This window comes from Cornus florida, unplaced genomic scaffold (genome assembly GCF_030987335.1).
Source record: "Cornus florida cultivar Cherokee Brave unplaced genomic scaffold, ASM3098733v1 CherokeeBrave_3.0.0_Hap2_Chr08, whole genome shotgun sequence".
Classification (NCBI taxonomy): Eukaryota; Viridiplantae; Streptophyta; class Magnoliopsida; order Cornales; family Cornaceae; genus Cornus; species Cornus florida.
Window position 1 is genome coordinate 6,644,876 of NW_026775578.1, and position 71,058 is coordinate 6,715,933.

Consider the following 71,058-nt stretch of genomic DNA (forward strand, 5'->3'; position numbering starts at 1 on the left):
ATACAACCTCAAAACAAGTAAAAAAAACATACCATAATTACACTTACAATTGGATTTGAGTTAAAAAATCTCAAACCAAACTTAAGGTTGTGCTTGGTCTAGTTCCTTTTAATTCGAATCTAAATTATAATATTATTTTTATATATTTTTTATTTTAAATATATTAACTATAACCATTTTTTTTCTTCTAATTTCCTGTACTAGCAAATAATAAAGCAATCTCACCTAAAAACAGGTTCTAGTGAATGAAAGTAAAGAAAAAATTAATTTTGGTGATCAAAATCAAAAAAGAATTGCTTAATAGTGACAAACTCAACGTCCATTTTTTATTTTTCTTTCAATTTTAAATTTTGGTCACCAAAACAAGATTTAAAATTGCTTTGTTCTTACTTGGGTTCACAGTGACCTAGTGTCTTCGTTGAAAGTCCCTAAATTTTATTCATTATTGGGCGTCCTATTTAATTAGGGTTAAATACCAAAAAAAAAAAAAAAAAAAAAAAAAAAAAAAAAAAAAAACTATCCTCTTACATACAGAAGATGCAAATACTTATATGGTGTTCAAAAAACACCCCTACATTTTCTAAATTGAACAAATAATGTAACATTTTGCCAATTTAAAGACTGAAATACCTAAACTGTCCTAAGACAAAATAAAAATAAAATAATTTTGATTTCATAATTAAGGGTATTTTGGAGTTTTAATATAATTTTTTTTTCCCTCAGAATTGACCGTCAAGAAAAAATTTGCTCATATTTTCAAGTGTTTATGGATTTACATGCACATATTATATTATAATGGTATTTTTTACATATATATATTTTTGTTTTTGCACTTTACTTGTGGTCTTTAATCCTCATGGATATATATATTATCTCGATAACTCTAAAATAAACTAAATGACAATTCTGCTATCTCCTTTTAAATACAATTACTTATCTAAATAAAGTGCAAGAATTCTGCATATTTTAAAAATAATAATCAATGATTAAAAAGAATCCGTGATTTGTTATTTTATAGTATTTTCTTTTTTGGGTTAAAATCTAGCAATGGTACATTTATCTATTCGTTAGCTTATTTTTTACTTTCAACTGAAAGGCCATTTTACTTTGAGCATGACTTTTGTATGGGTGAGATAATCTGTTCACAATAATCTGTTCACATCAAAGCACATAAGTTAGGAGCATTAAAATTTTTGTTAGCTCATTAGTTTGTGATTGACTTTGCCTATTTTAAGTATTCATATATTTTTGTATTACACACAAATGAAAACCATAATTTATTTATTTTTTAATATTTTATTTATATTAAAATGGTATATTGGAGGAAATTAATGATATTAATATTACGGGAAGGTAGTCGAAACTTCAGGTAATTTTTCTTTTTTGGGTTACCAGAGGAGGGGACACTTTTTCTAATGTTATCTTAAAAATTAAACAAACATGAGGACAGAATGGGGATGATATATGGTCTTTCTCTACAACCTCTTGAATGTACATGATGAAATCAAATAAAGAACAGTATTAAGTAAGATAATTAAGATGTGATTTTCAAAGGAGGAAGAAAAGGAAGTAAGATGATTAAGATGTGATTTTCAAAAGAGGAAGAAAAGGGACAAGAGATGTGTTTCTTTAGTTTATTTCACTTTATTTTAGGGAAATAAGTGCTATCGGAAAAACATGGAGAAAGTGATTTAACAAGAAATATTAATATTTTATGTATTAGCAAGGGTTAAAGAATACACAATCATATTACAAATTTTCTAATATTAAAATTATTACGTAAATTTTATGATTAAAGTACAGTAAGCATAAAATCTTAATATGAATTATAGAGTAAATTGTAGTGTCTTATGTCGGTAGAGTAAATTGTATTAAGAATTCATGAAATCTTAATATAATTTACTGTTATGTTTTGCTATGTTCACTTAGTATTTGTATCAAGGGTCTTGAGTCTTCAAAGAACAAAATGGGTGTGTAAATTTATTGCTAATAATAATAATAATAAAATTATTTGTGTGAATTTAAATCTTAGAAGCAATGTTTTCTACCAAGAGAAAAAATAGATTGGATAATAGAACATTATACTCATCAATTAATTGATCCGACTCTTAACCGTGATAGCCAGTGAAACTATGACTTCATTGATCTCTGAAATTTGTTCATTTTCAATTTTACTTTGACTTTCTTTCCTTTAAAACCAGATTTATCACCTTCTCATTTGAATGGAGAGGAAGGAAAGAAAAAGCAAGTAGTTCATAGTGTGTCCGTTATAATATTGAGGCCGCCATAAAATCTATAGTGTATGCCATTGAGGAACTTATATCCTACAAGTCATTGAAGAAGTACATGACACTACTCTTAAGTGGGACGAGAGACTATATATACTCAGTGATGAATTATGAACGCCTTAAAAAGCTCCACACTTCTATCCTAGTCAAACAAAAAAAAAAAAAAAGTTACATTATATCAAATTAGCTTTTATTTAGAAGTTCATTTTGTATTTTACTCATCCTATAAATGTAAGTCATTTAAGTGTTCCTCTTTATTTATTTATTTATTTTTTTAGCTGGTAGTATCTATTCTAAATTTGCCCAAGATATGTAAACTTCTACGCAAGTACAAAAAAATAAAATAAAAAATCTATACATAAAAAAAAAGAAAGAAAGCGGCATGTCTCTTTTATTACTGTATTATTGAAACATCTACTGAAATGTAACATGTGAGGCCATTTCTTCATGTCTAACCTCTGCTTCTTCAAAACTCAAAAACAGACTCTCCCACATATCCATCTTAATTTCATCTCTCCATATATCTATCTATAAATGGAGAGACAGATCAAGCTTCTGATCTTTATCCCTATCATCACTCTGATTCGCTTTCATTTGTTGCGACGACCCTCCATCAAAGCCATTGCACCTTAAACTCCTCTGCCAATTCAAATAGCTCTGCTCATCCTCTTCCATTTGATATGGATTTTTCAAACAATTTCCACGGTAAAACACCATATTCTCGAATCGTGGCGCGCCACTTGATCCAAACCGATCGGAGAATTGTTGGCCGGAAAATTGACTCTGATTAGCAGCTGCATGTGCTGTTATGTAGAGTGAAGGACTGAAAAGGCCAAGATGATGATGGTTTGGAGCAAAAACAAGTGATGGCGGCGGAGGAGGCGCAAAGGAGTTGCTCATTGCATATTCTGATGCTCTTTTCGCCTTCCTCACCGCAGTTCTCTCCTTCTTGTGTGCATTTTGATGACCTCCCAAAGCTTGTGAACTGTGAAACTTTCTCGAACAAAAGAAACAAGGAAACACTCTTGTCGTTGTTGTGTCTTCTCCATTGCTTGTCATACCATTCATTATTACCTTTCCTTCCTCTTCCATATCAGCTGTAACAGAAAAGAATAGATGTTAAAATCTAAAACCATGCACAATTCAACCCATTTGAGAAATAGTATATAAACACACACACACACAAATATATATATATATACATATATATGAAGGAACCATCAAAAGGAGGGAGAAGAAATGAAAGAGCAGAATGGCAGAGGAAAAGAACAGAATGAACCAAATATACAGACTTTGAACTTGGGTTTTTGCTCTGATCAAAAGAGGGGGTAGTGGAGAGAGTTCAGAAAGTAAGTTTTGAAGAGAGTTGGAAAATGTGAAGAGGGTACTGTGTATCTGTGTGTATAATTATTAAAAAGAGTGCTCGACACAAGATGGTGTTATGGGCTTGGGAACAGTAAGAGATAAGAGGGAGAGGTAAGTGGGTGAGTATCCTTCAATACGTTTCTGCATGCTGAGGTAAAGAGAGTGATTGGTGGGGAGAGAGATGTGTGGATTGGGAAATGGAATCTCTCTCTCTCTCTCTCTCTCTCTCTCTGACTCTCTGACACTGTTTATCGGTTTCATGGGCACTTGGGTTTTCCTCTTGCAAGCCCTTTTTTACTCTCTTTGTTGGTTAGTTTGAGTTTGTTTGTTTCACATCATCAATTCATGTTTGTCACTTTGGGCATCTCATTAATTATGTACTAATCACATGAAACCACTCACCTGCACCCTTTAATTAAGGGCAGTTTTGACTATTCATTCACTTTGATTTTGTTTGATACAACAAAGTCAAAATTTCAAAGTTATCAACACCATCAATTGACGACTTCTTGTTTTACAGTGAAGGAGTCACTTGCTTGGCTTGAGAGGGCTTGAGCTAAGATGGGTACACAAATTACTTGACCCTTTCTATAAAAACTATTTATTTTTCTTGATTAAAGAGAAGTAAAAAAAATTTATCTAATTTTTTTTTTTTTACTTTTTATTAGAAGGATATTACGTGTCAAAATATCGGAAGTATTGTAAATTTTATCATAAATTGATCATCTTAAAGCTAGAGAGAGTGGGCTACTAGGTGGATCAGAGAGTAGTTGCCTTAGTATTCAGCATCTCTGCGTGACAATGGCTTGTTCTGCCTTGGTCTGCTTTAAAAATAAGTACTAGTTATGGGGCATACAGCCACTAGACCCCTCTCCCTGTATTCTCTGACATCTCCACCGCCAATGCAACTTGTCACCTTTTCCATCTATTCGTTACATGCACCGTAACTTCACGTCATGCCCCCACCATTAACTCAACCTTCTCCTTTTTATTTCTTCCTTCCTTAACACTTGGCGCGCATTAAGGGTTACAACACCACTGGTCCTGGACCTCCTGGTATGGGACAACTCCTCCTACCCTTACCCTACTACTTATGTCCACTTTTAAATAAATAGAGAGAGAGAGAGAGAGAAACAAAACTGCAAGTAACATGTCGCATGGTAAATACAATAAACAAATGTTTCTATAAATTGAAGTTACAGTTTACACAAGTATATGGTATAGAGTTGAATACAATAAAAATATACCCAAACCACCCTTAACTCTTAGAATTTTGAATTCGAGATGTCCCTTTAGCAGAACATTTTTCAGTAATCATATATACAAAAGTTTTTGTTCTCATTGTCCTTGTCAATATCCTTTTAACTTTGTTTTCATTCTCCATTGAAGAAATATGTCCATAGCGGTGTCTCCTCCTAGCATCCACCAAGGTTATATATGTCCATAAATTACATTTAGAATGAAGAACTTTCTCAGTATCTCCAAGTTGTAATTTTTTTCTTCCCCGGAAATTAGCTGCATTCTGAATTTTGTACAACCACAAAGTGTCCTTGAAAGTGACCATATTTAAATCCACTTCCTCCAAGGGAGTATTGAAGAGGACACAGACAGCAACCATTGCGCAGGGACTCAAATGTGCCTTATACTATGAATTCTAGCCATTCAGAAGTTTGTAATAACCTTAAGATCTAGCATGATATTGATTGCATCAACCAGCTTGGGATGGATGCAAGGACCTACTCCGTTGACAGGCACTTTTTATGTATTTATTTACCTTGACAAGAAATGCATTCCCACGTCACTTGCTCACTTTCTACTTTCCTCGGAAAGTGAGGAAGTACCACTAGGCTACACAACCTTTGGTCTTCTTGCATGCATTTGCTCTTTTGCTCTCCCAAAAGGTTGGTAACTTGAAAATAGGTACAATTTTTATTGGATGTTACAATCCTATGGCATCGCAACTAAGCCAGAGACCAACAAAGGGTAATGTGTTGCCCTAATGGACTCTACTGGGGTTGGCAGAGGAGTTGTAGACAGGATACAAACATAACCTCAGACATTAATTGCACAAAGTGACTACCCTTAGAATTCCACCCTGCATCCTCATACTTGAAAGACCAGCAGCTATTGTTTCAGCACCCCCTAAAATGCACCTGAAAATAAAATAGGTAGCAAATATGAAAGATAAATTTGTATTTAATCAAGGAATCATTCACACACACACACACTCACACACACACAAATTTACTAATTGGAATTTAAGAAAGGAAAATGATAAGAGAACCGAACCAAACAACGGAATAAAAGATCGAACTTAACGTGGGCAGATTATTTTTTTAAAACATAACTCTTACCTCTTTCCTCCTCTCTCCTCTCTTCCTCTAATTCTCGATTTTTCTTTTGTATTCAATTTTATCTTTGATTTTGGTTTTGTCTCTCTTTTTTATTTCGCAAAATTGAAGATAAAAATAAATAAATAAATAAATTTCTTCATGTTTTGCAAATACAGAAGCACAAAACCAAAACAGAACAAAAAAGTAAAAGAAAATAAAAACTACAACTGTTGTTTCTCTCCTTCAAATTTTGTATCATAAAAATCAAACAGAAACTTTGAGAAAATTCATCGTTTCTCTTCTCTGGGATAGCATTTTTTTTTTTTTTCGTAAGAGATTAATGTGTTTTGTAATGGCAACTCTTGTGTGAATATTTACTTACCCAAAAAAAAAAAAATCTTCTGCATATTTTTCATCTGAAATTGGAAAGATTTATTCTTGGAAGATTTATGAATAGAGAAAAGTATGTGATCTTGAAGAAGGGGCGAGAATAAAGAATTTTGGATCTTGTCTCTAGATTACTTTAGATATGTGTATATCAAGAGAGGGGATGTATATAAAGAATTGGTGAAGAACCAGGAGAGGAGGAGAGAGAAACGAAGAGGAAGAGAGAGAAAAAGGAAAAATTGGGAAAGAAAAGATCGATGATAAGGAGTTAGGTAATGAAATTATTTGACGTGGACAAAGGCACGTAAGTCGGTATTTATTTCGAAACCATGGCACTGAGTGAAAATGTTCAGATAGCAAAATCATGCTGCAGAAGAACAAAACTCATGCTGCTAGGAGTCGATTCTCTTTCTCTACGCGTTGTTCACATGTTTGCATGGCTTATTTCATTTGATTTTCTCAATAATAAATAAAGCACCATAATTCTGATCGATTCCGTTGTGGCACAAATAGTTCATAGAGTACACTTGTAAAGGAAGAGTATTCATGCATTGAAAAAAAAAAAAACTGGTCCACAATTCTGATTAATTCCATTGAGGTGTTAAATACTAAATAGTTTATGGAACATGGACGTAAAGGGAGTATTCAAACTTGTATATGCGTTATAGGAAATAGATGATATTCAAAACAAAAAAATATAAGGATTACACTGTAATATGTAGAAAGTGCTTCAGATGAAAAGGTTTGTTGCATGTAAGACATCAACTACCACCTCACTGAAAAAAGCGTAGTGCTTGAGAAATTTAAGTTTGGTTGCTTCACCATTACAAGCCAAAACACAAGCACAAATCAAAGAACAACTTACGTTGTTAGCACTATCTGTTAAAACTCACAAACCATTACTAAAAACAATACACAACTTAAGCCTCGATCAACAACTTACTTTTACATGATGCAAATGAATTTAACCAGAAGGAGAACACAAGGGATATATTTAGTAATAGCAACTTCAAGCAAATACAAAACCATATGACATCTTAACTCTCTTTATCGCAAAAAAATAAAGGTGAAAATTAGAACATCTTGAATTATCTATAAGTAGGGTGGTACATAATCATATGAGTACTTCATAGAAAAATCATTGGTTTTCATTGCAAACGATATGTCTCTGCCATCTTTCTGTCATCTTGTCCTAGTCGGTGTTACCTCTAACTTCCATTAATCAATTTCTTTCTCGATCCTATTTTCTTGGTTCTTGTCCATCTCAACACCATTGTTTTTATTGTACTTATATATACAGAAAACATATTTAATTTATAGCCTAAATCAATCCTTTCTCGTATGTGTATGGCGTAATTTCCCCTTCAACTTGACAAGCATGCGTAAATCACACATACACTTTAATCGCATGAAGCATATAGAAGGGAATGCCACCAAGGCCAAAGAACAATGTTCTCAATGTCCTTAGTAAAGCATCTCTCCATTACAGCGATGCCCATCCAATTTTATGTGAAACGTCATCCTCAATTGCCTTACCAATTTTTACTCAAGTGCACTGTCCTTCATATTCAAACCAATCTTTGCGCCTTCAAAACCAAGCTTCTAACGTTGTATTAAACAAGATCCTCTTTCAATATGCTGTCACAATCATTTAAGGCAAAAGGTGTGCTAAGGTGCCAGACAGCCAGAGAAGTACCATAAAACGCAAGTTTAAGCAAAGCGAGATATACGTATAACAAAAGTATACATTAGTTCCTAAATTGAAATAGTTTAAATTATGCAACTCAAAATATTAAATAACTGAAATTTCACATATCAACTATCGAGGTTAGCTATACAAACTTCCATATGCATTCAACTAAATTGATACACAATTGAAACAACTCACAAGATGCATCACAAAACTAGTCAAGATGTTTAAAACATAGTGAATTCTTTAGCAATGCAGTAAGAGGGCTACCTAAATCACTGTACATATATCCTTTCAATTTCAATTTGCATGTGCACCAATTGGAGTACATTGTTGTAAATGAATAGTAATAGAAAGCCTAGGATAATGTAGCTTTTACAAGTATAAAATATTATCATTAATTCTGAAAACCAAGCACTACATATCTAATTTTGGTAGTCAACATAAGCCTATTAATCCAACTTCACTCAACAGAACCATTTCCTGGCTATTTGGAGTCAAATTAGCCTATTAGGTATTAATCCAAAATATTGAATATATGATATGATTAAATAATACAATCTATTGCATAAGAACATAATATTAATAGGGCATATCAATCAAAGGCTATTTAGGAAAAAGGACAAGAAAAAAGAAAGGCATGTGGGTACTGTTATTTGTGTTATTTTCTCCGGCTCTTGAAAGGATGAAAACAAATAAGGTACAAATGGAAGTGGATACTGTTATTCAAGAGAGAAAGTTAACTACTAAAACATGAGTACCAAGTGTGCATGGCCAAAATCTACATGTACCTTGTCATGCTAATGACATTAAAAAATTCAAATACTGTGTCAACATTTGTTAAAACTACAGCACGTATCATAGCAATGGAGGGCCCTCCCTATTGTGTGGAAAAGGATATCGGAGTTTCACTCCAGCATTCCTTCCAGCAATGGTCACAATTATACAACACAATAACTATTAATCACATAATAATAATGATGATGATAATAAGAATAATAATAATAATAATAAATAAATAAATAAGATAGAATATGAAGGCACTTATAGAAGCAAAGATTGCTCGAGATTTGCACAAACTTCAAGTCAATCAAAATAAGATTATCTTGTCAAAATGTTATGGCAAACAGTAATAGAGGGTAACTGGAGAACCAAAGACCACAAAAATAAGTGCAAACAAAGTAATTTGAACAACTAAACAAGAAAATAACCATTTTATTCAAAGCAAATTGAACAACTAAACAGGTGAACTTTCACTCTTCTTCTTAATCTAACTACATCTTCAACACTGTATATGATATTCCTTATTTTATTCTCTCTCTCATAAAAGTCAGAAGAAAACAGGTGTTAATACAAAAGATATATATTACCGAGTAATGTACATCCCCCAAAATCTCAAACTTCATAGTATGTGATGTTACACACTGTGGGTTGTAGCTGTTTAGAGCAGAAGAGAAAGTGGCCAATCATCTTGTCATTCACAGAAAGGGAACATGTTTTGACCTGGCCACCCTCTGTAGTTGACCCTCTATTGATTTATATATAGTAACAAGTGATGATTTTTTAAAGAACCAATAATTAGTAATCTAATGAAATAATCCTATAGAAGAAATATATATATATATATATATATATATATATATATATTAAAGGAAGTTAAAACAAGGGCCTTATATTAAATATTTATCACGAAAAAAAAAAAAAAATTGGAAGGAAGCATTCTTACAACCATACATCAATTTCTTCTTGTGTTTACTAATAAGATTTAGATATGTAATGGGATCTCCTTGTGTGCATATTACCAAAGTATGTTCGATTTATTCCAAAAATACTTAATCTCAAAGTAACCAAGGTTGTAACCTAGTGGTATTTCCTCTATCCTCTTAAATAGAAAGTTGAGGGTTCAAGTCCAATTAGGGACAAAAAGTGAGTGCGTCAGTTACAAATAGCAAATATATATATATATATATATACATTTATAGATTTCATAACCCTGAATTGGAGATCAAACGAGAGAAGAGAAGCTCTTATATTTAAAAATGTCCTTTAGTCATTTCAAACCAAAAATGACAACCATACTAACAAGAAGTGACATTTGCAAAAAGTAATGGAAGGTGAAGAATGGTACCTTCCTCCGGATGGAACTTTTGTCATAAAAAATTTGTGCTGTGCAGCAAGTATATTATTGTTTCCAGTTTTTTTATCTTTCCAACATAATCTTACTCAATGATGGCTCTAATTTGTCAAAATCCAATATCTCCACAGGCAAAATGTTTACTCTAGGAAGATTCCAGCCCCCTGTCCCTGCCACATTAATCATAATTTGATTAAAGATGGAGCAATTCGGGAAGTTTTACAACTGAACATAGTTCAAAAACTGACAAACTGTATTTTGGTTAGAAGTAGATTACCAAATTTGTTTTATCTATCTCTATCAGTGCTTGTAAACTTAGAGTTGTGCACATACAGGCTTAACAAGCCTTTGTCTCCATTAAATATAAAATTTGACAAAGCATTCAAAAGTAATATAAATATATACACGCACTTAGTCACTAGTTTACTGTTCACTCAAGGAAACCCCTTATCCAGAGGTTATGGCCAGTGAGATCAGAGGTTATGGCCAGTGAGAACTTAGGAATTTTTGAAATTTTAATTTCATTATTTTCTTTTCATATGACAAGAAAGTTATAAAAGTAAAAGAAAATCAAGTTTCAACATTGTTTGTCAAGTTATTTTGGTTGCCCAAAACATTAAAATCAACTAAAACAAATAGATGTAGTAGGCTGTAGGCGCAATTAAATGGAGTTTCCTCCTATCAAAAACCCTAAGTTTCAAGTTCGTAATACTTTTACATTTCTAATTTTCTTTTCATCGCATTTTCCAAGCAACGACAGGGAGTGCTATAATTTGTTTTGTATCAGAGAAAACATAAAACAAATAAATGCAATAATATAACTGATTTAAGCAATAGTTAATCTTGTCGTGTTTTCTTTTATTTTCTTCTCTTTTCCGTGATTTCTCGCCAACCAAACTGAATTTTGCAAAATTGGAATCGTTTAGCGAAATTAACATACCTGACGAATTACTAACACTCATAGAAAGAGAACCGCCGATCCAATTCACCATACACATGCTGCTTCCCACATTACTTGTAACTTCGCGTTCGCCTGAACAAGTGGAGCTGCTTCCAATATTGTCCTTCGACGGCGACTCCGCACCGGCCTCACAACCTACTCCGGCGATCTATTTCTTCCGAGTCGCTTTCGCTTTTCTTGATCAAAATACACGGAACCACTCAGAAATATGAATATATATACATAGCAATATACCTCTGTTCATATAGGAAGATATGAACCTCATCGTGTATATACAGGTATTGCCTATAAAGTTGATTCGGTTTCGTATAACTCATTATTGGAATGAAAAGAAAGGATGAGTGAGACCTTATTTTGTATCGGTACTAAAATTGAAAGAGAAAAGGTGAAGTAAGAAAACTACAATGGAAGAAGGAATATATAGACCAAGGAGAGAGGAAAAATATTTTACGGGTATGGATGGCAGGGAAGGAAAATTTTGGTGGGGAATTTTTATAACGACCTAATTATTTTATTAAATTTTCTTTAAAAAAAAAAAACACATAAATTTTTTTATTGTCTTGAAAAGGTTTGATGCGCGTCCTTCTTTTTTTTCTCTCTTTAAAATAAAATGTTTTTATACATAACTTATTATACTAATATAATATTTTATATCCATCTAACATGTGCTACAAAATTATTTATTTATATTCTTACATGTTTTTATTTGTAAAAAAATACAAAATATTTAGATTTTTTATTAGTCAATCCAGAAGTTGGTAAATTTATTATATATTTTTATTATAATACAATATATTCATGGGCAAATCTAGAACTTCATGTAAGAGTGAACAAGACTGAAATTTTTTAATAATTTTAGGGAGGACATTAGCAATAGTTTAAGGATATTGATAGGGAAAAATAAACCTAACCTACTTTGACCAGACGCTAGACCTCTTCGACTTTTGAACGATAATATTTCGTTATCAAAGATAAAGATATCCATCAGATAAGAATGATGACTTTTCTTATCTAAGATAATGAAAGACGACGTGGTTCAACAGGGTAAGAATAATCTTGGCACAATTTGAGAAAGTTAAGGAGTAAATCATATCCTGACAAATCTGGCAACAAATGATCTCCTTTGATCTCGCACAAAAGTATCTCCTCTGATCTCGCAAATGAACTAAGGGAAAACGGTTATAATGAGATCCGACCAGTCGATAAAGGTACGACAAAAATGATTATTAAATCACTACCTTTCTTTTAGACCTCCGGTGACTGACTTGATCGTCCGAGAATTCTTGGCAGGCACCACACCGGTGTCGTCAAGTTTCATCGATCTTCTACTCTTTTCTTTGTTGGAAAACAGTGCCGTATCGGACCGGTGGATTTTTCCTCCAATAGTTGGCGCCGTCTGTGAGAACAACGATTCCCTTAAATCAATTACTCGCAACATTTTATCCCAGCGGGACCACCGCCTTAACAAGAATTGTCTGACCCATATCCTCCCAATCTAAATGATGGGGGACAACATGAGGAGGACCGAGAAAACAATCCTTCTCACAAGTCCGAGGCAGAACAAAGCCAAGTCGGAAACCGACACAAAGAACCTCATTTACCACCTATGCGGAATCCCCAGTCTTAAACAGGTACAACCTTCTGTGTTACGGAAAAGACAGAGAAAGTTACCTATTTCGACCTACAGATTGAGGATCTCAAGGCGAAAATGAAAGATGTAATGCAGGCTATGAAAGGGAAAGGTCTTGCCGCCGTAGATGACCTGGTGCAAAAGACCAACTTGTCGTTCAGCTTCGCCGTTATGAAATGCCCATTGCCTAGCAAGTTAAGGATGCCCACGTTCGAAAGCTTCGATGGGACCAAAGATCCCCTCGATCACCTGGAAACCTTTCTAGCTCTTATGCATTTACACGCCGTGCCAGATGAAATCATGTGCCGAGCTTTTCCCACTACACTTAAGGGATCAGCAAGAGTTTAGTTCAACAAGCTGAAGCTAAGAACCATCAACACCTTCGAAGAACTGAGTAAGCAATTTGTGAGCCACTTCATTGCAGGTTAGAGGCATAGGAGGCCGGCCACCTACCTGTTTACCGTGAAACAACAGAAGGAAGAGTCGATCCGAGAATACATCACCCGATTCAACACAGAGATGTTGCAGGTAGAAGAGGTGGACAATAAGGTAGCTTTGACCACTTTCATAGGAGGACTCTAACCCTCCAGATTCTTGTTCTCCTTATCAAAAGAACCTTTCACCAACATGGCAGAGTTGTTGATCAGAGCGCAGAAACACATGAACGCTGAAGATGCCATGAATGCACGGAAGGGAAAGGAATGAGAGGACAAGAAAAGGTCTGCCCCTCTCACCAGGGATGAAAATGATACCAGTTATAAGAGATCGTTCTTCAGCCAAAGCGATAGGATATATCGTGAGGAGGACTCAGATAAGTATACCGACTAACAATTGTATTACAACTGGAATTAGCCTTATCAAGTCATTCAAAATAAAGACCAGGGGTATCTCAGTTCATCATTTTACATGGAGGGTAGCTCCCTCACGTGTTATTTTGTTTTCCAATAAAGTCACCATCACCAATGAGATGGATGACCCTCAATTTTTACGCAATAAAATATTACGTTTTCAGTTACCTACTCATGTGGTAATATTAAACTCATATTAATCCACTTATCTTATTAAAGGGACGAAAGGCTAATAACACATTCTTCCCTCATTAAAGAGATAAGAATCCAACTACTCCTTCTACACAGAAGTGTGATATAATTAAAGCTTCCTTCATTTGCTAGAGAGACGAGATGACTACCTCTCGTATTAAAAGGGTCACCCTTCTTCAAACTACACCTCTTTCCCCCATAAAGGAACGAAGGGTCAACTTCATCTTCTTCCCTCAATAAGGAGACGAAGGGTTAACTACTCCCTTATTAAAGGGAGAACTCACAACGCTCGAGCAAATCTACTTCCTTTATTAAAAGGGGCAAGAAAATAATCATCAAGCATACTTAGCCCAGTAGGACTTGGCATTCCCGACGCTTGACAAAAATCTAATTCCCTTACTAAAGGGATACAAAAGATGATAACGAGTGTCCTATATTAAAAGGACCTGAGTTGAATGAATCCCGTAATCAATATCTACGTACTATAAAGGATAGTAAATAAATGTCTTGTACTAAAAGGACTCGGGCTGAATGAATCCTGTAATCAATATCCCCGTATTATAAGGGATAGTAAATAAATGTCATGTACTAAAAGGACCCCGGCTAAATGAATCCCGTAATTAATATCCTCGTATTATAAGGGATAGTAAATAAATGTCCTGTACTAAAAGAACCCGGGTTGAATGAATCTTGTAATCAATATCTCCTTACTATAAGGGATAGTAAATAAAAATCCCTTACTAAAGGGATGAGCTAAGTAAAGTTCGTAAAATTTAATTTCCTTATTAAAGAAGTGACGACCTTAGTGAAGCTCGTACAATTTATTCTCTTACCAAGGAAAAATTACCCAAGGGAATATTGTCCAAGGGGAAGAGTACCCAAGGGTATTAAAAATAGTACCCAAGGGAAGATTACCCAACAGTATAAAAAATAGTACCCAATGGAAAAGTATCAAAGGGTACTAAAAATAGTACTCAAGAGAAGATTACCCAAGGGTACCAAAAATATTACCCAAGGGAATATTACCCAGGGGTACAAAAAATATTATCCAAGGGTACCAAAAATAGTACCCAATGGAACAGTATCCAAGGGCAGATTACCCTCGGGAAGTACCAAAAAAAAATTAAAAAAAAAATGGTTACTGTTCATGTGAACAGTACTTGATGTAATAGTATCCGCGGGAACTGTTCCCAGGGCAAGGGGGGAAAAAAAGAGAAGAAATTACTGTTCATGTGAACAATACCCGCGGGAACTGTTCCCAGGGTAAGAAAAAAAAAAATTACATTCCCAAAGCTAGACGAGCAAGCTTGGGAATGGGGGGCAACTAATAGGGAAAAATAAACCTAACCTACTTTGACTGGTCGCCAGACCTCTTCGACTTTCGAACGATAATATTTCGTTATCAAAGATAAAGATTTCTATCGAATAAGAATGATGACATTTCTTATCCAGGATAATGAAAGACGATGTGGTTCAACAGGATAAGAATAACCTTGGCACAATTTGAGAAAGTCAAAGGAGTAAATCATATCCCGACAAATCTGGCAACAAACGATCTCTTTTGATCTTGCACAAAAAGATCTCTTCTAATCTCGCAAATGAACTAAGGCCATGTTTGGTGTGGGTGAATGGAATCAAATCGAAAGGAATGGAATGCTTTTCTTTCCATTCTTGTGTTTGGTGTGAGCTATTAAAGGTGGAATCATCATTCTCCACCATTCTTGGAGAATGGTCATTCCACTAAAATCATTCCTTCTCTTTACCAATGGAATGGGCATTCCATTCCCATATGAAACATGATTAAAAAAAATTATGACAAAAAAAACCTGCTTATCATCCCGTTCTAAACCAAACCCATCGATATCTTCCGTCGTCTCCCTCCGCTGTCTTCATCCGCAGCCGGAGACAGATTCGTCTTCCTCTCTCACTACCGCCGTCGGAGACCACAACATAATACAACCCAACCCAACCCAGCCGCCTCTTTCGTCTCTAAGTGCTCGTCGATTTTCTAAGGATGATTATATATCCTTTCTAAGGAGTAGTCAGACTTGTAAGTATACGTGCATTTCTGAACGATATATAATGATGACTTATATAGAATCAATTTTGAATACTTGATTTCTGGACTATAGGTAAGGGGTACTTGTCGTCTTTTATTAATCAATTTCCCCTAGATCTAGATAGACTCATGAAGTGGGTTTAGAAAGTTCCATTTTCTATTGGACTTTCTTTCTGTGAAGCTACAATCTCCCAGAAAACGAGAACCAATTAATCAGCCGGTTTCACCTTCGTCGTCTCCCTTCGCTGTCTTCCTCCGCCGCTGGAGACAGATTCGTCTTCCTCCGCCTTCCTCTCTCACTACCCCTTATCTCACCACCACCGCCGGAGATGCCCTCCTTGCCCTAATCTTCAAGACCTTGCTTTCCCAAATTCATTTCCGACGTTAATTTTTTGTTAAATTTATTTTCTTTTCTTTTTTAAGTTAAAATTTCTTTATTCACGATAAAAGGTAAATTAATTTCATTCCAACTTTTAAATTGTTCAATCAAACACATAAATAAGAATCATCATTCCATATTTACAGCATTCCATGTTTGCAACCAAACACTAGAATGGAATGGTCAGCATGATTCCATTCCCACTCTATTTCATTCTTGCACACCAAACTAGGTCTAAGGAAAAGCGGCTATAAGAATGAGATCCAACCAGTTGATAAAGGTACGACAAAAAATGATTATTAAATTCCTGTCTTTTTTTTAGACTTCCGGTGACTGACTTGATTGTCGGAGAGCTCTTGGCATGCACCACACCGGTGCTGCCAAGCTTCATTGATAATCTACTCTTTTCTTTGCAGGAAAACGGTGTCGTATCGGATCGCGTGGATTTCTCCCCCAACAAATATATATTGAAAAAAGCAAAAAATAGCATGATATATTAGTAAAAAAAAAAAAAAAATTTATTGTCCATCCCTGAATATCTTATACATTAATGCTATATATATTAGTTATCTACTTAGTATTAAATTTATACATATTAATAATTATCTACTATTAGTTTCATTTGGTTGCATAGTAATTATATTATGCACCATTCCATGTATTAATCATTATTCATTCCATTCAATCTCATAACTAGACATGTGAGTTAAATCCGATCTAATCCAAATCCTAACCAATTAGAATATGAATAAGAACATTTATAATTTATTAGCTAAATAAAATGGATATGAATTTGGTCGAGATCTATACAAATATTATGCGTAAGTGTGTCTTTTCTATAAAATCAAAGTGAAAAAGAAAAAAAAAATCTAAACAATCTGCAGAAACAATACAGGGATGTGCAGAAACAATCTGCAAACTATAGGTGACCAAATGAGAGTTTAAATTAATAACATCTATTGAATACGGACAGCCACTACAGTTTGTATGGAATGAACTTGGAACGATGATAACGTGTATTTGTGTTTGTGCCCAAATCTCGTGAATGGCAAACTACCCGAAGAAAGGTCGTCCACGTTGCGGAGCTGTGGGCACACAGTGTCCTGAATTTGTTAAAACAGAATATACAAATTGCACACACATATACACCAAAGTATGGGTGATAGCCAATAGATCCCAGTTACATAGCACAGACACAAATTTGCAATAATTTTTATTTTATTTTTTTGTCTGTCAAAAAATTTGGAGTTCATTTGGCACAAATTTAAGAATATTTCAACTTTTAAAATATAAGAACATAATAAAAAGCCTTTTAATGGGCCACATTTATAGATTTTTATTTTTTGTCCTGGTCCACAGTAAGATATTTGTTTGCCTGTTTAATGGGCCACATTTATGATATTACTAACCTTATAATCATATGACACCACGTAGGAGAGAGAGAGAGAGAGAGAGTGTTACAGAGAGTTTAGAAGGGGGGAGAGGAGAGAGAGAGAATTACATAAAAAATATTAGTAGTTTCAGTTAAAGGCTCGTCCTGACGTCCTGGGTTGATGCCGCCTAATTCTCGGCAATGTCGCTCTCTCTCCGAGCCCCGAGATTGAAACTGTAGCCGTAAGCGACGCTCTCTTTTGCTTTCTTTTTCTTCCATCCCACATCGATCGAACGCACAAACAAACCCTCATATCCAGTCCAACACCAAATCCGATGTTCTAATCCAATTCCCTCCGATTCAATCCCCAAAACACATATTATTTATCTTCACAACAATTGGAGCTGACGAGCTCACGACATAACAACGCAGAAAAAACAGACTACACTCGCGAAGAAACAGGTACGCCTTCTATTTGTCCTTACAATTCAATCATTTTTTTTGTTTAAAATTTGAATTTTGATGCATACCCATCTCAAGTTTTATCCCGATTGTTCCCGTATTTTTTATTATTTTCTCTTGTGATCTGTGTAATTCTACTCTCATAGCGTAGATTAAAGATTGTGCAATAATGTTCTGATTCGGAATATAATGATTGGTTCTCCAATTGAATCTGTGATGTAATGATTGTTGATGTAAATTTGATTCATTGGAGAGAGTGACTGCCATTAATTGTTTTTAGTTGCACTTAGTCCATTTCACAATGTTTCAGGGGGCAATCCTGTTGGTGATCACTGTCTGTGTTGTGCAGTAAACTTGGATATATGCAGATCTTTTTGGCTTCTTGATGTAAATAGCATTTGATTTGCTCAAGATCTCATTCTCAGGAGTAGCTATTGAATCATATTCTTCTTTACTTATAGAGATGCTGAAATTAATTAAAAAAAGAGAATAGTCTGTGGATCACAAAACTGAGAGGATTGTGCATAGAATTTTAGGCAATTGTCCAATCCCACTGCCTGTAGCTGTTGCAATCTCTGTTGATGGATTGGAAATTTTAAAATAGTGTGTAGAAATTGGGATTAAGTTTATGCGGGTGAAAGAAGTAATGGAGATACTGTAGACCTACATTTGGTGAAGTTCATTCCCTGTTGTGCATTTAGTGTAATTTTGAGGGATGGAGAAGTATCAAAAGCTATAGATGCTCAAGGCTCAAAGGTACCGTTCATATGCAGCTAAATAGATCTAGGAATATAGCTGAAGCCATGGCCAGTGAGGCACCTGGTCCTTCTGGTCAAAGGATACAGCAAGAGTCACCTTCAGTTGTTTCAAATGATGGGATATCAGTGGGAAGAAATGTTAATAATATATCTTTGCAGACTGGTGAAGAATTTTCTAGGGAGTTTCTTCAGGACCATTTTCTTCCAAGAAAACTTTCAGCTGTACCTGACATGGCTCAGAACCATGAGAACAAAGTCGCACTAAATAACAAGTTGGGGTATGAGGAGCTTACCAGAATTCTTGGCTTGAAGAGGATGGATTCTGACGTAACCGAGTTTCCTTCTGCAACAGGGTCTACTGCAGAGTCTGAGAATGGGGCTTTTATGAGTCAAACATGTGAAAACCCGAAGGAAGATGGTAATTGTGGAAGTGGGCCAACAAAAGCAGCTAATGAAATGAATTGTGAAATTTATAATAAATCTGCTTCTGGATCAATCGTTCTTCCCGTGATTGTATCTGAATCCTCTCAGAACCACCAAGTTTACGGGTTAGGGGTTTCGGATGGTTCCCAATCTGGCAAGATGAAGTTCCTCTGCAGTTTTGGTGGTAAAATCTTGCCTCGGCCAGGTGACGGGAAACTTAGGTATGTTGGAGGAGAAACACGCATTATTTCTATCAGACAGAATATTTCATGGGAAGAACTTGTGAAGAAAACTTCAGAAATTTGCAACCAACATCACAATGTCAAGTACCAGCTTCCAGGTGAGGATCTTGATGCACTTATTTCTGTGTCTTCTGATGAAGATCTTCAGAATATGATTGAAGAATACCGTGGGCTTGAAATGCTTGGGGCTTCTCAACGACTCAGGATATTTTTGATTCCTTCGACCGAATCTGAAAACACATGCACCGTTGATGGAAATACTAATCAGCAGAGCAATCCTGATTATCAGTATGTTGTTGCTGTGAATGGCATAGTTGACCCTAGTCCCCATACAAACTATAATGGGCAGTCTTTTGCAAGGCCAATGGTTAAAGGAAGGGCATTTAATTCTGAAAAGCCTATATCAAACCCAAATAATCCAACTGGTCTGTTGTTGGAATTGGATGATTCTACTGTTTCTCATCGTGGAATGCCACATGCCTTTTCTGATTCACAGCTGCAGGAACACGGAGGGAGGTCTACTTACTGTAGCCAAGAAGGGATGAGCCCATCTCCTCCCTTGAACCTTGCGAAAGAACAGTTACCTTCACTGGTAGTATCTTCTGTTTTGCAAGAAAAGCCAGTGCAACTGCGTGGGAGTATTGAATTTGTCAATCCTCAACTCCAAGTTAAATTACTGAATGTAGAGCCTAAACCATCCCACAGAACAAAGGATTTACTGAATTGTTCTTTTGGTTCAGATTCATTTAGCAGGGCTGAATATACTTGCAAAGATGCTAATGGTACTGGCGAGAAATACCACATGGCAAAAGGAGATGCAAGTACATACAATTTTATGATTCAAAACCATAATGAGAAAAATCCTTTCACTAATGACATGATGAATGGGTTTGATGAAGACCCTCATTCACATCAGGGTGGAAAGCTTTGCGAGAGCAGGTCACCTGCAACTGCCGTGGAATACACAAACAAATCACCAAACATCAGTCATGACCGAATTTCTATTCCTTGTGTTAATACTCCAACACAAGAGCTACAAGTCTCCAGAGGCATGGTTCCTGCATCATCAATGATTGATTTAAAACCTTTTGCGGATACAATGATGCAGCAAAACGAAAACCAGAAATTAGAAGATGTCCCAATTGAGCTCATTGTCAAGGGCCAAAGAACGGTCAAGGTTCAGCAGTCTCGTGATGAGAATTCTTCAACTGATTTACTTTGTGGATTATCCAATGACATAGTTTCTCATGAATCCTCCGTGCTACTGCCTGTTGCCTGCCAGAAGGATATGGTTCTACAGGAAACCATGCTAAAAAGCTTTGATGATTTGTACCCATCTGCAGTTAGTAATGATGCTGGCCTGAAGACTGACTTGAATGGGAAGGATTTGAATCTCCAAGAACCCATGCTTATAAGTACGTTCCCATCTGCAGAATGCTGTGACAATCCTGGTGAAATTTCCACTTTGTTGCAGAATCAAACCAAAGATGCTGGCCTTAGAAGAGATGTTTCACTCCTTGATGATGACTTTGTCAGTTACCCCGATCAGAAGGCCGGAAAGCCAGACCTTGGAGGATGCTCTAGTGAAAAGCGTAAGCTAGAAGAATTTCCAGTCAATAAGTACAGTGAGCAAAATCACCTGAAGTCGGTAGTTGATGCGGAAGATGTGGTTGATAGCATAAACCATGGCATCAAATCTTCCTTTGCAGCTGTGCCACATATGATAGATGCAACCGTTAGTGGAATTATGTCCCCTAGTGCTACAGAGGCCGAGGGTGGTGTTTTTCCAGAGTCTGACTTTGAGGTGATTTTGAATTGTTAGTTGATTATTGTATTTCTAGTTTTGTAGTTTTTGTATCTACCTTTAGTTTAGAGTTGTTTTTTTGTTTTGTGCAGGATGCCAAAGCTGATTATGGAGACAAGGATGAACCTTTTAGTGACGCAATGATAGCTGAAATGGAAGCTGATATATATGGTTTGCAGGTCTACACTGCTTTCTTACTTCATTCATGCCTGGTTTTAATATGTTTTCTCTTAGTTAACATGTGTTGGTTTTTTCAACGTTGATGAAAATTATTAGGGAAAATAACTCTACTCAGATTAAAAGCTCTTTTATTATCTGGCTTATTCATGCAGTAGGCCATACAAATTCTTCTCAAAAGAGAAACTATTGCTTTCTTCATGAGCATGAAGAATGTTATTTTTATTTCTCCATTTCGAATGTTGCTAATGATTTATTTTTAGAGTAAGATTACTGAAATTCAGAAACTAGTATATCTAGTAAGATGATTCCTGTCACCATTTTGTGCTTGCTTTTTTTTTTTTTTAATCCTAAATTTTTCAAGTTGAAGCAGTTTGATACATCTTAAATCTAAATCAGAGAGTCTCCTTTTTTGCTAGCTGTAAGTTCCGGCTCCCAACTTTGAGTGGATATAGGTAGTTTGACTCTAAGTTGGTTAGGGCTTGAGTCATATCCTGTTACTCACCAATTAATCAGGGAGCTGATCCCAGCCTTTCATCATTTAAAAAAGTCTAGTTTGTGCTTATAACATTGGGTAGAAAGAGAGAATTGTAATTTACGGACATTCTTTAACTTATTTTGTGTAGGGCATCTATTCTCTTATATATTTTCATGCAGTTATATGCCCTTCTCCCCTAATTCTCCAACTTTTCTGCCATGCTGACTTTTACTTCTTTCTATAAATTCGTTCTCTACCTTGAATTGGAGGAATCTTCTCAGTATAGATCTCAGGTCATAGAGCTCTCTCTCTCTCTCTCAGTTTCTTTGGTAGAAGGAAATTATACAGGACACAAGCTCATACCTCCAAGACACGTAAAATCGTCAAAGGTTAACTTCAAAAGGTTTGGCGGACACACACTTCCTCAAGTTCTATCCTCTTTTATAATATATAATGCAGGCTGGTAATAAATCCACAGCTTGGTTGCCTTCTCAAAAGATATGGGAAACTTTAACCTACACGTTTGCCTGCCTAATTATTTTCCCGAAATCTTAAATAAGATTCTAAATTTTCCATGGTGTTGCCTGCTGTTCAATCATCACAGTACTTGGAACATTTTCTGCATCTCTTACCCAAAAAAAATTAAAAAAATAATAATCTGCATCTCCTTCAACATAAACTTTTCAATATTGCTTCTTCTCAGCAACTGAATGACCATTTTTGTTGTCTCTAGCAAAGGAACAGAGATTTTCACAATCTACATTGTCTGAGCTACATTAGGCAGCACAAATTGCAGCAGAAACCATGTTCTTTTTTCATCCGTTACAATTCAGCTTGGTCCAATCATTTATGCCTTGCTGGCATCAACAAATGTCGTTTCCTCTTCCTTTGAATATAAATAGGCAAATAGGATTCTAATCAAAATTAGGAGGAAAGCCATGTTTATAGTCCATGTACATTGTGGTGGCTTCAAAATAATCCCATAGGGTTAGGAGAGCCTTCTTTAATTAATAATTTATTTTACAGCCTGAGCATGCCTATTAATTTAGTTACAGCATCCAAGTATTGATGACACCTTAGCATCCCTAGCCCTTGTCTTCCAAAAGTGGTTGACAATCCTAATTATCAAAAAAAAGAAAAACAAAAAGTGGTTGACAATCCTGTTCTCATTGATTGGGTTTGTTCAATTATTATTATTATTATTATTATTATTTATCATTTTCTAGATGTCTGCATAAATTCATTCTGATAAAATCATATACATGCATATGCATGTGCTATGTTATATGACTATGTGAATGTGGGTCAGCCTGTTAGATGTCAGTATGTATCTAATGTTGGATTTAGCAAATCCTCAAACGCAATGACACAAGGGAATAACTAAATAATCATATTTCTGAATATGCTTATTTTATTTTGTAGGATAAAATGATGTTCTTACTTTATGTAACATATACGTTCAATTTGGATACTTCATTCCCGTTGAAGCAATAATATAAGGAAAATAACACAATAAGAGTTTTATATGTACAATTAGTAAAATTGAATTATTAAATATGCTTGTTAGGTGCATGTCTGATCAGATACGTTGGACACCTTGCCATACCCATACTGAAGTGTTCATCTATCCTATACTGATACGTCACTCACTTAGAAGAGTTCATGTAACATAGTTTGCATGGCCTTATGGTTTTCTGAATTCATACTACCCGTCTTATTACTACTACATCTTTCTGCATGGCCTTATGGTTTTTTGAATTCATACTCCCATCTTATTACTACTTCATCTTTTTCTCCATGTTGAAACAATTTTTTGTTAGCTGACTGATTACTGGATGAATTAATTTGGCAAGAGTTAAAGACACCAGACGTTCTGATTATAGTTCCATTAGATTATTTAATTAGATATTTTGTAAAATAAAAGAAATAAATATACCCACACAATTATAGTTTGTAGCTCATTTTTTTCCTTGTTGATTTTGAGATCTTGCCAAGTTTTTGATCCTTAACTTTAGCTGCCATATGCAACTGAATATTTCAGATGCTGATTTACAGATCATAAAGAATGCTGACATTGAAGAATTGCGGGAGTTAGGTTCTGGTACATATGGAACTGTTTACCATGGGAAGTGGCGTGGAACTGATGTTGCAATCAAGAGAATAAAAAAGAGCTGCTTTGCCGGGAGATCATCAGAGCAAGAACGGTTGGTGGGTCCCTGCATATCTCCTTGTTGGCAAACTCTCTTGATGTAGTAGTTGCCTTTTCTCCCTTGCTCCCAAATGGTTTTCGTTGTTGTAACATGTCTGATATTTATGCTTTTGCCCATAACAGACTAGAGACTTCTGGAGAGAGGCACAGATCCTCTCAAATCTTCATCATCCAAATGTGCTCGCATTTTATGGGGTGGTACCAGACGGGGCTGGGGGAACCTTGGCAACTGTAACTGAATTTATGGTGAATGGGTCACTTGGGCATGTCCTACTTAAGAAGGATAGGTGAACAAGCCCCCATTTCTCTCTTGTACATTTGTCTTCATTTATTTATAACTTGATGGCATTCTGGGATTCTTTATGCAGATCACTTGATTGTCGTAGAAAGCTGATAATTGCCATGGATGCAGCTTTTGGCATGGAATATTTGCATTCAAAAAATATTGTCCATTTTGATCTTAAGTGTGACAATTTGCTAGTCAATCTGAGGGATCCTCAGAGACCCATCTGTAAGGTAATTTGGAAACTAAGTGTCTTCTGAATCCATGCAAAGGGAAGAGATATATGCACTTACAGTCTTTCAGTTTTTGTTAGATTTCAGTAAAATGCTCATTTCAATTACTGGTTTTATTTATTTACTTTTTATTTATAATTCTGATGTCTTTATTATTATTATTTTTTGATAAATAAAAATTTATTAAAAAAAACTCAATAGGGGAGCGGATCCCAAGAAAATACAAAAGACCCCAAAGGTCTCGAGCCTTCAAGGAGGCCAAAAAGTCAACAATTTCCTCCAACGGTCTCCCTGAAATCCAACAAAAAAGAGTGGAAAGAATCAAGAATTTAAGCACCGAAATTGACAACGCCTTTCCTTCAAAGTATCTCCTATTCCTTTCAAGCCAAATACACCACCACACACAAAGCGGCGTAGCCCTCCACGCATCCTGACTGTGAGCCCCTGCAGGACAACCTCTCCACGCCTCAATCAACCCTCGAGCGGATCTTGGCATAACCCAAGAAAACCCAAATAAGCTAAGCATCAAATCCCAACACTCTCTAGCCAAAGAGCAATGAATGAGAAGGTGATCCACAAATTCCTCATCACGAAGACACAAATAACAACGATTGACCACCACCTGGCTTCTCCTTCTCAAATTATCCTGGGTTAAGATCCTACCCAGAACCGAAGTCCACACAAAGAAAGCCACCTTGAGAGGAGCCTTGGAACGCCAAACAGACTTTTAAGGAAAACGGACTCCATGATCAAATGAGAGGCACCTGAAGAAAGACCTCACCTCAAAACGCCCCTGGGAGTTTGCAACCCAAGACCAACAATCCGAATCCTCCTCCACAATCCTCTGGCGATACAACAGCTCCAAGAAACGAATGGCCTCCTCGATCTCCCAATCCTGAAAGAAACGCCTAAATCGAACATCCCAAACCAGTCTCCCATTATTAAGATGATAACAGTTAACCACCATGGCCTGCCTATCCGAAGCAATCCTGTAAAGTTGAGGAAAGGCGAGAGCGAGAGGAACATCACCACACAACACATCTTCCCAAAAACAAATCCTCCTCCCATCTCTAAAGACGAAACCGAATATGCTTGGAAAATTCATCCTAACCCTTCCGAATAAATTTCCAAACCCCTACCACCCGAGGATCTCTAACTTCCAATGAACACCATCCTCCTCTCATCTCCCCAAAACGACAAGCCACCTCCCTCCTCCAAAGCCAATGTCTCTCCACATCAAACCTCCACAACCATTTCCCAAGGAGGGCCTTATTAAAAGGCACCAATTGACGGAGACCTAACCCACCATTCTGAATTGGCTTGAAACCTAATCCCAACGCACCAAATGAAACTTAAACTCTTCACCTCTACCACCCCACAGAAAATTACGCTGCAACCTCTCAATCCTCTCCGCAACTGAAGAGGGAATTTGAAAAAGAGAGATAAAATAAGTGAGAAGGCAAGAGAGGGTGCTTTTAATCAGAGTGACCCTGCCACCCTTGGAAAGATACTGCTTCTTCCAACCCGCCAACCTTCTCTCAAATCTATCCACTACTGGATCCCAAATCCCCACACATCTCGAAGGAGCACCCAGAGGCAAACCTAAGTAAGAAATGGGAAATGAACCAGTACAACAACCAAGAATGTCAGCAAAAGTCTCAATCTCAGGGACCTCCCCAACCGGCACCAAAACACTAATGCCCACATTCACCTTAAGGCCGGAGACAACTTGGAACCAAATCAAAACATATCTCAAATATCTAATCTGGGACATATTCGCATCACAAAGAACTAAAGTGTCATCAGCAAACATCAAATGAGAGATCTCCAACTGAGAAACAACATCCCTGTCCACCCAAAAGCCCCTCAAAAGACCTAACTTGGTAGCCCTTCTCATCAATCTACTAAGGGCCTCCATCACAAACAAGAACAAAAAGGGGGAAAGAGGATCCCCCTGTCTCAAGCCCCTTGAGCTAGAGAAAAAACCGGTAGGAGCACAATTAACAAGGATCGAAAAGCGAGCACTAGAAATACAAAAATGTATACATCTCCTCCACCTATCATCTAACCCAATCCTCTCCATCAGGTACAGAAGAAAGCTCCAACTTACATGGTCATACGCCTTCTCAATGTCCAACTTACAAAGAACACCCGAGAGCCCACTACGCAATCTGGAGTCCACACACTCACTCGCAATAAGGACTGAATCCAAAATCTGACGGCCTCCTACAAAAGCGTTTTGAGAGTCCGAAATGATGCCATCCAAAACTTTCCTCAATCTTGAAGCTAGCACCTTGGCAATCAACTTGTAGATACAACCCACCAAACTAATAGGGCGAAAATCCCCAACGCCCCCCCCCCCCCCCCCCCCCCCATATTTTTCGGAATGAGAGCAATGAACGTGGCATTCAAGCTTTTCTCAAAAGATCCCCGAGAATGGAAAGCATGGAAAGTGCCCATCATCTCCCCTTTAACCACCTCCCAACACTCGAGAAGAAATCTCATGGTGAAACCATCTGGACTTGGGGCCTTATCCCCATTGCAGCTCTTTAAAACAATCAGAACTTCCACCTCAGAAAAAGGCAACTCCAAGCCCAAGCACTCCTCCTCAGAAATAGAGTTAAACTGCAACCCTTCAAGCAAAGGTCTCCACTCAACAGTCTCTGTGAACAAATTCTCAAAAAACTCAGAAAATCCTTTGAAGATCTCCTCCTCCTTATAATAAACAACCCTCTCAACCCTAATCCTCCCTATATGATTGCCTCTTTTATGAGCATTGGCCAATCTGTGGAAAATTTTTGTGTTTCTATCCCCCTCCTTAAGCCACAAGGCTTGAGATTTTTGCCTCCATGAGATCTCCTCCATTATAGCAATCTCAGAAAATTCCACCTTGCACTCCGCCCTCCTAACCTTCAAAGCTTCCACCAAATCCCCTTGACCCTCCATCCGGTCAATAGCCGCAATCTCAGCAAGAACCCGATTTTTTCTCCACTCCAGATTCCCAAAGACCTCTTTATTCCAAGTTTTAAGATTCTCCTTTAAGAGACGCAATCTGCCTGCAAGCACATGACTAGGGGTGCCAACCACACCATACCCCTCCCACCAAAGACGGACCTTCTCCAGAAAGCCCTCAGCCCGCAGCCACATATTCTCGAATATGAAAGGAGAACGTCTACTACACAACCTGCCACAATCCAACATCAACGGAACATGGTCAGAGATAGGACGAGCCAAAGTAGCCTGAACAATATCAGAGAACCTCTCCTCCCATTCCCCCGACACAAGGAATCTGTCAATCCGAGAAAGGGTAGGGGGAGAGTGACCACTGGACCAAGTAAACGGCCCTCCAATCAAAGGCAAATCAACCAGCCCAAACTCATCAATAAACTCCGAGAAAGCTTCCATATCAGATGTCCACCTACATCCTGTTGACCTTTCAAACAGAGAGCGAACAACATTGAAGTCCCCTCCAATACACCAAGGCAAACACCATCGACTTCTAATCTCCCCCAAAATTTCAATTAGTGACGGCATTTAAAGGATAGAACAAAAATTAAACAATCAATTTCGTTTTCCATACGAGTATTAACACAAACCATTTTGTATTTGTTATAATGGAGTCATTATCAAAAACAAAACAAAAAACAAAAAATAAAGCATTCACCTAGAATGATAATAAGCAACTGAAAAATATGTCATTTCTTGACATCCAAAAATTGATATTACACAGCGACATGTAAGCTATAAAGAGCCAAGTAAAAGGATCAATTTATTATTTAGCAAACTGGACGACAAAAATGGATATTCTCTCTTATGAGCTGTGTATCAGATATACCTTCCAACATCTGGGCTAGATGCCGTAACATGATGATACTTTGAACTTTGAGCTTTGTGGAATTTCACATGGAGTGTTTATGCAATTCCACTTCTAAGATTAGTGTTCATTCCAATATTACTGATGGTTTCGAGGGTTGGTATTTGCAGGTTGGAGACTTTGGACTGTCCAGAATCAAACGGAATACTCTAATTTCAGGTGGCGTGCGAGGTACTCTTCCGTGGATGGCACCAGAATTGTTGAATGGTAACAGCGTCCGGGTTTCTGAAAAGGTTAGGAAACTCTAAATTATTTTTTGTCAAGCTTCATAGCAATTTATAGGTATGAATGGCGTCACAAAGAAATCGGCAATGTGATTTCATGTTTTTGACAGGTTGATGTTTTCTCTTTTGGCATTGCAATGTGGGAGATCCTAACAGGGGAGGAACCATATACAGATATGCATTGTGGGGCAATCATAGGTAAGTTTGTGTCAATTACCTAATCACACCAAGTAATGATTATGAATTAGGAAAGGATCTAGGGCTATTAAAGCATTCTTGAAATGAAATTATTTTCGTCTTTATGAAAATTCAATACACTAGTTCATTCTATAAATTACTTCATTTTTTGCAAGTGTAAAATAAACATGATAGGATCAACAATGGTGATAGCTGAGTTGCTGAATTGGTATTTTCTTTTTGTCCTTCTAAAAGAATTTTCTCATTTGTAAATTATGAGTGAAGGCGGAATTTTGAAGAATACTCTACGACCGACTATTCCAGAACGATGTGATCCTGAGTGGAGGAAGCTAATGGAAGAGTGCTGGTCGGCTGACCCGGAAGCTCGGCCATCATTTACCGAGATAGCAAATAGGTTGCGATCTATATCCGCGGTACTCCAGTCAAAGGGACATAATAATCTGGCAGGAAAGTTGAAGCCCAAAGAAACCGTGTAAATTAAAAGAACATATACGTGCCTGTTTCATTCTTTAGTGGGCAAGATTGTCTAGTATCTACAGTGGAAGAAGCCCTTCTCTGAAGGAAAATGAGGATGAGATCATGCATGGAATCAACTGGAAATGTTATATCTCTATCTTTTTGGTTGGTGGCACGATCTTTTCGACCATCCTCACCCTTGTAATTAGTGTTATATATATATGTTCATTTGTTCATTCTTTTAAAATAGAGAAAACCTTCTTCAGGTTGTAATGTTGAGTGATGAAGATAGCACATACAGTTCACTTATTAGATTCCTCTAAATGTTTTTGCCCAAAGACAAATGTATACATGTATCATACTCGAAAAGGAATAGAATATGTCGTTGGTTTTTGCTTCACATCTGAGGCCTAATTGTTTCCTCTGGGTTGCGGACCAAGGTGGTATGCTAATTGTTATTATGCAAAACACAATGCCTTCTGTCAACAAGAATAGCATGGTAAGATCGCGATTAAATGTTTGTTGTATCTTTGAACAGGCAATGGTTAATGCCAAAATAACACGTGCTTCATATGATTTCTAATCTAATAATAGTATGATATGATTTTTTTTTTTTTTTTTGTTTTCTTCTTCGAAAGAAAAAGTTCTTTTATTTGAAGAAAAGATTAAGAGGTTGAATTTCACTAAATAAAAAAGAAATATGCTTCATGGCAGTTGGTGGGACAATGCAGAAATTGGGATAAATTTTCCTACCCACTACCACCGACTATAGGTTTATTATAGGAGGACACACACAATTTGACATTCGTTCATGGATTAAATATTTTAGATTTTGATTTTTGCCTGTTTATTTATTTATTGACGAGATAAAGGAAAAAAAATGGATGTTCTCATTTTCTTTTTCTTTTTTATTTTTTTATTCCAAACAGAGCAGGGAAAAGAAAAATTAAAAGAAAATACTGTAAGCAGGTGGTACTGGGTAGCAAGTAGCAATGGAAATGGAAGGCCACGAGGCGTTCTTTGGTCATTTTAAAGTCTCCGAACCTAAACTCTTCGTAGTTCGGGGTGTGCCGTCGTAGATTCGGAGGCTTTACTTCGCAAAGGGCAATTTCTGTTTCAGCTCTGCTTGAAGAGATTAAATGGCAAACAATCCCTCACAGCTCCTCCCTTCAGGTATTATCTCTCTCTCTCTCTCTCTCTCTCTCTCTCTCTATATATATATATATATATATATATATATATATCTGACTCCATGAGTAAGAAATAAATTAATTGTTGAAATAAAACTAGTTTGGGTTTGCAGAGTTGATAGATCGGTGTATAGGGTCGAAGATATGGGTGATCATGAAAGGTGACAAGGAACTCGTTGGCACGCTCAGGGGTTTCGATGTCTATGTCAACATGGTCCTCGAAGATGTCACTGAATAGTCCGTACCTCTATCTCTCTGTCTCTACTTCCTTCCATAAATCATAGTATATGCTCTTATTTAGGACGTTAGGGTTTAATAATTCATCATACATTTATATTGACATGATTATGCAGAATAATTTGTTCATTGTTTTATATTTCATTTACAATTTTTTTTTTTCTGTCTTTTTATTTTTAACCACGAATGTGTTAAATTTGTTAAGCTGAGTTAGAGGTTTAGATTAGAATGCACGTAGACTTATACTAATTTGGGTGATTAGCGATAGAATGATTCGAAATTTGTCACATATTTGTGTAATTTGGTGAAGTTCAGATTTTGATTGGAAAGGAATCAGCCACTGATTTAGAATATTTAGGCAAATTCATGAAATGTTGGATTACATGCAAAAATATGTTGATGTAATTAGTTTTGGTCAAAATTATTCCATGTTCTTTGAAAAAAAGTGGATGAAATTTGGAATTAAAAAATATGGTTAAAATAGAAAATAAAAAGTTGTACAATTAGATGCTGCAAAAAATTTGGATTTGGATTGGCCTTTGAGTTGACTGTAATTTTGTGACTTTAAGATCTTGGGTGTTACTTAAGCTTGGGGTCTTAAGAAGTTAACCAAGTATTAGGCTACTTGAGCTGGGCTTAATTAAATTCAAATTGAGCCTAGCTGGACATTGACAAGCCCAAGCTTGTTCTTATATTTCAACAAACTTGAGTTTGAGAATTTTGTACACATTTGTCATAGGACGTAAATTTTGACACAAACAATCTATTTAGAGAGAATATGGTGGAGTAACCATAACTCAGACCATTACAGGTGGCTCAAAACCGCAAGGGTGTGACCACAAGGCTCTTAAAGCTTTGGTACATGTGACAGTTATTAGCATCACGTGCCTAGACATCTCTTTCTTCCATTGGTTATTTTATACATTGTACAGGCATTTCATTGTTAGTCATGAAATTGTTGGATGCACTACCCTTTTTCACTCTTTCTTTTGCTTCTCTTGCAACTTAACAGTACTATAAAGTTTTTCCATCAATCAAAGCTTTATATTGGCTTGTGGCGCTGAAATTTGCAATACCACTTTCATGCTCTAGAAAAGACAGTCATAAAGCCATATGTCCGGTTCTGTATCATGTGGATGTCAGGAGAGACGTCGTTTAATGGTTGGCCCCCTTTTCATTAATTTTCTAGTGACTAATTAACTCGATCAAAGGCCAGTCTACTATTTACAATAGTTTTCATATATTCTTGTTTGGAAAGTGGTCTGTTATTCCCATTTTAGGAACTCATATGAAGCTGTGAGACACTATTTATTATGATCTATCGAACTTTGAAGAGGATTTAGAAATAACGGATGATGAAGGACAAAAGGAAGGAAAATTTTAACAAAAAATGACAAGGTACCTGACTTTGCTGATGGTGTCCCACCTCTAAGGGAAAGCCGCAGAGATACAGATCTTATCTTACCCAAAAAAGGAAAAAGATTTTAAAGATGTCTTTATCTTGATGTTGATTTCTGAAATGCTTCTTTCAAATTGACGGTACATATATCATGTTTTCATGTATCTTTCATGTCATTGGGCTAGCCCTTTTCATATATCTCTAGGTAAAGTGGATGAGATGCTAATTAGAAGTCCCAAATATCGCACTTTATATCATGACCAGTTCGTGCAAGCTCACCATATATGTGTTTATTGAAATGAGCCACATTGTGTTTCTTTTAATTCAAGTTAATTTGTTGATAATGGCCTACTGTTTTTACTTATATCCTGCTTATATTAATGTAATACAGTGAAATCACTGCTGAAGGGCGACGAATAACAAAGCTTGATCAGATTTTGCTTAATGGAAACAACATTGCCATTGTAAGTAAAATATGACCAGTTTCATTTTATCAAGCTTTCGTTTGTGTTTAGCGTTGTGAGTAAATGTAGGTTATGACTTAACCAACGGTCCAACCAACCCCCAACCCCAACACACGCACACAGAAAAGAGAAGAAAAAAGGAGCGGTTTTATGAGTTTTTGGTTTAAAGTAAATTAAGGTTGTACCCTGGTAAGGCCAAAAGCAATCCATGGTCTTTGTGGCTTGTGAATTTTTTTGAGAAGTTGATGTAGCAATTCCTATAGCGTTCTTGTGAACACCAAATAAGTTCCAGACTTTTGCTTTAAACCGAACTTTGATCTTTATATATTGCTTTAAACCGAACTTTGATCTTTATATATCATGATGGAAGTCAAAAGTAACTCCTCACCTATGAAGCACTGACACGGCTGTGCCTTGCGTACCGGACACATGTCCGACACGGACACGCGTGTCCCAGGCTTGACACGTGTCCGACACTCCTGAGCCGTTTCCTTTTTTATTTATTATTTTTTTTTAGAGATATTGGACATGGCTGAACACTCCTAGGACATGCCAGAGGACACAACGGAAGACTTTTCTGTTTCAAATAGTGAGGAAGAAGATGAAGAAGGAACTGACCAGTGTGATGATCTGTATGATATTTGATGGGGTTATCGTGCGTGCGCGTGTATATATATATATATATAATTATACATCCATTAAACGAGAGAGAGATTGTGAAGAAATAGAGTGGATGAGAGCAGATTGGCGAAAAGAAAGAAAGCAGACAGACATATGAACCAGTGACAGAGAGTGCAGTGCAGAGAAGTGGAGGGGATAGATCTTACGTTCTTTCCCGATGTGTTTGTTACAAAAATTGTGATTTGTTGAATATTATATATATATATATATATATATATATATATTAATGGAGTAGGTTGTGCATCTTTATATTTTCAAAAAGAAACGCTCCGAATGGTCTATGTGGTGGCCTAATTTGAATGGGTTAGGTGTATTAATGTATTATAAATTAAGTAAAAGGTAGTTTTTTTTATATATAATAAAAAATTATATTATTATTATTATTTTTTGATAAGTAAAAAATTATATTATTATTTTATTGTTGTATACGTGTCATTGTCTTGTTTTTTTTTTGAAAATTGCCGTATCACCATGTCCGTATCGTGTCGTACTTGTGTCTCATGTCCGTGTGCTTCATAGCTCCGCACCAATATTTTTTTGTTATGACTATTTAATTTACTGTTTTCATTCAATCTGTGGAGAGGCAGGTTACAATCTCAGTTCTGATGGGAATTCTGGCCACCATCTTTAGCCAGTGTCATGGTTGCAGAGGATGCACTTACGATCTTATTCTGCTGAAGGATTCTTTTAGTGTTCTTAGCCAGTGTCTATTTCTAGTGTTCTTACTTAAATCAGATACCATTAGCTCTTGTAAATGCCCTCTTAGAAACAAGTGTGGATTTTAATAGAGAGGAGCAATTTTAAAATCTGTAAACTATTGTGGCCCCTAAAGCTTGCTGTTTCAAGGAAATTATTGGAATAAGAAAGTTTTTTTCAGTACACTTGGTTACTTAAGTTTTTTCGGTATACTTGGTTACTTTTTCCTTAGATTTACATTTTCCAGGAAAGTGCATACCCAAATATATATATATATATCACATAAGCTCATGTTTTATATATACATTATATTTTTACTTCTGAGCTCAAGATATCATTCAATTTACTAGTCTTGAATCAAATTTTAGAAAAATCAAGAATTGATCCTAATGTATATTGCCCAAACCTTCATATTTCCGATACAGGTAAATTGGAATTGTGAGTTTGACCCAATTTTTTTTTTACAAAAATTAATTCCATAGACCAACAACTTCACTCGCGTACGTAATATAGAAATCAAAACGTCTTCATGCCGGTTAAAAAATAAAAAATAATAAATAAATCCTACTACAAATCATTTCTTTTACTATGTTGTTGAGAAATCAACAGATTAATATGGTATTGCAGTGAAGGTAACTTGGCTTTGTGGATTAAAATGATTCCGAATGAATGAATGAGAAATTAGATTCAAATTAGCACATATGAAACTGAAAAACGGAGAAAGTTGTAGATTTAATTTTTTTATGTATTTATTTACTCAAAATGATTCCGAATGAATGAGAAATTAGACCTAAATTAACACCTATGAATATGCTTTAAAAATAATGAAAGTGGAGAATTTTTATTAATAACTGTTGAATTGGATTTGGCCTTCCTTGGATATTTTTCTACAAGACTAAAAGTACATAATTTTTTTTTTTTTTTTTTTTTTTTCACTAAAGTATATATAAATATCATTTATCATAATGCAAGTGTGAAATGATTTATATATTTAAGCTACATCCTCTATAACAGTTAAAATTTTTAGAATAGATGGTTATTAACATGTTATAAGAGTCAAAGGTAATAAAAAAATTAAAAAAACATGTGTTAGACTAAAAGAAGACCACACGTGAGGGGTGAGGTGTTGTTAGATATGATGTTTTTTAAATATATAAATTATTCGACAACCGATTTCCATTTTTTTTTTCTTCCTGTCTTTTTCCATCTGAGAATAATAAAAATTGAGAATTTGTTTTAAAAGTATTTTTCATATAAAATTTTCAAATGAACATTTTACTAAAATTTTCATGTATTTTTCACTTCTCTGAAGCAAATTTTTCGAAGGTTTGCATAATCTTCTATTAATAGTTTCAACTTTGGTAATGATATTTTAGCAGTTTGTTTTTCTGGTAAAGAAATTGAACAAACATCCAAAGTTCAAAAATTAATATGAAAATGACTTGGACAAAACTAATGATGAACAAATCGAGAATAAAAAAAAACTAGTCATATAAACAAATCGGAAAAGGTGGAGTTATATAAAACTTGTAATGTATTCTCTTGTTAAAAACTATTATGATTTATTAATTAAGAAAAATAAAAAAAAGTTATTGATAATTTTTTCGTTTGGTGATACGAAATTAGGAATTTACTCTTGTTAAAAGGTATTGGGACTTATTAATTCAAAAAAAAGAAGAATTTTAGTTGTATCTTATTCAACTTATCTTCTAATTTAGAAGTTCTAATCATATATTATAATTTTCAAATATAAAAATAAGTAAATTGTTGTGTGCATATTACAAAAATATATTTTAAAATACAGTAAATACTGGACACAATGAGGAGAAAAAACAAAGAAAAGAAAAAGAAATTAAACACATACCATTTTGCTGCTAAAATCCTCACCATCTACTTCTAAAGGACGTACTATTGATCATTTATATATAATCAAACGTATGTCCAAATTTAATGTGATATTTTTTTTTTTTTAAATTCCAATTCCAATTTCAAATCATCTTGTTCAAATCCAAATTCCACCGGGATATGGATTCGCTCCAAACACACATTTATAAAATACTAATTTGGGATCAATTTCTCCCCCAATATACACTCTAGATTTCTCTGATTCCGGTTGGTTCATCTTCCCTTTTCTTTTCTCTCTCTAAATCTTTTCACGTTCCTACTCTTCGATAAGCGTAGGGTTTTGAAATATACAAATTCCTCCTCATTCTGTTGTGATCAGTGAAGGAACTGCCTAAGCCTACCACGAATTGGTCGATGCTTTGAAACGTCACTGGTTAGCGTTCTTACTACTAATTTCTTAATTTATCTTTTTTTTTTTTTTTTTTTTTTTTTTTTTTGTAAGTTACATGATTACACTCTTAGGGCACACAAATTGTATCTTCAAACAACTTTTCTAGTTTTTAATGAAATTATTGGTTTTTATTTATTTATATTAAAGTAATACAGTGGGTTCTGCTATTATGGCAGAAGCTTTGATAGCAAGAAAGGCAATACAGTGGGCTGATCAATTGAAGCTCCACATGAGTAATTGAAGGGGATTGTGTTTCTTTTTCTAATTTTTCTTCTTGCCTTGAGTCTATTGCTGTGATTGAAGAGGATATTAGATTCCTCAACTCATCTTAGTGTAAAATTGGTGAGGCGTGAGACCAATAAAGTTTCTAATTTTTTGGGCCATATGTTCCCAACTGATGTGTTAGAAATTGCAGCTTCTGATTGTATCTTTGTTTGAACATAACAATGAATGTTGTTTTGCTTTGGAAAGAGAAAAATTAAAAATTAAGAATATGTATGTATGTATATATATATATATATATATATATATATATGAAAATTCTATTTGTTACTTACTTACTGAGAAAAGAAAAAAAAATTCTATTTGTTTCAAACAAAATGCATGAAATAGAAAGTTGAGAGATATTCATCATACCTTGATTGACCATATATGCAACCTTCATTTCCTTAGAAGAAATAAAGGCAGGGTTTCTTAGTGAAGAAAATGTCCTAAAACTGATTTAATCTGGAAAGCAGGGAAAAATTGAAGCAAGTTTGATTAATGCTTTACCTGCTTTTAACTTCATAATAAAATGGCAGAGGTTAGATGCTGTAGTTTGTCCATTTTTTTGTTTTTTTTTTTCTTTCGTTTTTCCCCTTAGGTAAATGACAGATTTTCAATAGTTTTGGCACCTCAATGTCGGTTCTTTGCTTTGTGGGCTGTATTATGTTCCAGGGGTTGGCTGTTCATTTTTTTAGAAACAATACTTGAGCTGCTTTTAAAACATCATGAGACAGTTTAGTCCATATCTGGTGTGGGGGTGTTAGAGAATAGAGGAAGAACCATTTTGTAGTATGAGAGGACTGGGATGAATGGACCTTCTATGTAGCATTTATCATGCCATGCCCACTGTAAACTTTAGGTAGCCAAGTGTAGTTGTTGACTGCATCTTCGTAGTAAGTCCACCCCAAAATGAGTGCTCTCCTATTCCAAGAGTCTCTGGTAGCCCAACCGTGATAGCAGATGGGTTCTCTGCCCAATGAATTAAACTAGGATAAATTTCATCCCATTTCTATTGCTAGCTATTCTCCCTTGGCAGTTGGACCGAGTGAAATTTGTATTTCTATGTGGAGGATTAGTAATACTATTGAAGCCTCGTAGTAATTCTTGCGAGCTTTTAGTCTACCTTCTCTAATTTAGTTTTGTGCAACAGAAAATCTGGATTGGCTCTCCTAATACTCTTTAGTTACTTTTTTCTTTTCTTGAACACAAACTTCTAAAGACCCGACTTATAATATTGACGAAGACATATTGTTGGGCGTGTGATCGTTAAGTAAATCAGCCTTCCAATAAGTCGGTGATATGTAGAGGGATTGTCTAACAATTTTCCATCAGAGTCATTGAGTTTCAAATTTTGCTCCATAGGAAATTCTGCTTGTCTTGCACCTAGAAGGCCAGTATCTTCAAGAATCTCAAGTGCATACTTTCTTTGAGAGAGATGAATTCCCTTTTTCAAATGGGCAACCTCAATGCCTAAGAAATATTTTAAATTGCCTCTGATCCTAACCCCTAGGATTTTCTATTTGTTTACAGTATTATTAAACATTGGAGTATAGGTTTGGGCTGTCCGTCTTATAAGCTGTCAAGCATCGTCAAGAACTCCTTGTTTTGATTTTGATTTATGAGAAATTACAATAATAAGTCAAAGAGTGACATCACCATATATGGATGAGTCAAATGCTCATTCTTGTTGGGCTTTTTTTATATACTACGTATCTTTCTATCCAACCACTTTTTCCAGTTAAAAGAAGAGTGTTATTATTAATTAGGTTCACAAGTCAAAAAAATGAAGTACTAGCCATCCAATACATGCTTAAAAGCAACATCGAGCAAGCTTATGCATCTTCATCCTGGCTTTATATACTGAAGGAGCATCAGAATTATAGAATGAAGCCGAAGGTTTTGAACCTGGAGCAGCTTATTACTTCAATCATCATATTTTCTTAAGCATATCTGTTTTTCTAGTCTAACCATCCACAACTGTTTTCAGTACTCGCTGCTTTCCTTAGATATCTGCCAGACTACTCTCATACGCACACACGCATATGTTTGTGTGTGCACATTTATGTGGTGTTTTTAATTTCCAACTCATTCTTTCCCAATTATTTTCGGGTTCCTTGTAGCTTTTACTTTAGATTGTGCTAATCATTTTTGTTTGGCAGGATTGGCGAAAGAATTAATGCAAGTATGCAACTGATGTCAACAATAGCAAATAATCTTTCATCTCAAGTAATTGATATTAAAAGGAAGAAATTGAAGGTGGCTCATAACTCCAATGATATCATAGTTGCACTTCCTCCAGAAATTGCGGAGCTTATACTTCAGATGCTTGACATTGTTGATTATCATCGCTTTAGTGCAGTTTGCAAGACTTGGAGATCCATTGCAGTTGCTGCAAAGCAAAAACAACACTTCTCTTTGCAACAGCTTCCTTGGCTGATGCTTTCTTCTAACAACAGTTCAGAGGATGATGATCATGGATTTTTCAGTCCTGCCCATGGAAAAATTTTGAAGCTGAAGCTGCCCAAGGTCCGTGGCTGTAGGTGTTGTGGTTCCTCCTGGGGGTGGTTGATAATGGCAAATGATATTGGAGACAACTTCCTTTTGAACCCACTTTCGAGGCTTAATATCCAGCTTCCATCCCAGACTACACTTTCTCGTTTTTGTAGTCCTATCCATGATCTGGAGCGTTGGTTTCAGGGTGCATCATACATCCGCAAGGCCATGTTACTAACGCCCCCTTCTATTAGCTCTACTGCTTCCACTACGAGTTGTAATGGTGTAGATTATGTGGCTTCCAATTGTATTGTTGTGGCTATTTATGAAGTGAGGAACTTGGGCTTTTGTAGACCAGGGGATCATGCTTGGACTCGTTTTTCGACCGGGAATGTAGAATTTCATTTTCAAGATATGATATTGTTCAAAGATCAGTTGTATGCGGTTACTGATGATTATAATCTTGTGCTCATTGAGTTGGATCCGCATCCAAAGGGTACAAAAGTGGACATGCCTTGCCCTGAAAGCCATGATCGCATGTTAAAGTTACAGGCGGATGTTGAGTTAATTTATTTGGTGGAATCTTGTGGGGAGCTCTTGATGGTAGTGAGACACTGCAATTTTCCTAGAAGAAATGGTAATGTCAGGTTACGGACTTTTAATCCTTATATCACTACGACATTTAAGGTGTTCAAGTTACGTTCAAGAGGTTGGTGGCGTTGGATTGAAGTTGACAGCTTAGGTGATCAGATGCTATTTGTAGGCACCAATGGTGGCATCTCCCTCTCTGCTAGCCTCTTCTCAGGATTTAGGGGAAACTGCATTTATTTCACTGATGACAATTATTGGAGTGTGCTATTAACATATGATGGTCCAGGAGCTGCTTGTGATTTGGGTATGTTCAACTTAGATGATGGGAGTATTAAGTCTTTCTTACCAACCGACTCCCATTCATCTGTGTCTCCTCCTGTGTGGTACATGCCGAGTCTATTGTAGTGTCGACACAAGGAACCAGTTTTGTATTTTTGTGTTTATTGAACAATAACTTTTCCAGTTATAAAGATTGAGATAATTGAAATTGTTGTTTATATAGGTCAACTTAAATTTTCTTGTTTGTGGTCAGAATATAGAATTTTATATTCTGTTTTTCCTTCTGTCCTACTAACAGCTAAAGTGAGATAATTAAAATCTGAGAGGCTTATTTGCTAAAGAGCATAAAAAAAAATAAAAAAAAAATGTAAGTTGCAATCATTTTATACATATTCTCAATTAGATATTTCATTTGATTTTCTTTATTGTCAAAGAATAATATTTTTATAGAAATTTTATTCACTTAGAATGCTAGGTCAATGCCAAATGTTAGGTATGTTTTTAGTTCATCCTTACCAGCACTCTAGAGATGAAAGTGATTTTTTGTGTGTATATATATATATATATATATAATGGAACTAGTATGTGTTTGATACTCAAATACTGGATGCAAAGCTTTGCACCATCCAGTGTCTTGCTCTTGCCTTTTGGCCAGGCGCATGAGATCATGTTGCTGTTGCACTCCCAAGTTAGAACATGCTAGAAAATTACAACTTGTATGGAAGAGAAGCAAATGAAATGCTTCATAGGAATTCTTGTAGAATCACACACTCACACACACGTTTTCATTGTACCGCCCTAATGAGGCCACGTCAGCATCAAACCCACATGGAGGGTAGAGTAACACGTCACCTCACCTGGATCTCTTCAAAACTTGTGTGAGTAGGAAACGTTGGAGAATCTCAAACACATGACACTCCCAAGAAGGCAAAGCCTCGATTTCATCACACAGTTTCTAAATTAATAGAGAAACCACCACTTGCATGTGCCCACAACCACCAACCCCCTCATGACACTCTACACATTGTCCTAAAATATCTCCTTACCCCCACATGCCTCAACAACCATGCATAACATTTATACATACATATATATATATACATACATATATATATTACATTATGTACTATTGTTTGCCCACATAAACAATCAGATATAAGCACTCTCATTTCTATATTATTGGTCCATTATCAGCTTGAGCTTCCTCTGCAATTAACTACCCCTTGGCTTGGTTTACTCCCAGGTTAGTCTTAAGCTTCCTTGGGAGCAGTAAATCCCTAAAAAGTGGCCATCCATTTGTAGGGACCACCGCAGTCGGCTAATCGCAGAGGTACAAGTGTATGGTAGAGAGAAATGACACCAGAGCTAGCTAAACTCTTTCTATCTATCCTCTTAATTAAATTCAAGATATATATATCCCTTAAACACCCACCACATGATCAGCTTATATAGTAATCCCACATTATACTAGTTTGAAAACCATTCACAAGCCAACCACTGCCTGGTTGTCTCACCACCATCTTCTTAGATTCATTCCAACTCCCTCCAATTTGTCTTCATCTTCCTAAAGCCCCTCACATAGGCAGGAATCTTTAGAAGCACAGATAGATCTCGTGTGCTGTCCATTTGACCAATATAATCTTCTTTCTGTTTCTATACTATTTTATTAAGTCCGGATTAACATTTAGCATAACATGCAGGTGAGCTTCATTTGCAATTTTATGATTAAATTATTCGCTATGTCACATTCACATCAAAGTTGATGTAGCTCTTGTTGAATTATATATATATGGCAGATCCTCCAAAGGCTCTTCAAGGTAGCACAAGAAAAACCAAGAGAGTCTACTTCTAGTCTTACCAATAAGAAGGAGGGTACTGCTAATGGTAAGAAAACTGTTCACAACCCTTGTGTGATCGAAAGTATCAAATCCATTACATTTTTAGTAACCAATTTTTTTGTTTATTTGTTTGATTTTTTTTTTTATCAGATAAAAAGGGCATTAATGGAGGACTGAAGAGTGCAGGAGAAAGCAAATCGGGGTATAAGAATTTGAATCCAATTACTGTTTTACGCAGAAGAGACATTGCAAAGAGTTGCTTCTATAGCACGCTTAATCTAAAGAGGTTGGGAAGCTTTCGTAGAAGACAATTCTTGATGAAGATGAAAAAAGAAAATATTGCTAGAGGACTAGGGCTTGGTCACAAGGTGGATTCGGGTGCCAATGTGGGGAATAAGGTTCTACCAATTAGCGACTCGGCATTATCATCCTCAACTAATAATAATGTAAATGAAAAGAAAGATAAGCCAAAGGGTGACACAAACAAGACCATTTCCAAGATGAAGGAGCTATTGAGATGGGCTGCTTTTGCGAAATCTGAGAAAGGAGGAAAGTACTTCGGTCGAAAGGTAAATTCTTTAACATTATTTCTTAATTCATTCATTTGGTTCCTAGTATGTTGGGTTTTTCTTGTTAAAATACCGGCTGTGTCATATATTTTCTTAGAAGTCAAATGAAGCCTAAGAACATAGCAAAAAATGGGCTGGTCACTGGTTAGTCATTGGTAATTGTTTGGGTTGAACAACAAAGACAGACTAATAGGGGTACCTGTAAAACAACATAATAATTATGTATATGCCAGATTGCACATATATATTCATTTCCAATTCTACAATTAAATTTTAGTCTGATCGATCTATGGCAATACAATATATATATCTTTCAGGTGTCATACTTTCGGAATCGAGCAGCCCTAAAAGCAGTACCAGATGATGATGAACTTAGCAATGTTGACTCTCCTAAGATCAGCTTCAGATGGGAAGTTGAAAGCTGCTCCACTTCCTCCTCTGCAATTTCATTAAAGAATGATCAGAACTTAAACATGCCTTGTTTGATATCCAGTACTCCTGTCCATGACACAGATCTAACTACTTCAAGAACTGGAAATTGGATCACTACTGACTCTGAATGTAAGATTTCCTCTCTTTCACCCACCCTCTCTTGCAAGAAAGAACCCCCCACGTCTCTCTCTAACTGATCGTATTTTTGGTTTGGACAGTTGTGGTGCTAGAGCTATGAAGGTTGGTTAGAGCTTAAAGGAGACCGACCATACCTTAATTTCATGGTTGAATCAACTGCTTAATTTGGCTTAGCCATTGTATACTGGTTATTGGTAGATGGGTTACTTTGGTTCTATAAATTTTGAAAGATGAGGGTTTACATATAATGCTTGTAAACAATTGAGCTGATCTATGATGCTTTCATAATCATCTCGACGATATTTGGAAGAAGAGGTTTCCACGAGAGGGGATATCCAGTGTAGTCATGCTAACTATTTCTTTTAAAAATGCTGTAGCAGTCCGAATCTGGAGAGGAATTAAATGTAACATTAATTCAAGGATGTGAAATGTATCTATTTGTGATGAATATGGCTAAATTGTAGTCTAACCAATCTTTCAGTCTCATAAATGAGGAATGTCTGTTGCTCCTCTTAATTTATAGACTGACCGATCCAACATGAATTTTCTCTAATTTCAAAATCATGGCGTCAATCAGTGCTTCCAAATGCAACATAACATTAGTTTTATATTTTTGTAACTTGGTTAGGTTTGCATTAGAACTTGGGTTACTTGACACCTCTTTTCAAGCATAACCACCAAAATTGAAGTCTGGTTGAAAAGTTTTAGTAGCTGATATATGGTGCATGTGAGTGATCTCAATAAAACATTCCTGAATGAGATTTTGAGATGTGATGCTTCTCAACTCATTAGCCACAGGGGCATTTCTAGCCTACCCAACACCACACAAGAATATATAAGCCACACAGCACAACACTCGTATCCTAAATTGATCGAGAGGCATGCGATGATTCAATAGCCACCATAGCATGCATTTCTAGCTACCCAGGCCAAACAAGTGTCTAAGATTCTGTAACGTCTCAAAACTAATACTTTTTAAACAAAAAAAAAATTCGGCATGACCTCCCCTAAAAATAGGCCTATCACAACCTGTTCAATTGCATTTTTAACCTGTCACGGCTCAAATTCCGAGTTCACGGCAATAGTAGATGATAATACACAATCAAATGACCTCGATAATACCTCAAACTAGTATTACTCTCCCCATGCATCAATAAGGTTTATATGTTATCAAATTCACATCCAAAATATCATCAAATACCTTACATTACATAACAAAGTTTTGCAAAATATACATATACACCTTCACACTTTTAGTGCTTTGCAAAAATAATGGGAGATATACAAAAGACACAAAAGTGAGCTTCTAGTATCGCTCAAGCTTGAGGTGGGTTGTCGTCCACCGGTTCTTTTCCAAGACCTGAAAAAAATATATAAATAGTAGGGTGAGTTATATGCTCAGTAGGTGACACTTAAGACACAATTCTTGTGTCCTAGTGAATCCAATCAAAGCATAGGGCAATGGGAGATAGGGATCATACAACATAGGGGATCGAATACAACATACAATTCAATTCCAATTATAAACAATGCAATGCAATGCAATGAAATGCAATGCATGTCAATGACACTCCCCATTTTCATTCTCAAAACCATCACTTTCAAACGTTAATACAGCCCGCCCTTTGGTAACCCCGCCGCGACACGAGAGGAGGATTGGCTAGTGTCCCTGACCTTTGGTAACCCCGCGGCGTCATTATGGGGCCCAGCTAGCTCAACCACACTAGGGCGACTCCCTAGTCCCCTCTAGGCTATATTAACCTCCGGCCCGTTGGTAACCTCGTAGCGACCGGGTTTGTCAAAACCAATTTTTTTTTTCAAAACATTCATTCCCAAATCCCCATTTTCATTTCAAGACAACCACTTCCCTTTTTCATGCAACCCAATAAGATGTAGGCTCATGTCATGATCTCAATATAATGACAAATGGGAACTTAGCACAATAATAAATAAGCATGTTCTCATGGCATCATTATAGCATGTTAGTAACCTAAAAAAAAATGTAAACAACCATCACATAGACATATTTTTCATTCAACCATGTTATACACATTTACATAACTAGCATGTTGTCAATTAAATCATTTTAATCAAAATCAACAACAATTAAACATACTATAACACACATAGAGGAGCATGATTCATTATAGAGCAAGATTCCATGGCTTAAGATGTCCCTACCTCAAAAATGAGCATACCCTAGAAAATGGGTCCTAAATTTCGAAGTCCAAAGGGTGCACCAAATCTGGAATGTTGGTATGGATGTGTAGAGCTCGACACAAGCTTCGTTTTGCCTCAAACGGCACCTCAATCCGACAAAAGATGAAGGAGTAATCAACAATGGAAGCTTGAAGTGAAAAGAAAAGAAAAAAAAAAGACAAGAAGGAGAAGCAGAGGAGTCTGTCGGGAGAGAGAGAGAAAGGCAGAGACCAATTTTGGTCTCACAATTCACTTAAAAAGTGATGTGGGTCCCACTTCTTTTATAATTTCTTTTTCTCATTTTCTTTTTCATTTAAATCACACACCACACACACACAATTATATACAAACATCACATTCTCCCCAACTTTAAAAAAATTTCGTCCTCGAAATCAAGACATACCTGAGGAAGAAAACAACGCTGGATACTTGGAGCGAACCTCCTGTTCAAGCTCCCAAGTAGCCTCCTCAACTCTGTGGTGTCTCCAAAGAACTTTCACCATCGGTATCGTCTTGTTCCTCAACACCTTCTGTTGTGTGTTAAGAATCTGAACTGGTCCTTCCTCGTAGGAAGCATCCTCATCAATGTCCACATCTACCCAACTCAAAATGTGAGATGGATCCTGTTCATACTTCCGTAACATCGATACATGGAAAACATTGTGGACCCTATCCAACTGTGGTGGCAAAGCAAGCCTGTAGGCAACCTCTCCTACTCGGTCCAAAATCTCAAACGGTCCAATAAATCGTGGCGACAACTTGCCACTTTTTCCGAATCTCATCAATCCCTTTCGTGGAGAAACCCGTAGAAAAACATGGTCTCCCACCTCAAAGGATAACGGTCGTCTCCGCTTATCCGCATAGCTCTTCTGTCGGCTCTGAGCTGTAAGTAACCTCTGTCTTATCAACTTAATCTTCTTAGTGGTCTCGAGTACAATGTCGGGTCCTAAGGCGACTGTCTCACCTACCTCAGTCCAACAAACAGGAGACCTACAAGGTCTACCATACAACGCCTCAAATGGAGCCATCTGGATGCTCGCTTGATAACTGTTGTTGTAGGCAAACTCAATAAGTGGAAGGTGATCCTCCCAACTACCTCCCAAATCAAGTACACATGCCCGAAGCATATCCTCCAAAATCTGGATAGTACGCTCCGACTGACCGTCCGTCTGTGGATGGAATGCCGTACTAAGATGCAACGCTGAACCAAACGCTACTTGAAGTCCTTCCCAGAACTTCGAAGTGAACTTAGCATCCCTATTTGACACAATGGTTACAGGAACTCCATGCAACCTTACAATCTCCTTCACATAAAGAACACCAAGCTTCTCTGCATCATCTGTTGCCTTAATAGGCAAAAAGTGAGTCATCTTGGTCAATCTGTCAATGATGACCCATACGGCCTCATTGCCCCTCCGTGACCTTGGAAAACCTGTCACAAAATCCATAGCAATATGCTCCCATTTCTATTGCGCTACAGGTAATGGTTGCAACAAACCAGCTGGCCTCTGATGCTCGGCCTTCACCTGCTGACAGGTAAGGCATCTAGCCACAAACTGTGCAACATCATTCTTCATCCCGCTCCACCAATACTGACGCCTCAAATTGTGATACATTTTAGTACCACCTGGATGAACTGCAAAGCGGGAAGTGTGAAACTCCCGTAGGACATCCTCACGACAAACTGTGGGAACCACCAACAAGCCCCTGAACCGTAGACCCCCATCTGCATGCAAGGCCCAATCTTTCACTGTCTCACCACTAGAGATCAAAGCGTAGATGGTATCTAAGTCCAGGTCCTGTCTCTGTGACTCAATCACTCGTACAACAAGAGTAGGCTGAGCTACAAGACTAAATAAGAATGCCGACTCACTGTAAGCATCATCATCACAACACTGTAATCCCATCTCTGCCAGATCTTCAAGCATCTGCCACTTCCGAATAGCTAAACTGGCCAAAGTTCCACAAGATTTTCGGCTTAAGGCATCAGCTACAACATTTGCCTTGCCCGGATGATATTGCAAATCAAAGTTGTAATCTTCCAAGTACTCAACCCATCGTCTCTGTCTGTTGTTCAAGTCTTTTTGGGAAAAAAGGTACTTGAGACTTTTGTGATATGAAAATACCTCGAATCTCTCACCATACAAGTAGTGTCTCCAACACTTCAAGGCAAACACAACTGCCGCTAACTCCAGATCATGAGTAGGGTAGTGAAGCTCGTGAGTCTTCAACTGTCGAGACCCATAAGCCGCTACTCTACCATCCTGCATCAACACACATCCCAACCCATCACGTGAAGCATCACAATAGATCACATAACCCAAGCCTCGCTCAGGTATCACCAACACTGGAGCTGTAGTCAATCTCGTTTTCAACTCCTGAAAAGATGAATCACAGGCCTCATTCCAGACAAACTTGACCCCTTTCCGGGTCAAACGGGTCATAGGAGCTGCCAAACGGGAGAAATCCTTCACAAATCTCCGATAGTAACCCGCTAAACCAAGAAAACTGCGGATCTCAAACACATTCTTGGGTCGCTCCCAAGTCAAAACTGCTTCAACCTTTGATGGATCAACTGATACTCCACCTTCTGAAACAACATGCTCCAAAAACTTCACCTCCTGTAGCCAAAACTCACATTTCTCGTATTTGGCATACAATCGGTGTTCCCGCAAAATCTGTAAAACAATACTCAAATGGACCTCGTGATCTTCCCGAGTCCGTGAGTACACAAGAATGTCATCCACAAAAACTACCACAAACTGGTCCAAGTAATCGTGAAAGACGCGGTTCATCAAGTCCATGAATGCCGCTGGCGCATTAGTCAAGCCAAAAGGCATAACAAGGAACTCATAGTGTCCATACCGTGTACGGAATGCTGTCTTCGGGATATCCTCATCCCTAACCCGCAACTGATAATAGCCAGACCTCAAGTCAATCTTCGAGAAACAACTGGCTCCCCTCAACTGATCAAATAAATCATCTATCCTTGGCAAAGGATACTTGTTCTTGATGGTGGCATGATTCAACTTCCGATAATCAATGCACAACCTCAACGAACCATCTTTCTTCTTAGCAAACAAGACCGGTGCGCCCCACGGTGGCACACTCGGTCGGATGAAATCTTTCATCCTCAAATCATCAAGCTGCCTCTTCAATTCTTCCAGTTCAACTGGTGCCATACAATACGGTGCCATAGAAATCGGCGCGGTACCTGGCATTAACTCAATAGAGAACTCCACTTCTCGGTGTGGAGGCAACTTTGTCAAATCTTCTGGAAAAACATCCAAGAAGTCACAAACAATCGCCGGATAAACTTCTCCCACGACATCATCTTCTTCAGCTAAAAGGCTAGCCAAGAAGTAATCATCACGACTCCGTTTATGAATTCCATACAACGACGATGATTGGGAATCACTCCGATCTCCCGTGAAAGAGAAACAGTCTCCTTCTGGAGTGCAAACTGTAATTCTCCCTTTGAAACAATCGATCGTGGCATGAAAGAAGGCCAACCAATCCATCCCGAGAATGACATCAAAGCTAGTCATCTCCAGGAGGATAAGGTCAAACACAAAGGTCCACCCGGCTATCACAATGGGACATTCCCGCACAATTCGGCTCAAAGACACTGAAACCCCAACTGGCGTATCAACACTCAACGCCTGTTCCAAGAAACTAACTTCCAACCTCGATGCAAGTGCAAATGATGATGAAATGAAAGAATGAGATGCACCAGAGTCAAATAAAACACGGGCCCAACAACCAAACACTGGAAATATACCTAGAAGGACTGACGGTCCAGAAGATGCATCTGTCTGTGCCAGTGCAAAAACACGTCCCTGAGGTACCTGTGCCTGAGGACTGCCAACCTGAACACCTGACTGCTGCACTGACATAGTAGGAGTATCCCTCCTAACTGATCGTGAACCCTGTGAAGACATAGTAGGCTGTGGTGGTGGTGGTCTGAAACCTGACTGAACTGTAGCCGATTGTGACGGCCTCTGCTGTGACCCTCTGCCACTAACGGTGCCTGCTCTCTGACTCGGACAATCACGAATCAAGTGACCCTGCTGGCCACACCCATAACAAGCCTTCGGAGCTGACGAAACTGAAGACGATCTCATCGGACAACTGGACTTGTAATGTCCGGGCTGCTGACATTGAAAGCAAACAACTGCATTCCTATCAAACCCAGCTAGCAACGGAGTGGTAGGAGCAGATCGTACAGACTGCTTTCCCTAAAACTGAGATGGACTGCCCCTGTTCCTTTTCCAAGAAGATCCCTCTGAGGATGGCCCTGCACCCCTCTTTTGCTTCAATTGCTCTCTTTTTGCATCCTTCTCTCTATTGTCAGCCTCCAGCATCAAAGCCCTTTCCACTGCTTCAGAGTAAACCTTAATAAACTGTGCCGTGATCAACGGCCTCATTCGATCATTAAGACCCGAGACAAACTTCCGAGTCTTGTTAGCTTCATCTCTCACCACTTCTGGAGCAAAACGGGAGAGTGAGGTGAACTTGTTCTCATACTCCGCCACTGACATGTTCCCTTGAATAAGATTATGAAACTGGTCTTGTAACTCCCATCTTTTGGAAAGCGGAAAGTACTTTTCATAGAACAGTTCCTTGAACCTGTCCCAGCTCATCTCTTCAATCTTGTACTGGTTGGTGACTGACTTCCACCAAACCTTAGCATCCTTAGCAAACTTATACGTAGCTAGGATGATCTTTAGATGATCCTCTGTCACATCCATTGAAGTTAGTTGGGTTTCAACTTGATCCAAGTAGTCATCTGCTACCATTGGATCCGCACCACCCTCAAACATAACCGGCATCAGCTGAGAAAACCCCTTAATGATCTTGAGACGCTTCTGAGCTGGAGTCTCCTCAACTTGAACTGTAGGTTGTGGTACCAACTGCGGCTGAGCAACAATAGTTGCTCTCACGACATTTTGCAACAAACGATTAAACTCCAGTGCCACAGAACCTTCACCCACTTCTACGAGTACGGGTGTTTCAACATTCTCTCTTCTTAGGGGAACAGCTCTTGGGGGAATCAAGTCCCTAAGAAGCATGTTCTCATCAACTGGCTCCGCCGGATTGGAGCTAGATCTCTCACCAACATCACCCCTTGTTGGTCTAGGGCCAACTTCTCTAGGTTCCTCACGCCGTGACATCGTGCTATAAAACGAGAAAACGATTCAGAAACATGACACTAAGGTCCACTGTGGACAACTCAACAAGAATTAATACCGTACAACACTTAGCATGCAAGACTATGCAAGAAACATTTTAACATAAGCAAGTAAGCACATAGGCAGTTAAGCATGCTCATTTAAATAAGATACCACGTAGCAAGTAGTCAAGTAAACAATACAAACAACATCCCATGCGACTCTATGTAGGCCTCTACCCGTCGTCCTAAAGGTTTTCGAACCTTGGCTCTGATACCAAATTTGTAACGTCTCAAAACTAATACTTTTTAAACAAAAAAAAAATTCGGCATGACCTCCCCTAAAAATAGGCCTATCACAACCTGTTCAATTGCATTTTTAACCTGTCACGGCTCAAATTCCGAGTTCACAGCAATAGTAGATGATAATACACAATCAAATGACCTCGATAATACCTCAAACTAGTATTACTCTCCCCATGCATCAATAAGGTTTACATGTTATCAAATTCACATCCAAAATATCATCAAATACCTTACATTACATAACAAAGTTTTGCAAAATATACATATACACCTTCACACTTTTAGTGCTTTGCAAAAATAATGGGAGATATACAAAAGACACAAAAGTGAGCTTCTAGTATCGCTCAAGCTTGAGGTGGGTTGTCGTCCACCGGTTCTTTTCCAAGACCTGAAAAAAATATATAAATAGTAGGGTGAGCTATATGCTCAGTAGGTGACACTTAAGACACAATTCTTGTGTCCTAGTGAATCCAATCAAAGCATAGGCCAATGGGAGATAGGGATCATACAACATAGGGGATCGAATACAACATACAATTCAATTCCAATTATAAACAATGCAATGCAATGCAATGAAATGCAATGCATGTCAATGACACTCCCCATTTTCATTCTCAAAACCATCACTTTCAAACGTTAATACAGCCCGCCCTTTGGTAACCCCGCCGCGACACGAGAGGAGGATTGGCTAGTGTCCCTGACCCTTGGTAACCCCGCGGCGTAATTATGGGGCCCAGCTAGCTCAACCACACTAGGGCGACTCCCTAGTCCCCTCTAGGCTATATTAACCTCCGGCCCGTTGGTAACCCCGCAGCGACCGGGTTTGTCAAAGCCAATTTTTTTTTTTCAAAACATTCATTCCCAAATCCCCATTTTCATTTCAAGACAACCACTTCACTTTTTCATGCAACCCAATGAGATGTAGGCTCATGTCATGATCTCAATATAATGACAAATGGGAACTTAGCACAATAATAAATAAGCATGTTCTCATGGCATCATTATAGCATGTTAGTAACCTCAAAAAAAATGTAAACAACCATCACATAGACATACTTTTCATTCAACCATGTTATACACATTTACATAACTAGCATGTTGTCAATTAAATCATTTTAATCAAAATTAACAACAATTAAACATACTATAACACACATAGAGGAACATGATTCATTATAGAGCAAGATTCCATGGCTTAAGATGTCCCTACCTCAAAAATGAGCAAACCCTAGAAAATGGGTCCTAAATTTCGAAGTCCAAAGGGTGCACCAAATCTGGAATTGTTGGTATGGATGTGTAGAGCTCGACACAAGCTTCGTTTTGCCTCAAACGGCACCTCAATCCGACAAAAGATGAAGGAGTAATCAACAATGGAAGCTTGAAGTGAAAAGAAAAGAAAAAAAAAAAGACAAGAAGGAGAAGCAGAGGCGTCTGTCGGGAGAGAGAGAGAAAGGCAGAGACCAATTTTGGTCTCACAATTCACTTAAAAAGTGATGTGGGTCCCACTTCTTTTATAATTTCTTTTTCTCATTTTCTTTTTCATTTAAATCACACACCACACACACACAATTATATACAAACATCACAGATTCAAGAATATTTATTTGTGGAAACCACGAAACCTTGTCATCTAAATAGAGTGGACTATGATAGGAGCATTGTTTCAATGAAAATTATGGCATAAGAAAAGTGGAGTTCTAGAGTCTTTCCTATGGATGGTGTAGGTATTCATCTAAAAATTTAGAGAATATACACAATGCCTATATATATATAGGCGGTACATGTACAATGTCATTTGTAACAAACAAGGCTCTAGGAATTGACTAATGCCAGAAATAGACACTAGAACTAGCCGATCTGAAAATTGGGGTACTGATTAAAGAAATTAGTGTGTAAATTATGGATGGTGGGGAGGGGAAGTGAACTAGAGAATTAGAGTTGTATGGTAACAAAGGAAACTTAGGAAAGTCATCAAAGTGGTGGAAGAGGGTGAGTTTGGTTTAGAATTTAGGTTTTAGAAATAGGCTTATTTATCATTCCCTTAAGTAAATTTTTTTTTTTTTTCCTGGATTTCCTTAAGGGTCCGTTTGGTTAGACGGAAATTTATGATGGAAAGTAAAAGTGAAGTGAAAGAAAGGAAAATTAAGTTTTTTGCATGCATTTGGTTAGTAAGAAATATTTTCAAGAAAGCTGTGAAAAAATATTATTTTATTAGTTTGGATAGCATGAAAGGGAAAAGAAAATGATTTACTTACCAAAACTACCCTCATGATTTCAAATATTGAAAAATAAATTAATTTTGTGTTGGATGAGTCATCTTTATACCCAATTATTTATATTAATTTTTAGCAATTAAATAGTAAAATAAAGGATTAATAATAATAATAATAATTATTATTATTTATATTCATATTTAAATTAGACAAACTAAGGAGGACCTAAGTCACATAATTCGCTCAAACAACTGGCGCTTCAACGCTCCGCGCGCGAATTGGCATTTTGAGAGCAAATTCGTCAAAAATTCACGCTCTTATGTTTTTGAATTCGCGAATTCTATTTAAGAATTCGCTGATTTTTAAAGTTCAATTCGACGAATTGTGTAAGGTAAAATCACGTATTTTGTTCAAGAATTCGATGACTTTTGACATTAAATTCACGAATTTAGTGTGAATCTTGAGAAATTTCGATTTTACCCCTAACTTAAATAGACCAAATAAAGTTAATTATGTCAAAAAGTAATTAATTTAATTTAATTAAGTAAACTTTGTCTAAAAATAAAATAATATAACAATATACTTAATATTTAATAGTACTTACGTAACTTAACTTTGTTAGACAATATTTATTAGTAAAGAAATAAATGAATGAATAACTTTTCATATTTTAATTGTGAATTTCTAAATCTCTGATTTCTCAATTTTCTATCTCTATTAAATGTTGGGTTTGTGATTCTTGAATTTCTTTCACTAGTAATTGACTCTTGATTCACCCTTATAGTTTTATTCTATTCCATTATTTCATATTCTCTCTGCTATTACATTTAGGGCTCTTTGAACTGAAGGAAATAGGAATAATTTATGCATTTTTATAAAGCAGTTTATATTGGTTGTAATAGACTCATATTTGATTCACTATGCTGTCTTTTTATTTGCATGAAATTTATTTAAAACATATATTTATTATTGTAAATTAATATTTTATATATTTATAATGCGGCACTCTAGCGGCGCTCCCGCTCTAAGATTTTTTGGGTTATGCCGCTCTCGCGTTCCCGCTCCCGCTCTATGTGACTTAGAGGAAGACTGCATTTTAGTTGTCAGATTCTTTTTATTTTCTATTTTTAATAATAATTATTTATATTTATATGTAGAATATAATTCATTTATCATAACATACTCATGTTTTATTATAAAATAATGGATTATTAATAATAATAATAATTATTAATTATATTCATATTTAAATTACAAAAACTAAGGAGGACTGCATTTTAGTTGTTAGATTTTTTTATTTTGTGTTTTCAATAATAATTATTTATATTTATATGTAGAATATAGTTCATTTATGATTACATACTCATATTTTATTGAATTATTAAATATATCTTTTTTTTAACCTCCCTTGAAGAAACACTAAATGGCAACTCTAGGATAAAAATTGTCATGCAAAAGTAACATATTTTATAATTCATGCATAATAATTTTATGGTTCATGCATAATTTATCAGTCACCTTTCATATTTTTTTATAAATATAAACCACTTCTATGCAAATTTTTTTTTGCAAAAATCACACGATATAAAACTCTATTCAGTTCAAAGCAGCATAGATAGTAAAAAATAAATATTATATTGATTTCCATCTATGTGAAATTGTTATATCATATAAATAATATGATGACTCAAATTAATCTCTTCTCATATTTCTATTGAGATATTGATAATAAATTAAAAGTTTGTATTATTTAATATTCTACCAACTCTTAATTTATTTCCAAAATTTTTAGGTAACGACCTATTGGATATAATCAAATTATGTGTCCCAATATATAATAGTTGTTGAAATATTTTTTAAGTCTGAATTTAATAACCACACTATATTTGTTATGAAAAAAAAAAAAAAAATGGAGAAACAATTGAGCATAATAAAAAATTTGAAAATAAAATGATAACTTTGTGCAAGAAAGTAAATTTTATTGTGTTTTATGTAAGAAAATATTTTTAAAAACATTTAGGGCCTGTTTGTTATGTGTTTTTGTTACAGGGCTCCATTTCAGGTCCAAAAACATGTTTGGTGACACTTGTTTTGTTTTAAACCGTACAAAAATATTGTTTTAAACAGTGCTGAATTTGGGCCCAAAAGTGAAACACCAAAATGGTGTTTTTGGTTGTTTCAGTACTGTAGCCTAATAAAAAGTACTGTAGCGGATGAAGGAAGTTGGTCTAACACTGTAGCGGATGAAGTAGCCTTAAAACGGATTTGCAACATTTTGGCCCGATGTTTTCTCTCTCCTCTGAAACCCTAGAGAAGCGATTTGGGAGGCGACAAAAAGAAATCGCGATATACTGTGAGTATTGTCTTCTATTTCCCTTTCCTTTGTTGTTTCCTTTGATGTTGCTTTCCAAATCTGCAAACACGAAGTCGTAAAGCTCAAATTTGATTCTGCTTTGGTTTGTTCAACGAGTGACTTAGAGAGCAGGATTTTCTCTTGATTTTCTTCAATCAGGATTTTCTCTTGATTTTCTTTTCCCCCACACAGGACACGAAGCCATTCTATTCCAAAAAATCAATCAATTTTACAACCAACCTGGAAATCCATCTCAATAAGCGACCTGTGTAAAGAAAATCTATACGTATACTCTCATATAGTCACAAAGACGAATTTCTTTTGACTCTCTCTCGCTTTCTCTCTCTGGTATCAAAATTGTCGAGGGTCTGTGCTTTTGGGCGCCATGGAAGGCTCTTCTGCTCCGCCGTGGATTTTAAACCAACCGGACGGCGGAGCCTCCAAATTTCCCACCGATCTTCCTTCTCGCGGCCTGTTCTCTCCAATGAAAATTCATTATGGGCATTCTGCTACTCTACATGGCCAAGCTTTAAGTTGTAGAACAGGTAATTTTTTTCTATCTATGCTGATAGTTGTGTTGCGCAAATAGAAAATTAGTTCTGAATTTTTTATTTCTAGCTCTTTTGCTTTAATTGTTTGATTCTTACACTTTGTTTATTTCTCATGCCCCATTCTCTAGTTACATTCATAGATGTTAATGCATTCATCAGTGACATTCCTACGTTACATAGTATGTCTATTAGTTTTAATCCTTTGGCAACCTCGTATCACTATTTTACTCATTTGTTACTTCACTGACCAGAAAAAAACATAAAAAATAATGTTCAACTACAAAAGATTGGCTGGCATAATTGATTTTAAATTTATTTTTTTTTATTGTTAATCTTGATATTGTTTAAACTATGACAGCAAGAGAGTCATGGTAAAAAATTTATTAACTTCATAAAACGGATATTTAAGCATTAGAAATAAAAAGTGAAAATCTGGACCAATGCACTATCAGATGATTATGCTCCACTTGGTCCAGATTGCTTGAGAGTTTGGCTTAATGATGTCATCAAGAGGGATTGTCCTTTGTATCAAGCAAAACTATGGCCATGCAGGAGAGTTTCTGCTTCTGCACAAAGGTTGCATTTTGATCCCTAGAGGGGTTCTGTTCAATTCCACATGACAGCACCATTGCCATAAACTTCCTAAAAGTTTTAAAAAATGTGGCAAATTAGTTTTAAAAAATCATCAACAAATGGCCTGAATAGATAAAAATATTTTTATCGATTGGTCACTGGATTTGCTAGCTTGAAGAAAAAATTTATTGAACCTTGACTGTACTGTAGTATTGTGGCATTTAATTCGATGGATAGAGTTTTCATTTATTGAGCATTTATTGGTCCACATGATTGATATTAATTACATTTCACCATGGTTAAAGGAAGCTGAAGGGGTGTGGACATATTTAATCACTTATAGATACTTGTATAGATTTTATGTTCACACCACCATTGATAAACTTTTACTTATTTCTGGAAGCTGTGTGAATCTATCATGTATAGCGCATATATTTCTCGTAAACCATGGGTAATTTTGATCGACAAGGGTGAGTCTACAAGGACATTTATGGTAATCATCCAATTTATTAGCACCCTATGAGCTAGAGCCAATCACACATTTACATAATTCCTTGAATTTTAACATAGATTTAATAATTCGTATTTGTAAATTGTGGCTGGTAGGTTACCTCTTTACTATGTAATTGTTTCACCATTCATCAACTTGCTGCTTGCCCTTTTATATTGTCATCAAATATTTGTCCACAATATAGACATGTCACATGGATAAGACTACAGTACTACACATGGAGTGTCAATATTCTCCGTTTTGCATTCGAGTTGTGTCCTTGCTTTTATATAGTAAATGGTGTACTTACTAATGGCAAAAAATAATTAATTAACACTCATATAAACAAATCGAAACCGTCAATGGGACACCAGAAATCTTAAGGATCACCCACCGGAGAAAATACAGGCAACTAAAGTATTGCCACTCACATATGAACACCTCTCTCTCTATATATATATATACCTAAGTAATTCACATGGGGAAAAATAAATGATAAATCCATGTTACATGCCTTCATATTTTTGTTTAATTTGTATCATCTCTTGACTCTCCTGGACATGCATGGTGATTATTGAAAGTTAAGGAAAGGCTTGTTTTCATTAAATTTTGTTGTTTGCTGAAGCTATGTTCAAATTATAACACTGCCAATGCACCTTCATTTTGATCAGCATATATAACTAGTTGAGTAGCATATATTGGTCAGCAATTGACAAATTTATGTAGTTGTCTCACCCTTATTTTCATTTTGGACACATTTCTTACAATTAAGTAGTGGTTGTTACACTTAAATGTGCAACCTTCTGTAGCCCCTGCATGAAGAATTAACAAGAAATAATAATTTCTTTCAATTAAATTTTTTGTAATTAATAACCAATGGCATAATGGTTCTAGATTCTACAGAAAATGTTGAAACAAGGTAAAGTATAATAACTTGTACATTAAAATTTAGAACTAGAGAACAACTTTATACTTTACCTTTTAAAATTTTTTTGGGCTATTTGTGTACGTAAATAAATACAAAACATGCAATAGAGAATTTTAATTTCTCTCTCTAAGATAAATACAAAAACACACACACATACGAAACATATATGGACAAGGCCTTCTCTTTTTGATAACTAAGAAAGGGTTAGTGGTAGTACTTGGACTGGTAGTAGTTAAAGAACAAAATATTGTTAAAGGAATAAAATTGATTGAGAGATGTCAGTTTGAGATTGAAACTTACAGAGATTTGAGAGCTTTTGTGTGATTTAGAGATAACTCAAGTTCTCTCTCTCTCTTTAAGGGACATTCAATTGTTGAAGGAGCAGAAAGTCTTCTGGCGGCATTGGGACAGAATAGTGCAGCATATTGTGAGAAAAAATGGGGAAAATAGCGTCTTTATGTGGGGGTAGTTGGAGTTTGATCAACATTAGGACAGAAAAGGGCGCTGGTGAGAACTGATGTGAGATTGTATGGGGGAAAGAAATATCGGAACGACCTCGTTTTTACCTCATTAGGTTATTTCATAATACAAAACACGGGCGCCAATGTATAAAAAATTAGGATAGAGATAAGGCGGTACTGTAAAACTGGACGAATTATCCAATTCGTCACTAAAACATATAACAAATAGTGATGAACTAGTATTTTGTCTCTAAATTGCTGCTTTTAAGGACGAAATAAATTTTGTCTCTGAAATTTTGTCACAAAAAGTCACTTTTGTTGTAGTGTGGTAATATATATATGTATTAAAATTTATCATTATGTGTCAACAGAGTTTAGACATTTAATACATAATCAATGCATTATAGATATATTTTTAAATATTTAGTTACATTTTTATCATTTTTTTTAACTGGAATAATAATTGTTTTTACCTCTTCCACCCTTCTTTCTTGTAGCTGCTTTACTGGACTGGAGTTTGATATCTCTTGTTGATTTGGTAGCTTTTCTTCTCATTAGATTCACAGCACCAAAAAGAGGTAAGCTTCTTATGCACACCCACCTTTTCTGGTTCAGTCTTTATCATTATGTCATTTCCCCTACTTTTAAATATACATGCATAAGTTCAGAAGAATATCTGCATCTTTTACTCTTATTGAATTTAGGATTTATAGAATAAGAAAACACAATTATTAGTGAAATTTTGTGAGTAAGAGTGCTTCCCTTCTCCTATCACATATGTGTATATATATACAATTGCTATTACAATGAAATGACCATATTTCCCTTTAGTAAAATACCTAATATTATAACATTTATCACCAATTTCTCCTTTCTCTTCTTGTTTTTTATTTTTTATATTTTGATTCAGTATTCTTTATTAAATGTGTGAACTTCTCATAGGGCTTTCCAGCACTTATGCCATATTAACTATATGTACGTTTCCTAGGAACTAAGTAAAACCTAAAATCATAAGCTCTTTCTAGCAAATGTATAAAAGGGGAATAAACATATTGTAATAGTATAAACATTCATAAATCAGTAGTTGTGATAGAGTAACTTTAATACCATCAATAGTTTTTCTTAGTTTAAAATTATTATTTTTTTGTTATTAATTATAGTGTTGTTATTAATATGTTAGATGGATATGAATGTTGAGAATGTGGAACAATGCGGTGATTCTCTCATAATTGAAGAAGTGGTTGAAGTTACGAACGATGGAAAATTGTTATGGGATGAGTCACTCATTGAAAAATTCGTGAATATTATGGTGGAAGAAGTTAAAGCTAATAATCGTAGTGGCACAACATTTACTAAAAGTGGTTGGAGTAATTTAGTCAAACAAATGAATGTTCAAACGGGGAGAAAATTTGGTTTAACCCAACTTCGGAATAAGTTTAATGGTTTGAGGAAAATTTATACTGAGTTTAAGAAATTATTATCGGAGACTGGCGTGGGATATAACAATGAGATGGACATAGTTATAGTTGAGGAAGAGAGATAGGACAGGTTGTGCAAGGTTAGTAATTTAATTATTAGTCCTAAATAAATAATAAAATCTTGTATATTATTGGTTATGTGGTTAATATTATAACAAAATTTGTAGGTTGTTACGAATGCAAATAAGTATAAAAAGTATGGATGTAAGCATTTTGAAAAGATGTCGACTATATTTGGGGACACATATGCAAAAGGGATGCATGCCCACCCATCCACTACAACACCACCCACAATCATTTTGCCCACTCCCAATGATGACGATGATGAGGAAGAGGGTTGTGAGGTCAGTCCCCTACCTTTACGTAAAGGTAAGAAAGCCAAAAGAGATGCTTTATCTCCTGGTATAGCTGCACTCTTGTCAAACATGAATGAGAATTGTGAAAGGAGAGCTGAGAGAATGGAAGCTGCAATAGAGAAAGCAGCTAAAGCATCTTCTACTTCTACTCGTGTATCTTCGTGTGAGAAAGGAGATGATGAAGTTCTCTCTCCCTCAAAAAATGATAGAGATTATGAAATATTTGATGCCTCCATGCTCCTTTTACAAAAAATACCTGGAATTAAGATGGCCCAATTCGCTAAGGTATCAAAGTTATTACATGATTCTGAGAAGTGGCAGAAATTTTTTCTTTCGGCACCTAAGGATGTAAGAATTGGTTGGGCATTGAATGTTTGAGTTTTTCTTTATGGATGATTGTGTTTTGTGTCATCGTTTAACTTATTACTATCTCACATTTGGATGACTGTAATAACTTAAATACTTTTATTATCTCACTTTTGGATGACTGTAATAACTTAAATATTTTTATTATCTCACATCTGGATGACTGTAATAACTTAAATACTTTTATTATCTCACATTTGGATTACTGTAATAACTTAAATATTTTTATTATCTCATATCTGGATTGCTGTAATAACTTAAATACTTTTATTATCTCACATTTAGATGGCTATAATAACTTAAATAATTTTATTTCTTGGATGCCTGTTAGTACTCAAATACTTTAATACCATCATTTAAATGTTTGTTTTATTATTTAAATGTTTTGTTTATTATTTAATTGATTTGCTTATTAACTTAAATGTTTTGCTTGTATTAAATCTTTAAATAGGGTAATGGATATGTGGAACAATATAAGAAGAATAATTCAATTATATGACGATGAGGAGGACAATGAGAGTGTCTTAATATTTGCTACTCTTTTAGAAGAGCAGAACTTCTATCAAAAGAGGCGTTGTAGGGATTCCATTTTACAAGGGGAAACATATGTTATGGAGATTTTAAACGGCCATAGAGAAAGACGTTATGAAAATTTTAGGATGTACCCTGAAGTTTTCAGAACATTGTGTAGTACCCTGAAAGGTATAGGGCTGAAGGATTCTAAATTTTTAACTGTTTATGAACAAGTGGCAATCTTTTTGCTCACTTTATCTTATAATCAAAGGAATCGTGTTGTAGCAGAGAGATTTCAACACTCCACTGAAACCATTTCTAGACACTTCCATGATGTGTTGCATGCAGTATGTCAGTTGGGCACCCATATCATTGCCCCTCCTAATTTTTCTGTGATTCGGAATAAGATTAGAGAGTCTTCTAGGTTTTACCCTTACTTCAGGCATTGTGTGGGAGCTATAGATGGAACCCACATTCCTGCAACTCTGCCAGCAAGTACACAACTTCTATTTCGTGGTAGAAAGGGTTATACTACACAAAATGTAATGGCTGTATGTGACTTTGACATGAGGTTCACATATGTGCTAGCTGGGTGGGAAGACTCAGCTAATGATTCGAGAATCCTAAATGAGTGTACTGAAAATGAGGCAATGAACTTTTCAGCTCCATCAGCAGGTAATATTATTTTACAAATTCACTTAATATATGGTTAGTTTATCATACTGTATATATCTTTATGTATTCTAAACATGGCAGGTAAGTATTATTTGGTGGACTCAGGGTATGCCAAAAAGCCTGGTTATTTGGCCCCATTTCGAGGTCATACTTACCACTTTCAGGAATACCGTAGGACTAGACAACCTCGTGGTCGGGAAGAAGTGTTCAATCATAGGCATTCATCTTTGAGAAATATAATTGAGCGATGCTTTGGGTTATTGAAGATGAGATTCGCTATTTTGAGGGCAATGCCTCCTTAGAAGTTTTCAACACAAGTATTGATTGTAATGGCTTGTTGCACATTACATAATTTCATCAAAAATCAGCATCAGCCTGATGACATATTTGATGGTAATGATCCTCCTCAAAGTGATGGTGAAGATGATGAGATTGTTGAGCATGTGCCTTCGGCTCAGCTTCGAGAAATGGATCATTTGCGTAATACTATTGCTGATCAAATTTGGAATTCTCTTCAGCACTCTTGATCCTTCTGAAAGTGATGGTAAATTTTTTCTTTTATATGTAATATATTTGTTGCTATTGTGAGCTTGCAATATATATATGTAATATAAATCTTTTTTACAGATATATAATTCAACTTAAATGCTATTATTGCAGATATGAAGTGTGTTGATACTCTCTTGAAGGCCACATGTGCTGTTATGAAGATGATGTGTCGTTGCCATTGTCAACCACTTTATGAACTTCTTATCAATTTCTAGTGACAACTATGTATTGTTAATGCTTTGTTCCAAACATTTTATGTACAACTTAAACTTGTTTAATTTGTTGGTTGAATATTTAAGGACTTGTAAATGTTATACACTCTATTTCAATTATGCTTTCAATTGAGTTTGTTTTTATTTTAATGTTATGTTGGACTATACAGGTATCAAGATAATAAAATTGAAGCAGGTTATTGCAAAGAACTTGTAAATAGGTTATTGCAAATTTTTTTTACAAATATTGACTCTCATGTAGTATTGTAAAATGTGACTAGAGATTATTTATTTTTAATGTTGAGTTGGACTATACAGGTATAATCATAATAAAATTGAAGCAGGTTATTGTAAAGAACTTGTAAATAGGTTATTGCAAATTTTTTTACAAATGTTGACTCTCATGTAGTATAGTAAAATGTGACTAGAGATTATTTATTTTTAATATTGAGTTGGACTATACATGTATAATGATAATAAAATTAAAGTAGGTTATTACAAATAACTTGTAAATAGGTTATTACAAAAATTAATATATATATAATTTGGTGGGGGTTTACATTTTTTTACAAAAGAGAAGGCAAGAATCTGTATTTTGGAGTTAAATTCCCACCAATGCAGACTTATAAGAGTCGAAAATTATTATCAGAGCTGTGTAGTATTTTTTTTTTTTTTCTTTCGCTAATGCGAAAAATGAGCAAAATGAATGAAACACAAACCTATGGACAATCATTACCAAAGGAACAAACTATACTAGGAAATTTCAAATAACTTAAAGTGTAGTTTCAGATCAAGATAACATGTTGTGTGTGTGTGTGTGTTTGTATGTTCAAATTTTAATATATTTATTAAAAATATATAGACTATTTATATAGAAATAAATTTATAAATAAATTTAAAATTTATAAAAATAAATTAAAAACAATGATAACCAAATATGTTTTTTGTTTCTGTTTTATTTTGTTTACAACAGTTGGAGCTACCAAACATGATTTGTTTTTAAAATTCTTGAAACGCATGACTTACCAAACATGTTTTGCATGTTTTTGTTTCCGACATTTTTACAGTAAAAGATCGTTCCCAAATATGCTTCCGATTTTTGCCAAAACACTCCAATAGTAAAAACGCTAATTCTGTTTTAGCCAAAAACAAAACGCCTAAAGTAAAACGTATGCCAAACGGGCCTTGTGATGCCCCCTAATTTTGGAACACGGATTGATCAAGTCCGCGCACAAAATCAAGGGATATCAAAACAATTTAAGTATTTAACAAGCACAGAATACAAAGATGAATAATAAAGAATAAATAAACCGCTGAAGAAAACTAATAAATAAATATTACTTAATGATTCTCCAACAATTACAATTCGGAAATCCCATAACTCAAGGACCCCTTAAAACATTATCCAATAATCCAATACTATTTAAAAGTACACAAGATGAATAGACGAATGACAGTCTCCCAGCTGCGGATCCTCAACCTCGAGACTGGAACCTCTAATAACCTGAAAAATAAATCGTGGGTTAAACCCTACGAGCAAGTTCACTCTACCAGGCCTCTGAAAACCAATAAGCAGATCATCTCTGATCAAAACCAAACCTAATAAAGTTTTAACTTTAATAAAGCACGATATACATGTCTATATATAATTATATATACTATACTAATCACATCCATTAATAGGTTTATTAAATTTTCATACCTATTAAATAATTATTAAAATAATATTCATACCTAGACCAATCTACCATTTCATTTTATAAAAACTCCTTTGACCTTAATCCCATCCTAATCAGTTGTCTAATCATTTAAACAACAAATTATAATAAAAGAAATACTCTATTTAATCCCAACCTGATAATGATTTAAATTGTTTAAATCACATATCCAAAATCCAAGTTTTGACAAATCATCCACGTCTTCCCCAATATTATTTTATTAATGTAAAATAATACACTAACCAGTAAGTACTAAACTATTCTCATTTAAGAATATCTAACCCTAATCCAATCCATACATACAACAACCATAGATGATATTTTAATCATCTAACACATAACAACGTAATTATGCTTTGGCAAATCAACCATGCCATTGCAAATATTTTTATTTATATATTGGCAATTCAACCATGCCTCCATAAGTATATTTATTTATACATTGGCAATTCAACCATGCCTCCGTGTATGTATATTTATACATTGGCAATTCAACCATGCCTCCACAGGTATATTTATTCATACATTTAATTAGCAATTCATCCATGCTTTCCATATATGTATTCTATTCATACAAATATTTAGGTAATATATTTAATCATTTGACAATTCATCCATGCCCACACTTTAACCATGAATTAACTTTAAAATTAACAATACGCTAAATCATACATAGCCATCACATGCATATTATACGCATATCATTAATTTAACAACCAGCCTATTAAGATATGCCAAATAAGAATGATAATATTAATCATCTTAAATGATTTATATATATATATACCTACACATATGTTATTTAATGTATATATGTGTTTAACACCTTCTTTAATAATCCTTGATTATTTAAAATCAATATACATACATACATACATACATACATATATATATATATATATATATAATTATTTATATATGGGTATATATGGGTATACAACTCATAGACAAATTAAACTATATATACCCATATATAAATAATTATATATATATATATATATATATATATATATTTATACACTTCATTCCATAACAAATTATTAATTTATTATATTTATACAAATTAGTGCAACTAAATATGTCAGAAATAGTTTCCTTTAAATACTCCATATTGGTTTAAATAGTTTTCCGACACTTTCTCACTAAAACATAAATATCTCCTAGTAGGATGGGAATCTGATAATGAAATTGGTACCATTGGAAAGAAGACGAAAAATCCTTGAATTTGAGCTCAAGAATGACCCAATTTCGATTTAAAATGACTAAGTTATGACCTTTTTAATTTCTAGTGTCGAATTAGGCCAACATAGTTTCCCACGCGCGCCCACGTGCTTACTATGCACTTGCACGCGCTGGATTCAAGCCTCCTTGTGTGCTGGTATTGGCTAAGCTCTTTCAGCTACCGTGAGCTCACCACACTGAATCCATCACTTCCTTTATGCCGCATCCAATGGTCATAAATGAGTGCGCAAATGAACACGCTCACACTAGATTATTTTCTATTAACTATAATAGATCTAAGGTCCAGATCAGCGAGTGCACCATCTTCTCATGGTCTGCAATACACCAAATAATCCCATAGTTGACCAGACCACTTCTATGGTCCAGATACACATGCGCACCAAAGTTTTATGCGTCGCGATGCACCATATCAATTCACATAAGTTTAATTAATCAAATGGCCCTAATTGGCGTATACACCCTATTATCCTACACCGCGCCGCACTGGATCAATTCTTTATTGTGCCGCCGCTCCACATGCGCCAGTTACCTAGTATATATATATATATATATATATATATATATATATATATATATATAATTATTTTCCTAACAAATAATAGGAAAATAAATCCTAATAAATTCCTAAAAATATCAGAAAAATTCCAGAAAATTACAGAACAATTCTAGAAAATAAAGAAACCATAATTAACTCTCTTGGGTCACAAATCCACCTATAGATTGATTTTAAAATATACATAACACCTATATATATCAATTAAAATCCAATAATCTAAAAATCAAATATAATGGTTTATACTTTTTAATTATTCCGATCTAACCATAATTTTTAAACAAATAAATTTAATTAAAGCCTTGATACTCAAGGTGAAATCCTTATGAGTTCTAAGAGGAAAGTTAGAGAAAACCCGCCTGAAGGTTTCGAAACGAAACCGACGCTTTAAGCTTTAATTATCTCTTCCAATTCCGACGTCCTCCTTTTCAGATCCGACCTCCTCCTTGTCAGCCCTTCTTCTTCCTCTCTCTCTGTCTGTTTTATTTTTCTAACGTGTAAAACCTTTAACCCTAAAGCCTTATGTGTATTTTTATACACCTTAAATTCCAAATCCTATTCCAACTAGTATTATGAATTAAAATAATAATCTTTAAATAATTTATATCTATAAATATATATATATATAAATATATATTCCTTCCATAATTAACTCATTAGTTAATTAAATCATATATACTTATAAATATCAATAAATATATATCTATATATATATCTTTCCATAACAATTATTAATTAATTATATTTATATATAATTATATATATATATATATATATATATATATATAATTGATACAAAAGTGATCATTTAAATAAGTAAATAACCACGGACCTTCATTAATTAACCCAATAAGGTTTCATACAAGCCCAAGACCACATCTTTTGGTCCAACTTTCCTTAAGCCCAATCCAATTAATTTAAATAAATAAGATAATTAATTAAATACAGAAATTAAAATAACTAATTACATGAAGCACATAAACAAACAAGAATTTACAACTAAGTCATATAATACCAATAAAATCAACACACCAATAATTCAATCAATAATCAACCACACAAACAATCAATCATCATACATAATCACGAAATATAACTTAATTAAAATAAGATAATTAATCTAGCACTCAATAAAATAAAATAAATCATTGAAAAATAAAATAAAATAATTAATCCTAATTAATAAATCTTTTAAAATTATCGGGGTATTACAGGCCTTACCGAAGCCGAGAGTCCCACTTTCTCAAAAAATTCCCCCCTCCAGGTAAAAATTTTGCCCGGGTAACCAAACCAACCCTAAAAGTAATTTGGTCACTCTATTTTCAGGCTTTGACTTAGATGATAAATACTGAATGCTCTCCTAACTCGACGGCATTCATCATATAAGTCAAAGCTAACCTACCACACTACGGATATCAACTTTTCTCTCAGATACAGTTTTGTCTTTGCTTCATATAAAATAAGCTGTCCATCTCAGGGTATTTTAGTCAATATCATTAAGTTATCAGGAGGGCACAAGCCACAAAAAAAAAAAAAAAAAAAAAAAAAAAAAAAAAAAAACCAAAGTCAATTTTTCTTTAAGAATTGTTTTAAATTTCAAAAATCTAATTTTTGAAAAAATGTTTTGAATGCTTTGATTTTGTTCTAATATATATATATGTATATCATTATTAAGACATAGAATAATTTTAAGTAAACAAAATTTCATAGTTTAAAGTGGTCAAAATGGCCACTTGGTAAATTTCATTCATTTCTTTTAGAATTACCTAAAAGTATTCCTAGCTAGTTACATTTTGAAGTTTTACAAAGATTTGATCTTTCAAAAAGTATGATTAAATTAGTTCAAATTAATTTTTTTTAATAAGTTCAAAACATGTGGGGATTAAAATTTTCAATGAATTTTAGGATTACAGTTTAAGTTTATTTGAAAAAAAGGAAAGAAAAGAAAAAGTAACAAGCAACAAAAGCATTGGCCTAACAAGACCTAAGGGCCCATTTGTAACTGTTTTTGCTTAGTCTTCTTGTTTTTGTAAAGAGTCAAAATATAAAGTATGTTTGATAATATTTATTATTATTTAAAAATATGGAAATGTTTATAAAAAAAAGTTAAAATTAAAAATATAAAATTGATGTTTTTTATTGATTCACTAACAAATACACTGTTTATAAAATAAAAAATTTCTAAAATAATACTCTTGACTGGCCGTTTAAATTTTGAATCTTTCAATACGGAGTATTTTTTTTACCAAAAACTGTTTTGGTATGATTTTGTTTCTAAAAATATTGAAGCAAATTTAGCTTACAAAACAAGGTTATTGAGAAACACTGCTTCAAGTCAAAATAAAAGCTATTGCTAAACAATCAAAAGACTTTTCGAAAAAGTAAAAAGTTGAGATTCTCTCGCTCTAGCATTTTGGATCTATCACAGTGGTTTCAACACTAAACCAACCTTTCTCAACCACAATTCGTCTATTTCTTTGCCTTACTAATTGGTATTTTAATCGAAATTATCCACAAAACCCATCCCCCCACACGATGAGGACAACCCAACTACCGTCTTTAACTCCACCCAATCGTCTCTAGAGGCGTGTGAAAAAATCTCATCAACACACTAATAAAGCGATTTTCTGTTTCAGTACACAAATATCACTTCAATACACAAATATACACACTCAAGCTTTTCATTCTCTCACATCCAAAACATATATGGAACTGTAACGATCTGAAAATGGAAAAACCCAATTCTCAGACAGATTCATTCAACTGGGACTATGTGAGTTCTGATGTAACGGAACTGATTCTCTCTTACCTCCCAATCCGGTCAATTGTTCGTGCCTCTACAGTTTGCAAGCTCTGGCACTCGATCATCACCTCTGTGTCTTTCTCCACTCGCGTCTCCGCCGCGAAAAAGCCCTGGTTTTTCCTCTACGGCCAGAACAACATCTTCTTGAAGAACAACCAAGCCTTCGCTTTCGACCCTGAAGCCGATGAGTGGATCAAATTGCCCACCACTCTCTTTCCCTGGCCCTCTTCCCAGGAAGAGTCCTTCATCGGCTCCGGCGGCTTCTGCTTCATCACCACCTCCTCCACCGCCGCCAAATTCAGCTTCTCGCCTATACTCAAAGCCTCTTGGCGCCAAACCTCACCTCTTCGCTTCTTTAGATGCAACCCTCTTGTGGGTGTCTACACCGATGGGTCTGGCTTGTCTAGGTTCATTGTTGTTGGTGGTGTTAGGTTCATTGGTGGATTAGTCGATATAGAGGACAGATTGGCTGTTGAAATATATAACCCTAATTTCGATTCCTGGGAGCTTTGCCCTCCTTTGCCTGTAGATTTCACATCTGGGAATTCGTCGCAGTGGTTGTCATCTGCATTGTTCAAGGACAAATTCTACGTGTTTGGGATATATTCGTGTTTTGTGTCGTCTTTTGATTTGAATAAGCACTTTTGGAGTGGGGTTCAGACACTCCGCCCTCCAGGGGTGTTGTTTTCGTTCTTGATTTCGTGCCAGGACCAGCTTGTGTTGGCAGGATTGTGCAATGCACCTCCTGGGCCGTCCTTCAATCTGTGGAAGATTGATGAGAAGACAATGGAATTCAGCGAGATAGCAATTATGCCTCAAGAATTGCTTTATTGTCTGATTGATAGCGATGAGGATGATAAATTTGCAAGCTTGAAATGTGTTGGACTGGGTAATGTTATCTATGTGTTTAATGAGGAGCATCATCGGAATTACCCAGCTTGTGCTTGTGAAATTAGCAATGTGTCTGGTAAGTGCAGCTGGAGGAGGGTCCCCAATTTGCCTGTACATGCAAATCGGTTCCATAAGCTCATCAGCTTTTGTTCAACTGTTTCACTTGATAATGTTCTTCGCGGTGAAGTGGAAGAGCTTGGTCCAGAGCAGGCTAGCTATTGATTGGTCAACTTTTCTTCTTGGTATGAATAGACTTTGGAATTTCATTTTCATATGCTTGTATATCTTTATTAATCTTTCATTGTGGGTGCAAGTAAATTGGTGACCACAGTTGTTCCAGGAGAATGATTAAATATGCCATATTGTGTGCAGTAATTAACTTCGGGTGAACAGGTGTTTTTTAAAGTATAATATGTAGTATTGATTTAATCTATGACCATACGCATTATCATCCTAATGTTGATCATAGGCTAATATATTAATTTAAATTATAAGATTCAGCAATAAAATCTGTTGATTGTTTTGTAGCCAGTAATTCAGTTGAGAATGGCCTTTTGGATATATGTAGGCCGGGTTAGTTATTTCTATTGAGTTACATGCCGGCAATGGTTTCTTCAACTAAAATTTGACTTGCTTTTCTAATCCTCCCTTGCTAATATGCTAGGATATGACTTCATTGCACACCCTTTTTGTTAAACATAACCATTTGAGTGTTGTAATTTGTAGTCATTATAATCATGGCTTTATGTTTTTAATGATTTCATTATTGTACCTTTGATCAACTTTTCTTCTTGGTATGAATAGTCTTTGGAATTTCCTTTTCACATGCTGGTATCTTTACTAATCTTTCATTGTGGGTGTAACTAAATTGATGACCACAGTTCTTTCATGAGATTGATTAAAGATACGAAATTGTGTGTGGTAATTAACTTGAGCTGAACATGTGCCTTTTAGAGTATCATATGTAGTATTGGTTTAAGATATTACCATATGCATTATCATCCTCATAATTAGCATGGGCTAATATATTTCTTTAAATGATAAGATTCAGCAATAAAATGTGCTGATTATTTTGTAGCAAGGAACTCAGTTGAGAATGGCCTTTTGGAAATATGTAGGATAACTTATGTGGATGGCTACTTTTAACTTATTGTTTTTGGCCTTTTGGCAGATGGCCAAAAATTTATAAATATGTGGGAGGTATTGATTGAACAATTGTTTCAAGTGGCTTTTGTTATCTGAAAATAGTTTAAATTGTCAAGTCCTGATACTACCAAATTTAATTATCTGTGCTCAAATGAACTTGGATTAGGAGCAAGTTTATGTCAAGTATTTGGATCAGCTACATGATTTCTATTTTTACCTTTCTATTTTACTATCTATTCTGTCCTGATGATAGTTAAGAGAATCGTTGTTCATTTAATGCATTAAA

At 35.5% G+C, this 71,058-nt stretch overlaps 8 protein-coding genes and 2 long non-coding RNA genes across 13 annotated transcripts in view; 6 read left to right on the forward strand and 4 right to left on the reverse strand.

The window, feature by feature from the left end:
- Positions 1-2,292: 2,292 nt before the first annotated feature.
- On the reverse strand, positions 2,293-3,380 carry LOC132268364 (zinc finger protein 4-like). Its single transcript, XM_059769220.1, has one exon. The coding sequence runs from the start codon at positions 3,378-3,380 to the stop codon at positions 2,817-2,819; it is 564 nt and encodes a 187-aa protein (XP_059625203.1). The 3' UTR covers positions 2,293-2,816.
- A 3,544-nt stretch (positions 3,381-6,924) lies between these two features.
- On the reverse strand, positions 6,925-11,622 carry LOC132269112 (uncharacterized). Its single transcript, XR_009469420.1, has 2 exons — positions 11,138-11,622; positions 6,925-10,367 (listed from the first exon to the last, which is right to left on the reverse strand). It is a non-coding gene; the product is annotated as an uncharacterized LOC132269112 (long non-coding RNA).
- A 6,084-nt stretch (positions 11,623-17,706) lies between these two features.
- Positions 17,707-29,859, forward strand: LOC132269113 (uncharacterized). 2 transcript variants are annotated; one of them, XM_059770153.1, is made up of 9 exons: positions 17,712-18,100; positions 18,411-21,327; positions 21,420-21,506; positions 24,038-24,190; positions 24,315-24,478; positions 24,560-24,707; positions 28,692-28,814; positions 28,916-29,003; positions 29,268-29,859. In XM_059770153.1, exons 2-9 carry the CDS (start codon positions 18,868-18,870, stop codon positions 29,477-29,479), a joined length of 3,435 nt encoding a protein of 1,144 aa, XP_059626136.1. In that variant the 5' UTR covers positions 17,712-18,100; positions 18,411-18,867; the 3' UTR covers positions 29,480-29,859. The 2 variants fall into 2 exon arrangements, 1 of the variants encoding a protein (XP_059626136.1); XR_009469421.1 differs by lacking the exons at positions 28,692-28,814; positions 28,916-29,003; positions 29,268-29,859 and having other exon boundaries at positions 17,707-18,100; positions 24,038-24,186; positions 24,560-24,698.
- An 80-nt stretch (positions 29,860-29,939) lies between these two features.
- Positions 29,940-34,309, forward strand: LOC132269114 (sm-like protein LSM5). Its single transcript, XM_059770154.1, has 4 exons — positions 29,940-30,632; positions 30,763-30,886; positions 32,677-32,749; positions 34,018-34,309. The coding sequence occupies exons 1-4, from the start codon at positions 30,599-30,601 to the stop codon at positions 34,213-34,215; spliced, it is 429 nt and encodes a 142-aa protein (XP_059626137.1). The 5' UTR covers positions 29,940-30,598; the 3' UTR covers positions 34,216-34,309.
- A 4,561-nt stretch (positions 34,310-38,870) lies between these two features.
- LOC132269635 (uncharacterized protein At1g65760-like) lies at positions 38,871-40,175 on the forward strand. The gene has a single exon (XM_059770885.1). It carries the CDS (start codon positions 38,871-38,873, stop codon positions 40,173-40,175), a length of 1,305 nt encoding a protein of 434 aa, XP_059626868.1.
- Positions 40,176-41,046: 871 nt separating this feature from the next.
- On the forward strand, positions 41,047-43,476 carry LOC132269115 (uncharacterized). Its single transcript, XM_059770155.1, has 5 exons — positions 41,047-41,749; positions 41,846-41,933; positions 42,038-42,456; positions 42,774-43,017; positions 43,107-43,476. The coding sequence occupies exons 1-5, from the start codon at positions 41,744-41,746 to the stop codon at positions 43,124-43,126; spliced, it is 777 nt and encodes a 258-aa protein (XP_059626138.1). The 5' UTR covers positions 41,047-41,743; the 3' UTR covers positions 43,127-43,476.
- Positions 43,477-44,108: 632 nt separating this feature from the next.
- LOC132268365 (uncharacterized) lies at positions 44,109-49,416 on the reverse strand. 3 transcript variants are annotated; one of them, XR_009469287.1, is made up of 2 exons: positions 45,629-45,830; positions 44,109-44,386 (listed from the first exon to the last, which is right to left on the reverse strand). XR_009469287.1 is itself a non-coding variant. In XM_059769221.1 (2 exons), the coding sequence occupies exons 1-2, from the start codon at positions 49,347-49,349 to the stop codon at positions 44,343-44,345; spliced, it is 387 nt and encodes a 128-aa protein (XP_059625204.1). In that variant the 5' UTR covers positions 49,350-49,416; the 3' UTR covers positions 44,121-44,342. The 3 variants fall into 3 exon arrangements, 1 of the variants encoding a protein (XP_059625204.1); XR_009469288.1 differs by lacking the exon at positions 45,629-45,830 and adding an exon at positions 45,208-45,259; XM_059769221.1 differs by lacking the exon at positions 45,629-45,830 and adding an exon at positions 49,007-49,416 and having other exon boundaries at positions 44,121-44,386.
- A 1,420-nt stretch (positions 49,417-50,836) lies between these two features.
- Positions 50,837-52,280, reverse strand: LOC132268367 (uncharacterized). Its single transcript, XR_009469289.1, has 2 exons — positions 51,912-52,280; positions 50,837-51,089 (listed from the first exon to the last, which is right to left on the reverse strand). It is a non-coding gene; the product is annotated as an uncharacterized LOC132268367 (long non-coding RNA).
- An 8,645-nt stretch (positions 52,281-60,925) lies between these two features.
- On the forward strand, positions 60,926-62,185 carry LOC132269636 (protein ALP1-like). The gene is made up of 3 exons (XM_059770886.1): positions 60,926-61,658; positions 61,740-61,945; positions 62,027-62,185. The coding sequence occupies exons 1-3, from the start codon at positions 60,926-60,928 to the stop codon at positions 62,183-62,185; spliced, it is 1,098 nt and encodes a 365-aa protein (XP_059626869.1).
- A 6,318-nt stretch (positions 62,186-68,503) lies between these two features.
- LOC132269116 (F-box/kelch-repeat protein At3g24760) overlaps positions 68,504-71,058 on the forward strand; it is a 4,000-nt gene continuing 1,445 nt past the window's right edge. The window contains exon 1 of the mRNA XM_059770156.1: positions 68,504-69,868. Within this exon, the coding sequence (XP_059626139.1) occupies positions 68,661-69,848 (1,188 nt within the window). The 5' untranslated portion in view covers positions 68,504-68,660 and the 3' untranslated portion in view covers positions 69,849-69,868. The remainder of the gene's footprint in view (positions 69,869-71,058) is intronic.

Bases quoted from the DNA above. Each gene is read 5' to 3' on its own strand.
- LOC132269113 (XM_059770153.1), top strand. From the start codon at position 18,868: ATGCAGCTAAATAGATCTAGGAATATAGCTGAAGCCATGGCCAGTGAG. The intron at 24,708-28,691 runs GTAATTTGGAAA...TGGTATTTGCAG, and splicing joins CTCAGAGACCCATCTGTAAG to GTTGGAGACTTTGGACTGTC. The intron at 28,815-28,915 runs GTTAGGAAACTC...TGTTTTTGACAG, and splicing joins GCGTCCGGGTTTCTGAAAAG to GTTGATGTTTTCTCTTTTGG.
- LOC132268365 (XM_059769221.1), bottom strand. From the start codon at position 49,349: ATGAGATCGTCTTCAGTTTCGTCAGCTCCGAAGGCTTGTTATGGGTGT. The intron at 44,387-49,006 runs GTATATTTCCAG...TATTTTTTTCAG, and splicing joins TGGACCGTCAGTCCTTCTAG to GTCTTGGAAAAGAACCGGTG.
- LOC132269635 (XM_059770885.1), top strand. From the start codon at position 38,871: ATGCAACTGATGTCAACAATAGCAAATAATCTTTCATCTCAAGTAATT.
- LOC132269114 (XM_059770154.1), top strand. From the start codon at position 30,599: ATGGCAAACAATCCCTCACAGCTCCTCCCTTCAG. The intron at 30,633-30,762 runs GTATTATCTCTC...TTGGGTTTGCAG, and splicing joins CTCACAGCTCCTCCCTTCAG to AGTTGATAGATCGGTGTATA. The intron at 30,887-32,676 runs GTCCGTACCTCT...AATGTAATACAG, and splicing joins CTCGAAGATGTCACTGAATA to TGAAATCACTGCTGAAGGGC.
- LOC132269636 (XM_059770886.1), top strand. From the start codon at position 60,926: ATGGATATGTGGAACAATATAAGAAGAATAATTCAATTATATGACGAT. The intron at 61,659-61,739 runs GTAATATTATTT...TAAACATGGCAG, and splicing joins CTTTTCAGCTCCATCAGCAG to GTAAGTATTATTTGGTGGAC. The intron at 61,946-62,026 runs GCAATGCCTCCT...ATCAAAAATCAG, and splicing joins TGAGATTCGCTATTTTGAGG to CATCAGCCTGATGACATATT.
- LOC132268364 (XM_059769220.1), bottom strand. From the start codon at position 3,380: ATGGAAGAGGAAGGAAAGGTAATAATGAATGGTATGACAAGCAATGGA.
- LOC132269115 (XM_059770155.1), top strand. The intron at 41,934-42,037 runs GTAAGAAAACTG...TTTTTTTATCAG, and splicing joins GAAGGAGGGTACTGCTAATG to ATAAAAAGGGCATTAATGGA. The intron at 42,457-42,773 runs GTAAATTCTTTA...TATATCTTTCAG, and splicing joins GAAAGTACTTCGGTCGAAAG to GTGTCATACTTTCGGAATCG.